Source organism: Rattus norvegicus, chromosome 9, assembly GCF_021556685.1.
Source record: "Rattus norvegicus strain SHRSP/BbbUtx chromosome 9, alternate assembly SHRSP_T2T, whole genome shotgun sequence".
In the NCBI taxonomy this organism is placed as follows: domain Eukaryota; kingdom Metazoa; phylum Chordata; class Mammalia; order Rodentia; family Muridae; genus Rattus; species Rattus norvegicus.
This window is the reverse complement of record NC_141542.1, coordinates 6982276-7051927: the sequence shown is the minus strand read 5'-3', so window position 1 is coordinate 7051927 and position 69652 is coordinate 6982276. Positions and strand designations below refer to the sequence as shown.

The following is a 69652-nucleotide window of genomic DNA, read 5'->3' as shown; positions in this document are numbered from 1 at the left end:
TCTGGAGAAGGCCACATGTGAACAGCCAAACAGAATCTGGCTGGCCACCTGCTAACAAGTGGCAAACGTCACTCCGGTTATATAAGGAAGCTGGGCAGAGGATTTTGTTGCCCGGAAAGAATGAGTAAAGACTTTCTTGTCCTTTTAAATCTGGCAGATTCCTCACGTTAGTATTTTGTGTTTCAGCATTAGATAACTCTCCTCTTCCTCCTATCAAGACAGTGACTCAGACTGACCGAGCTCCTGCCCGGGATTGCACAGTTTTGGCACTAATGGGTAAGGCTCCATGGGACAGGCATTTTGTTTTATTTTGCAGTCTACTAAGAGCTTTGAAACTAAGCCCAAGTGCCAGTTTTGTCATTCCAGCTACTTGGGAAATTGAGGCATGAGAATTGAAAGTTCCAGACTAGCCTAGGCAATTTACCCAGACCCAGTCCCAAAATAAGAATTATAAAAATAGATATATGAAGCCGGCGGTGGTGGTGCACACCTTTAATCCAGTGCTCAGGAGACAGAGGCAGGTGGATCGCTGAGTTCAAGGTCAGCCGTGTACGGAGCAAGTTCCAGCACAGCCAGGGCTACACAGAGAAAACCTGTCTCAGGGTGGGGATAGGGAGTAAAATAAAAGAGGGCTGGGGGCATGGTCGGGGTACAGTTCCTGTCAAAAGTCCCCTAGTGAGGACTTGGTCCGGAGTGAAATAGCCCTTCACAGAATCCTCCAGTGCTGCTAAGGGTGGCTCCTAGCCACAGAGGACAAGCCTGTCTTAGAAAGTACATCAACAGTTTGTTGTGGTAAAGTTTCTATTACCATGAGCTGGCTATTGTTTAATTTATCCATTTGCTTATTTATTTCTATTGTCCATGCCAGTGTGCGCACACATGTCATGGCCCCTGTTTGCAGTGGGTTCTGAGATCAAACTAAGATCCTCAGGCTTAGGTGTCAAGAGCTATTAGCCATTGAGTCAGATCACTGAGGGGAGTGGAAACTTCCTTGTCGTTTGCTCAGTGATGTATGGAGAGAGGCTGCACAAGGGCTCACCAGACTCCATCTTCTGGAGGGACTTACAGGACATGGGAAATAAAGGATCCTTGCCGACCTCTGTTTTTGTTCTTCACTACTACTGTTTTGAGACAGTGTCCCAAGAAGCCCAGGCTGGCTTCGAACTTAGGATCCTCCTATTTCTGGCTCTGGAATGCTGAGATTACAGACGGGCTACCACACCCCGCTGTGTGGCAGGAATCTCCTTTAAAACCATACAAAACCTGACATGAGACCCCATATCTGTAATCCCAGCATTGGGTGAACAGAAATAGGAGATCCCCAGGTCTCGTTGGCCAGTCAGTCCAGGCCACTCAGCAAGCCCAGGTCCCAGTTGAGAGACCCTGACTCAAACAAACAAACAAACAAACAAACAAAAAAAAAAAAAAGAGTGAAGAGAAGCCGTGTAGTGGTGCACGTCTTGAATATCATCACTCGACATTACTATGCGTTCAAGACCAGCCTGGTCCATGTAGTGAGTTCCAGGCAAGTAGGGCCACATAGTGAGACCTACTTGAGGCTCCAAGGCCTGACACTATCACTGATGCTATGGTGTGCTTACAAACAGGAGCCGAGCATGACTGCCCTCTGAGAGACCCAACAAGCAGCTGAAAGAGTCAAATGCAGATATTTACACCCAACAATGGACAGAAGCTGCTGACCCCTGAGGTTGAATTAGGGAAAAAACAGAAGACGCTGAGGAGGAGGGCGACCCTATTGGAAGACCAGCAGCCTCAACAACCTGGACCCCCAAGATTGCTCAGACACTGAGCCACCAACCAAGCAGCTGATATGAGGCCCCCGACACATATACAACAGAGGGCTGCTGGGTCTTGACTCAGTGAGAGAAGATGTGCCTGTGCCTAACACTCAAGAGACTTGAGACCCCAGGAGTAGGGAGGTCTGGTGAGGTGGGGGTGGGGGAGTGGAAGGGGGACAAGGCATGAGATGTAGAACAGTCAGAGGGCGGACAAGGATAGGGATAAAGACTGGACTATAAAACAAGATTAAATAAAATAATAATAATAATAATAATAGACAAGGTACAGGGCTGGAGACTGCTCAGTGGTTAAAGGCATTTACTGAGCAGCCTTGAGAACCGAGTTCTGATCCACATAGCGAGTTGGGTATACAGCCACACAGCCCTGACTGCTCTTCCAGAGGTCCTGAGTACAAATCCCAGCAACCACATGGTGGCTCACAACCATCTGTAATGAGATCTGATGCCCTCTTGTGATGTGTCTGAAGACAGCTACAGTGTACTCATATATAATAAATAAATAAATCTTTAAAAAAAAAGAGGACGCTGACCTCCACCTCCGTACACCAACCAATATGCACACCCACGACCTTCAGAGCCCAGACTGTGTTGGCAAAAGCCTTGTGTACCATGAAACATAGTAGCAGCAGGGATGGGACCCTCAGGAAGCCAGTCAAGTGCTCTACTGAGGAGGCTATGCCTGGTCCTTGAGTAACCCTGCTTAGTTCTGCATTCATCTCCAGCCTCGTCCAGCTTAGCACGCTCACCTCTGGTCCTCCTCCTTCTGCAACTCTCGGTTCCGCTCTTCCAACTGTTGCTGGAGTCGCTTTCTCTGCTGCTCCGGGGGCAGGTGACTGAAATCTTCGGTGACCACGGTCTGCAAGATGAGACAGGATCTGAGTTTAGGATTTGCGACCCTATGTTTGCCAAGCGCCTCTCTCGCTCCTGAAATACCAGGTCCACCTTCCTCCCCTAGCAGGAATTTTAAGGAGTGAGGCCATGCACAGAGCAAAGCTGGAATCTGGGGGACCCAGCAGGCAGCAGGAAAGAGCCCAGGGTCCCACCATCCGGCCTCAACTTACCCCACGGCTGCCTCGGAGGCTGCGGAAGGATGCTAGCCGCGGTTTGACCGACTTACTGATCTCGCTCAGTATGGCCAAGGGGTCACGGCCAGAACGGGGGGATGAGGGTCCATCAGACAGTGTGGAGGGTAGGTGACCCCCCAGGAGGGACAGGGATGGGGGACGAGGCTAACCGTGGGGGCCAGGGAAGGGGGGATGAATCAGGGATGGAGACGCGAGGATGTAGTCGGAGAAGGATGGACGGACGTGACACAGGAAACAGGAAAAACAAAATGGAGAAAGAGGGAAAAATAATGATAAGAAAACCACAACTGAATGGTAAGATCACACAGAAAACACCTATAAAAGCAACAACAGAAGATTTGGGAGGCGCCAGGGAAGACAAGAGAAGGGCAGCCAGGGCCAGCAAGAGGACTTAGCAGGGAAAAGGGTTTGTGCCAAGCCCTGAAAGAGAGAAAACTGATTCCCATAAGCTATCATCTGACCTCCATATACCCCAAAATATAAAACCTAATAAATTAAAAACTATGAGGCAGGTGCCAGTCACTTCCCAAGCCTTCTTTGACCCTTGAGTCTTAGGACTCAGAGAGCACCCCAGGAGGTGTTTCTGCCAGGCTTCCTGCACTTACAGTCTAGAAGGTAGGGTGCATGACAGAAGTAAAGACTGGGGACAAAGTGATGGCTCAGTCCGTAAAAATGCTTGCCACCACCAAGCACGATGACCTAAGTTTGATCCCTGGGATCAAGGAGAGACCTGAGTCCTGAAAGTCCTTCAGTGACATCTACATGTGCATGAGCACACACAATACATAAATAAATAAAAGTAATATTGTTTTTAAAGAACCAGGGTGGTCAGACACATAGGCTAAGGGAGACAGATAGGGGGATGAGAGGTGGGGGATATCAGTGCTTGCCTACTACTCAGAAGTCCAAGTTCAAGAGAGGAGGGATGGCAGGTGGGAGGAGAAATGGCAGGTGGGAGGAGGGATGGCAGGTGGGAGGAGGGATGGCAGGTAGGTAGGAGAAATGGCAGGTGGGAGGAGGGATAACAGGTGGGAGGATAAATGGCAGGTGGGAGGAGGGATGGCAGGTGGGAGGAGGGATAGCAGGTGGGAGGAGGGATGGCAGGTAGGAGGAGAGATAGCAGGTGGGAGGGAGGAGGGATAGCAGGTGGGAGGAGGGATGGCAGGTGGGAGGAGAGATGGCAGGTGGGAGGAGGGATGGCAGGTGGGAGGAGGGATGGCAGGTGGGAGGAGGGATGGCAGGTGGGAGGAGGGATGACAGGTAGGAGGAGGGATGACAGGTGGGAGGAGGGATGGCAGGAGGGAGGAGGGATGAGAGGTGGGAGGAGGGATGACAGGTGGGAAGAGGGATGACAGGTAGGAGGAGGGATGGCAGGTGGGAGGAGGGATGACAGGTAGGAGGAGGGATGGCAGGTGGGAGGAGGGATGGCAGGTGGGAGGAGGGATGGCAGGAGGGAGGAGGGATGGCAGGTGGGAGGAGGGATGGCAGGTGGGAGGAGGGATGGCAGGTGGGAGGAGGGATGACAGGTGGGAGGAGGGATGGGAGGTGTCAGGTAAGAGGGGTATAAGTTAAATAGGATGGAAAAGAAGAAAACAACTGCAAGGAATAGCTAGAAGAAAGAGTGATTGTGGAAGGGATAAACCAGGTGGTGTCGAGGTATACACTGGACCCTAAAAGTCAAATTCCCAAGGAGAAAATGCACAGAAAGTGGAGGGTCCCCCAAAACAGAGAATGGAGATAGAGGATGACTCCCAGGGATTGGGGGGCAATGTCACAGCTGTCAGGCCAACATGAGATCTTCAAGGGTCTTAGGATGCAGTAGAAGATGCCACAGGCCCACAGCCCTGTCCTCCCTCCCTCTCATGCTCAGAGGGACTCCAAAGCCAGCCAGTGGGTTCTCAGGCCTGCCTTCCTCTGTTTCCTTCCCTCCAACCTGGGCCAACAGCCAAGAGGAAAATTCCTGCCCCAGGACTCGGGCTTCCATGTGGCTGCAGCTGAGTCAGCGAGGACCTCGGCTGACTGTCCCCCCTCCACCCACTCCTCACCCCAAGAGCTCCGGACCCCACCTTGTTCTTTTTCCCAAAAGGCCAACGCTTGGCACGACTACGGCTGGAAGCTGCTCGGAGCTCAGGCCTGCCATCTGGGGTGCCCAGGCTGCTGTCCGACGGCACTCGGTTCATAACTTGGCTGAAGTCTTCGAATTCCAAGTCACCCGGGCGGGCAAACCCTGACTTGTGTAATTCGATGAGGACCTTCGAGTCCTTTGGGAAGGGGCAAGAAGTGAATGGCAACCAGCAGCCAGGTTAAGAAACTACCTTTGGGGTGTTGGGGATTTAGCTCAGTGGTAGAGCGCTTGCCTAGAAAGCACAAGGCCCTGGGTTCGGTCCTCAGCTCGGCGGGGGGGGGGGGGGGGGAACTACCTTTGGGGAGCCGCCCTCCCTTAGCCCACATTTCACCCCCTGGGCTCAGGCTGAGCACCCACGTTCTTAGCATCCACGGACTCTGCGGCCACCTTCATGCCCTCCAAGCATTTGCCAATAATGGGAACCACCTGCAGTTCAGCTTCAGATAAGAGCCCATACCCGGCCCCAAGGCGGGTGGCCCGGCGTTCATCCATGTCCTGCAGCTTCTGGAGACCAGAGGAGAGTACAAGGTAACTCAACCCTGCAAATAACTCCAAGCTGAAACCATCAAGCCCTCGAGCCCAGGCTTGACAAAGAAGATAGAATCAGGTCTGCCCTCATGACCCCAGGGGCAGGGTGAAGGTGCAGGAGTGTTTTCTCAAAGGAGGTTACAAAGAGACAGAGCCTAAATAAAGAATATGTGGAGCATAGACAATCCTGACACCAGGTTGGGACAGAGAGTGGGGAAGAAGGCTGGGGAAATTTGAGACCTACCTAGGGCTTGTTAGAGCTAGGGCTTAGAAGGATGAATAGAGTTTCAAAATCCAAGAGTCTCTTCCTCTCTTCCTTTCTTCTGTCTCTCCACTCCTTTCCCAATCCTTCCTTCCTTCCTTCCCTTCTGAGACATGGTCTCTCTAGTAAGCCTGGGCTCTCCTGAAACTTGCTATGTAAACCAAGCTGGCTCAGTAACTTCTGCCATCCTCCTGCCTCTACCTCCAGAATGCTGGGACTCCGGGCACACTCCACTCTTTCAGCATCAGAGTAAGGAAACAGGAGCTGGGATTTTAACACCTGAGTGGGAGCTGAGGCTCTCTGAGGGACTCACGTCGAATATCTGCGGCATCTGTGAGAAGTAGAAGTGAGCCTGGTCCCGGTTGAAGCGCTGCAGCTGGGCCGCGTATTCGTTCTTGCTCTCTTCTGCCATGTGGTTCCGAAGGTGGGCTTGCTGCTTGGCCTGAGCAGCGGGATAGCAGAGTGGAGATCATGGTCAGGTGGCCTCACCACACTCGGATGGCACAAGCCTGTCACGAACTGCACCCTATACACACCTTCTCCACATCCGCCTTGGTGGCATTAATGTCCTGGTCCAGCCGCTCTGCGGTGTGAGCCGCTTTCTCAGCCTCGCGACAGTCTCGTTCAAACTTTCGCTTACTCTACGCACGAGACGAAAAGTGGAGTGAAGGATCTGCCTTCCCCCAGTAGCAGAGTGAGCTGTGCATCAGCCACTGTGTGGGTTGCACACACCAGTTATCCCGACAACAGGAGGATTAGTACTTCAAGGCCAACTTGGACCACCATTTGAGACTTAGTCTCAAAAAAACAAAACAGAACGAAAGGACAGCTCAGCAGGTAAAGGTGCTTGTCAAGAAAGACCAGCTGCCTGAGTTCAATCCCCAGAAACTCCTCAAAGGTGGAAAGAGAAAACTGTCTCCAAAATTGTCTTTCATGGTGTGTAAATGCCGCCCCTACACACACACACACACACACAAGTTCAAGGCCAGGCCAGCCTGGGCTACTCCAGACCCCACCTCAAAATAAAAGGTGTAGGCACAGTAGGTGTGCTGAGTACCCCACAGGGAGAGGGGGCCCTGGTCACATAACATGAGTGGCTCTAGGATAAGCAGCCACCCATCCCCAGCTCTTCTGGGCCTGAGCTAACAGCTGCCACCATACACACTCACATTCTCCAGCTGTTTGAAGCCATTTTCCAGCTGCTGCTGGGCCCGACGGCCTTCTTGGAAGTGCTGTGCAAACAAACGGGAGACCTTAGTGAGGTTCCAACAGGATCCTCAGCAAGCATGGGTAGGAGGGGCGTCTCACCATCTTCCTCTCTTGCTTCATCTCCTGTGAATACTTAGCCAGCTCCAGACACACTCGGATGCCAAGGCTCTCGGCCACCAGCTCTCGTTGGCCTGCAAAATCATTGACCTCCTGGAGAAGCTGGACAAATGACTGTTGCTGGCTAAACCTGGCAGAAGGAGACAAGCAGAGTTGGACCTGTGAACCCGGCCTGGCACAGTGACACAGGCCTGTCATCCCAGGGCAGGGCAGAGGAGTCAAGAGTTTAAGGCCAGACCTGTCTACACAGTGAGTTTGAGGTCTGCCTTTGCTACTTGAGACCCTGGAAAGAAAGTGGGGGCTGGCGGGGGGAGGGGGGGTAGAATGGAGGGAGAGAAAGACAGAGGAAGGAGAAAGAAAAAGGAAAAAGTGGAATGAAGTCTTGAGATACATTTATTCCCAAGTCTGTGTTCCTAACTTCCAGACCTTAATTCAGAAGCATTTTGTAAATCAAATTTTTGGCGGCTCAATGTTTATAATGTCTTTACTGTTGTTGTTTGAGGCAGGATCTCACTCTGTAGCTCTGGCCAGCCCTTAGCTGGCCTGTCTCTGCCTCCTGAGTGCTGGAATTAAAGTTGTGAGCCATCAATCTCAGCCTTTCCAACATCTTCTGTGGCTGGTGGCAGAGTATAGAATCAAATGTTTGTTTAGGTTTTGGAGCAGGGTCCAGCTACATAGCTCAGGCTAGCCCTTGCTCTTCCTGCCTCAGATTCCTGACTGCAGAGATCACAGACCTAAGCCACTATGACTACCTCCCTCATCAAATTTTACAGTCATGAAGACAGTAATCCCTCAGTAGCCATGGCAACCACTTCTAGGGTAGAGGGTAGCAAGATAAAGGATGCTCAAGCCCTTCTACACGACAGCAGGATTTGTGTTCCAGAAAAGAATGGCTTTGTTTTAAGTGGGTAGATCTATCCCAGCACCCTGGAGGCTGGGGCAGGGAGATCTGGCAGAGTGAGTCTGAGGCCAGCTTGGGCTACCTGAGACCACACTCATCACACACACACTCACGTACACAAGCACACGCACATTTTTCAATCCTCGGAAACCCTGGAGAGTCACTCACATCAAGTCACCAGTGGAGCCAGATATACAAACAAACTGCTATATTAACTTCTGGAGCTTTTTGGAATGAAACTTTTATATATGCATTTATTCAAAATACAGTCTCACTAAGTTGCCCAAGCTGTCCCAGAATTCACCTTTTAGGTTTTAAAGGGAAGGGTTTAGAATGAAGTTTAAAGTTTCTAGAAATAACTACAGATTGGCTACCAGTTTCTTTGTTTAGAATTTTGAGACAGGGTAGCATGTAGCCTAGGCTACCCTCAAACTAACTACATAGTTGAGGCTAGCCTTGAATCAGCCCAAGGGTGCTTGGATGACAGGCATGCACCAACATGCCAAGCTTTGGCCACTGCTTTTAGACACACAAACCCAGTTCTTTGAGAGAGAGAGAGAGAGAGAGAGAGAGAGAGAGAGAGAGAGAGAGAGAGAGAGAGAGAAGTTCTGCCATCAGATACATTTTACAGATGAGAACAAAAGCAATCAGTCACTGACATAGTCCAGCTCTTGGGCTAAGAGACCAGTCCTGGCTAGAGGGAGTAACAGGACACCCAACTTCATCATAAAGATAAAAACTAGGGTCAGCAACATGGTTTAACAGGTAAAGGTGCCTGTGGCTAAACATGATGACCAGAGTTTGATCCCTGGGCTCAACACAGTGACAGGCAAGAAATGACTCCTCCAAACTGTCCTCTGACTTCCACAAGTGCTCTGCGGCCTAAGTGGGTGCATCTCGCTCTCCAAAATAGATAAATAGTAAGTTAAAAGCCCCCAAATAACTCTGCTATGGTATGTGGGGGAAAATAGAAGCTGAGAATTTACAAACCAAAACCGGCTCTCCCGCTGGAACTGAGTAAATTCCACCGTAGGTCAGTCAGCCAGACGCCCAGGGGGAGGTAGGACTAGAGGTATGAGGTGAGGTGGCCTCTGGGAAAGTGGGAGAGACCCATGCCTCCCCGCCCCCACTCCCTGCCCCCACGGAGTCTTATCCCATTCTTACTTGATTTCGGGGTCATCTTTGGCAGGTCTCTTGGGAAGATACTTTTTCACCAGACTCCTAAGGACAGAGGCAGGATGGCTGAGAAAGTAGCCCTCGGGAGGGTTTCCTGCGGAGTCCCAGAGCAGAGAGCACCCACCCTCGCGCTCACCTGAGTTGCTTCGCATAAGACTGCTCCACCTCGACGCGTTCTTTCACGAACTTCACGTATTTGTCCAACAGATCCAGCCCCCACTGTGTGTGGCGTTCCAGCACCTCAAACTGATCCTGATTGTAGGAGTGCGATTGGGGAACGTTAGGGTCACCTGGGTAGGGGGCACCGAAGTCCCAGCGACCCGGAACACCAGAGGTGTGGTGGAGTGGACAATCACGGGGCTTAGCGGTTCCAGCAAGGGCTGGCTGGCTTCCCCCAGGCGCCGCCCAGGCGAAGCGCAGGGGGAGGCAGGAAGCTGGCGGGAACCCCCATCTCCTCCTCCTCCAGGGAAGGGCCAAGACAACAGGGCCAGGGCTCCAAAACGGACAGCGGGGTCTCTCCAAGTTGGGGTGGCCAGCAAGAGTATGAAGAAGCTAAACCACTCCAGCTCCTCCCATCCTCTAATCCCCTCCAAATTCCGAAAAATCAAGAGGGCTTGGCACAGAAGGGATGAGTTTGTGCAGCTCAAAGTACGTGGAAGCAGGATTGGGGGACCTCTACGGCCAAATCTTCCCATTCGCCAAGATCCCCCGGGATCCTTCGTTGACTGACTCAGTTTCCCCCACTTCTGTGATGCCTCCCTCCACTATAGAGGCTCACCCCTACAACATCCGAAGATTCCGCCTCCAGAAAGAGGAGGGGTCAATAGTCCGACAAGGATTCAGGGAAACTTCTAGGGCTTCCTGGGTGAGGTTAAGAGGCGGGTAAGGGATGGCTCCGCCCAGCGCCCGGGGCCGAGTCCTGCAGCCCCCTTCCCCTCCCCCTCAGCGTTCCAATTGTAAGCGGGGAAGGAACCTGGTAAGGCCCCACGTGGGACAGAAGGTGACCAAAGGGTCCCCTCCCCCTTCCAGCAGGACAGGAGGGCGACGGGCAGAGACCCAGGGGCCGTAAGATTAGCCTCCAAGCCAGGCCAGGGCGCTCAAAATAGGTGACCTCGCCCAGCTGTCCCCCTTCCCTGGCCTGGTCCAGGGACTTCTTCTGATGGTTTTACTCTCAATTCTGTGCCTCAGTTTCCCTCTGCCGGTCCTGGGCAAAGTATCCCTAGGACCCTCCTGAAAGTCCCAAAAGAACTTTTGAGAGAATGCAGAGGGCAGAGGGTAGGGACCCAAGGGATCAGCCGCAAGGAAAAGCGCGGAGTCCGGGCTAAGATACTTCGGGGACAAAGAGCGGAGAAGCCAGGACCCCAGCAAGGGAGAACCGTGGGAGTTGGGTAAAAAGGACTCACCCACAACTCGGTACCCCAATCCATGCTGCTCTTGCCGCCGAAGACGCCACCGCCTCCTGCCCCGGGTCTCCGCCGCCCTCCACCGGAGACTCAGCCCCAGGGCAGTGTGCCCAGCCTCGCCCCGCCCCGCCACCAGGCCACGCCCACCAGCCTAGACTACCATGCCCCTTCGAGCCTTACCACGCCTCCGCTCCGCAGAGACCCTAGCTGGGCGCGCCGGGGCAAAGCCCAAACGATGCTCCGCCCCCTATTAAAGGGCCAGGAGCCTCCTTAAAGGACATCTCGATTTATTTTCCAAGTTTGTACCCCATATTACTCTCCTCTGCCATCCCAAACTATTCATCCTTTCCTTCAACCTCGTATTTTTTATAGAGGGTCAAAATATCCAAGCAGTCTCTCCCGCTTGGCAGGGAAAGTCCCACCCCATGGCAGGGAAAAATCTGTGGTTGGTCATTAGGCTCTTGCGGGGACCTACTCGGCTCCAGAAATCTCCATTTCGTCCCACTAATAGTCTGTTTCCCTCCGGCCACAGAGATGGGATGACTTCGATCTAGCCCAGAACGCACCTTCAGCCAAGGCCAGGTCCATTAACATACCCCCCCACCGCATCCTGACTTCTCTTCTCGCCAGAGCCTCTGAGAAACAGAGGACAGGTTGTCCTTCGGACACCGTTCTGGGATACGCGCGCGCGCGGACACACACACACACACACACACACAGAGAGAGAGAGAGAGAGAGAGAGAGAGAGAGAGAGAGAGAGAGAGAGAGAGAGAGAGAGAGAGAGAGAGAGAGATGCGTACGTGCACAGCACCTCGCACTAGCACTTTGCGTTTCCCAGCCTCACTCAGTAAGGCCCAATCAGTACTGCCCCCAGAGATACCCAGGTTTCTCCAGTTCCCACACCCCGCCCCTTGTCCCCTTTAGACTCTGGAACCCTTGGGCTTAGGAGTTTCGGTCCTCCCAATCATAAAAGTCCTTTCACACCTTGCAAATTCCCCTGAGGCTCCCGGATAAAAGGGAAGAGACCCCGGTGGCTCCCACCCCCACTCTTCCCGGCTGTAGGTGCTTTCTCCGCCGCAGCAGAAGTGTCAAAACGCCCTTGTGCTGCAGCTGGAAGAGCGGTCTAGACTTCTAAGGAAAGACGCCCTGGAGTCCCGCCCTGGAACTGAGATTCTGATAGGTCTTGGCCCCACCTGCTGGTGGTTTGTGGGCTAAGCTCGAGATGTAAAGTGGGGAAGAGGGATGGTGGAGGAGGTTGGAGAAGGCCTCAGCGACCCAGTGGCGAAAAAGGTTATCAGACTGGGGTGGGAAGCTTCGTACCAGGGCGGGCAATCTAATTAAGAGTCGAAAACTACAGCTGGGGTCCAGTAATTAGGACTTTTCCAAATCTGAGGGCTCAGTACGAATTGAGGAGCCAGTGTGTAAAATGGTGTCAGGGAGCCTAGATTCAGAACAGGAAGAAGTCAGTGTTTCAGGATGAAGTAGAGATTCAGCTGCTGCAAGGAGGCTTAGCCTGGGACCGAGTATGCAGGTGGGACCTACAATGGCATTCAGCCTAGGATTAGAAGGCAGCCTAGGGTGAAGAATTTTAGGCTTCCCGGTGGCCCAGCGAAGTTGAAATAAGGAAAGTTCGCCGACACCTATGGTTGCTAAAACTTCTGGCCAGGAGCTAGGTACCGGGAAGTGAGGGGTGGGAGAGGAAATGCGTCCTTGGGAGTACTGGGAAGTGTAGTTTATGCATGCTTCGTTGCACGGATCTGCTCCCTCTACATTCTGGGTAATGTAGTCTTAGACCGTTAAGAGTTGCTGAAGGAATTCCGCTTTAAGGGACGGATATGGGTTCCTGGATCATTGGTTAGTCGTCCTGTTCATCAAACTACATCCGGCACAATCTGTTTAGCGATTGGAGAGCCATGAAAGTAGGGCTGAAAAAGATAAGCACGCCCATTTGAGAGGTCTTCTGACAATCAAAAGGATTTCAGTTGCTAATTGGGTAACTTGACTACATCGTACGACTATTGGCTGAAAAGTGGGCGGGCCTTATAAGGCGTCAGCGGCTGTGTTCGGGGGCAGTCGCAGCCCCAGAGATGGCAGTGAGCGAGAGGAGGGGGCTCAGCGGCGAGAGCCCAGCGCAGTGTCGATGGGAATACTTGTCGCTGCTGGTGCTGATGCTGAGCGGCTGCTCAGGCCGTATCCACCGGCTGACTCTCACAGTGAGCCCCGCAGGCTTGGCCTCGCTGTCTCCCCCCCCCTTAGCTCCGCCGGTGAATGGAGCAGCCGCACCTCCCACTGCAGGCTGCTAGTGGTCTCGTCCTGGGGTCCCCCCGCCGGGTTCTGGTAATGGGTTGGCCTGGTTTAGGGGGGGCGGGGCTTCATCTCCCAGGACCCCTGACTCCTGGCGAATTTAATTTCAGGGGGACCCTCGGTAACAACCATAGGACTTTCTGAGAAGAGGGGGTACCTGGTAGGATCTTCCTGGAATTCACTTTGTGGAGTGGTGGAAGACTACTTTGAAAATTTAGCCCAGATAGAATCGAAAACTTTTCCAGGAAGTCGAAGCTGTTCACACCAGCATGTGAAGCCCACTCTCAGGGCAGTGCACATCAATATGGGGTCTGCCATGGGTTTGCCAGGATTTCACCCCCTGGACACTCAAACTCACCCTGTAACTGCCTGGGACTGAAGTAGGAAAATGTTACCAGCACCAATACACAGTACCCAGGAATGCTTTCTCACGTGCTCCTGTCCTGAATACAAATGTATAGAAACACGCAGTGGGGCTGGACTTGGTGGAGAGAGTGCCCTTACTGCCACTGCCTCTTTGGTTTCCTGCAGGGGGAGAAGCGAGCTGACATCCAACTGAACAGCTTTGGATTCTACACCAATGGTTCCCTGGAAGTAGAGCTGAGCTTACTGCGACTCAGCCTCCAGGAGACAGAAGACAAGTTTCCAAAGGTGAGGGGGTTCATGGGAGAGCTCAGTGCACAAGTTCTGAAATTCCATCCTAGCTCTGTCCCTCACCAATGTGATCTGTGGCAAGTCCCAGAGCCTCCTTGAGCCTCAGTTTCCCCGCCTGTCACTTAAGAATGAATACGGCTGTGAGGCCCAAATTGAACCTCTTCTGAGACCCCTTAAATGAGACTCACGGAGGTAGTGATGGATGCAAAAGCAAGAGGAACTTTATTGTTCTAACGTGCTGGGGTCGCCCCACTTTGGGAGCAGACTAACGGGATTATATACTTTTCAAACCAGCAGGGCAGAATTCAAACAATTGGGGCAGAATTTGAACAATGGTAACTAGGCACGGAACTATGTACTACGGATGGAGAGAGGCAACCTTCAAACCGACTCAGTGTACCATTTTGGGACTTTCCAAGGAAGGGGGGGGCGTGGGGAGTCTCAGGTGGCTTTGTTTAACAGTTTGGCTTGCAGCAGTTCCAGAAACTAAACTAGCTTTTTTTTTTTTTTTACTTCCTGGAAGGGAGGGGTCCTGTGCTTGGAGGTTTGTGGTGGAATTTTCCTACTGCCTTAGATGGACCCCAACTCCGGCTCTTTCACAGTATCTCATGCAGTCTGGGTTTGGGGGTACAGATCTTAGTGTCCCGGCTGGCTGAGGCAGGAGGATCAGAAGTTAGCCAGCCAGTATGTATATGTATATATGTGTGTGTGTATGTGTGTGTGTGCGTGCATGCATGTGCGTGTGTGTGTGTGTGTGTGTGTGTGTATATATATACATATTGCATTTTAATCATACTCGCTTCTCCCCCTAACTCCACCAAGATCCATTCCTACCTTCCCAAACTCCTCCCAGTTCATGTTATTCTTTTTAAAGACATGGCCTCACTATGTAGCCCCAGATAGCCAGGAACTCTGTGTAGACCAGGCTGGCTACAAACTCGGAGATCTGCCAGCCTTTTTCCCAAGTGCTGGGATCCAAGGCCTGTGCTCTTTGTTTTCATCTGGGGCCACAACCCTCCCTCCCTTCCTCCCTCCTTCAGCATCCATCAGCTGTCCTCAGCTCCTCAGCTAGGTGTTGGGTCTGAGCACCCCTCTTCGCCCCATGCTGCAGTATGGACTGACTCTATCCTGTGTGGGCAACTGCAGCTGCAGAGAGTTCATAAGCAGCAATCTGCTGTGTTCAGAAGACACTGTTTCCCACTGGCCCTCCTCAGCCTCCGACTTACAGTCTTTCCTCTTCCTCCTCCTCCTCCTTCTCCTGAGCCTTGGATGAAGAGCTGTGATATAAATGACCCATGGGTAGTGGCCTTGTTTTTTTTAGTTTGTTTGTTTGTTGTTTGTTTTGGCCAGGAGGTAATGTTCAGGACAGGATCTTAGAACTCACTATGTAAACCAGAGGCCTTGAACACAGAGATCCACCAGCCAGGTGCTGGGATTAAAAGGCATGCACTCCTGGGCCTAGCAAGCAGCCTCATTCTGACAGTTTGATTTAAGACAGGATCTCATATAGTTATCCTCAATATCAAGCCCCTTCTGCCTCAAGCCCATAGTCTTTAAAGTTGCACGTGTGCTCTGTTCTGTCCAGCACCATCAACGTTTTCTGTGAGTAAAACCCATCAAGAAGTGCATCCCGGGCTGGAGAGATGGCTCAGTGGTTAAGAGCTCCGACTGCTCTTCCAGAGGTCCTGAGTTCAATTCCCAGCAACCACATGGTGGCTCACAACCCTCTGTAATGGGATCCGATGCCCTCTTCTGGTGTCTGAAGACAGCTACAGTGTTCTTATATATAATAAATAAATAAATTAAAAAAAAAAAAAAGAAGTGCATCCCACATGAGCATTGTGGGCAAGGATGGGGCAGGTCACTGAGAAGTCACCACACAGTGGGTGCTCAGTTCCTGTGAATGGAGCCAGTAGCACTGCTACATGCTGAGGCAGTAAAAGACAGCTGCAAGTTTGTACACGCAGTCTCAGCCTGGGCAATATGGTGACTACCTTACCAACAGGGATCCCTGACTGGTCCCTGTCTCAAAGCAGAGCAGAGAACTAGGCTATGTTTCTTCTGGGGCACAGGATAGTTTGGGAGCCTTTTCTCTTTCTCTTTCCTGTCAGGTGGGATTCAGCTTGAGCCGAGTTCGGTCCGGCAGTGTTCGCTCCTACTCGGTGAGTGGAGAACATCAGAGGGGACGAGGGAGAACAGGTGTGGTGTTGGGGACCCTGTCTTCTCCAGTTAGGACTGCAGCCAAGGAGGGGCAGGGAAAGGCCATGGGGTGGACAGGGAAGCACACTGAACAAGGCTAAACCCATGGGCGGTTGTAACCCAGGCCCCCTCTGTCCACTCCCCAGAGCCGGAATTCCCATGAATGCCCTCTGGAGAGAAACAGCAGCAACTTCCTGGTCCTGTTCCTCATCAATATCAAGGACCTGCAGTGAGTTGGGGTGGGGCGGGGGACACCCAAAGCCCTAGGGAGGAAGCTAGTCACTTACTGCATGGTACATCCTGGGTTTGTCTCGTGTGTGTGGTGTGTGTGTGGTGTGTGTGTGTGGTGTGTGTGTGTGTGTGTGTGGTGTGTGTGTGTGGTGTGTGTGGGGGTGTAGGGGTGTGTGTGTATGTGTGTGTGTTGTATGTGCATGTGTGTGTGGTGTGTTTGTGTGTTGTGTGTGTATGTGTGGTGTGGGGGGGGTGTGGGGGGGTGTGTGTTGTGTGTGTATTGTGTGTGGTGTGTGTGTATGTGTGTGTGTTGTATGTGCATGTGTGTGTGGTGTGTGTGTGTGTGTACATGCATGCTGCTGGAAATTGAACTCACTGCCTTACAAATTGTAGGCAAGTACTACACTCCAACCACATCACTGGGGGAAGGGGGGTGCAGGGAACCCCCATCCCTGAGCCACACTCCCAGCTCCTCACTTGGGGATTCAGGGTAGAGGCTCCACCCCTGAGAAACCCCAGTCCTCTTTGTACTTTTAAGACAGGAACTCAGTACTTTTTACCAGTTTGGACCTTGATGCACTCTATAGCCCAGGCTGACATTGAACTTGGCAGTTTTCCTGCCTCAGTCTCCCAGGAATCCTGACTCACAGGCCTTCTCTCTATAGACCAGGCCATGTGGTCTTTTAATTTTGTGCTTAAATGGCCCATCCCAGTGAACTGATAGTTGCTATTACAGGTAGCCATGGGTGTGTCAGCTACTGTGACAGGCAATGGCCAGGTGCTGAGATTGGTGACCAGCGGCTCAGAGAGATGTACCAACCCCATAAGACATCCATACACGTTCTCTACCTGACCGTACACTTGACCCTCCCCCTTCCCGATTCCTCCCCTCACCCCAGGGTCCAAGTCCGAAAATATGGGGAACAGAAGTTGTTCATCTCCCCTGGCCTCCTCCCTGAAGCTCCCTCCCAGTCAGGGCCCCCGAAGCCAGACCCAACAGGCACCCCCAAGGACAACCATGGTAAGTCCAGGCGGCCCACAGAGCTGTGCCAAAGACCAGCTTTAACACTACTGGGTAAATTAAACCAAGGCAGGCAGCAAGGATTGGGGCATCAGTGATTAGGGTCAGTGCAGACGACTTCTGGCAGTTTAAGTCCTGCTGATAGCAGCAGGGAATTAAGAAACTTAGCTACTTGAGCTCTGTACTCTTTGGCTCACAGCCTCTTGCTGACCAGGACAGAGGCTCAAAGTTAGTTAACTCTCAAGAGTCAGAGAAAAGGGAAAAGAAGAAGGCAGGCACACAGACAAACACTGGATGAAGCAGGAAAGGACTACACCAGAACTTAATTCTTGCTTTCAGTTTGTTATAGCTTTTTAGCCATACATCTCTCTAAGTGGAAAGGATTACCTCAGATAGTGTTACACAAAAGGGCAGTGACAGAAGGATGCAGTGAGTTCAAAGCAGTGTTTTCATTCCATAAGCTCATTGTAAGTTCAAAGCAACAGTTTCCCATGGCCTCACTTTATCATGGTGCACACCTGTGGCCTCATCCTTGGACCTGGCCTAGAATGAATGTTTTCCTTGATCACAGATCTGCCCCAAGCCGATTTCTCTTTTTAGTGTAATCATGAAATCCTCGTTATGTAGCCTTCTCCTGGGGGAAGGGGCACATTCTACTCTTAATTCTTCTAACTTTATATCCCTTTCTAATAAAACGACTAAAGCTGTGTCTCCTTAAACTTTCTTCCTAAACTCATTTGAATCAAATCAGGAATTCTCTATAAAGTCTCTATTCATCTAGACAGCATTAATTCATGAAAGTTGATCTTCCTGTTGATCTACAGGAAATTTACCCAGTAGGGTGGACTGTCACCCAGAAGTAATCACACCAGGCTACAGGCAGTGAGGGTGTCCCGGTGTCCACTCACACCAAGGCGCATGAGTGAGGAGGGTGGCAATGATAGGCCGAGAAGCACACCAGTAGCAGTCCTGGGATGAAGCGTCGGGCTGTGCCTCACCAGAGCCCACCCATCTCAGCCATGTCAGACAGGGGGCCGTCTCCAGGAAGCTCACCTGCCCACTGCAGCTCTTCCTGCCTGGCATCCACCAGAGCTGTCCTGGGCACCCCCCGAATTTTCTGCCCATTTGTCTTTTGACAGTCATTCACCCATCTCCGAAAAAGATGTCTGCAGTCAAGGAAGATCAGGCAAAGCTTACAGTGCCCCAGGTTTCCGGGGATAAAGCTCTCCCAGCGGGACACAGGCACTCATCTGATGGCCAGCCACAAAGCCAGCCACCCACACGGGGGCCCAGTGGGAAGGAGAAGGATCTGGTTTTGGGACTGGGCCACCTCAATGACTCCTACAACTTCAGTGTGAGTGTCTGTCCTCATGTCGCCAACTCCCCCGAGCCAGATCGTGGCTCAGGAACCCTCCAGACTGACGCCCCCTCTCCCCATGACCAGTTCCACATTGTGATCGGCTCCAGGGCTGAGGAAGGCCAGTACAGCCTCAACTTCCACAACTGTTACAACACAATACCAGGCCAGGAGCAGCCGTTCGACCTCACTGTGAGTGTGGGGACAAGTGTAGCACACGCAGCTGAGCAGCTTTGTTTTCATTCTGTGCTTTTGCTTTCTAGGCACACTTTCCTTATCTGGGGGGAAGGGAGGAGCCATCACAGCACATGTGGAGGTCAGAGGACAAGGCTCAGGAGTCAGTTGCCTCTTCCGAGGTGTGGGTCCCAGGGATCAAACTCAGGTGGTCATGTTTGGCAGCAAGCTTCTTTACCCATGGAGCCATCTTGCCAGCCCCTGGATGAACTTCTTTTTTTTTTTTTTTTCCTGAAGCTGGGTACCGAACCCAGGGCCTTGCGCTTCCTAGGTAAGCGCTCTACCACTGAGCTAAATCCCCAGCCCCTGGATGAACTTCTTAAAGTCCTTCATTGCCCTCCTCCGATTGGAAGTATTATGAACATATAGAAATTAGCTAACCAGGTGGTTTTCCTCAGGGTGGAAAACCTGTCCATCTTCATACTGGTTTTTGTTTGTTTTAGTTTGGTTTGGTTTGAGACAGGGCCTCACTTTGTAGCCCTGTCTGGCCCAGAGCTCTCTCTGTGGGCCAGGTTGACCTTGCACTCACAGAGCTCCACCTGCCTCTACCCCCCAGAGTGCTGGGATTAAAGGAGCCACACCCAGTTCACCTTGCTTTTTGCAACAGGGTCTCTGGCTGCCTTGAAGTTCACAGATTCTGCCAGGCTAGCTAGCAAGGGGAGGAATCCTCCTGTCTCTGCTTTCATGTTGAGATTTCAAGCAAATGCCACCATGCCTGGCTTTTTTTACCTGGGTTCTGGGGATCTGAACTCTGCCCCCCATACTTGCAAGGCAAGCACGTTAGCACCTGAGCTGCTGCCACAGCCACATGTGTTGTCAGATGTCAGAGCAACCTAGACGCTTGCTTTACACTCACTTTGAATGTGTGTTTGTGCGGTGCGTGTACAGGTCAGAGGGCAGACATATGTCTCAAGGTGCCACCTGAGGCTGTCCTTGACCTACACAGACAGACCACACGATATGCCCTGAATGGTCCAGTCACAACATGGGTACATGGTATTGAATCACCGTGGGTCACTTTTCTCCTGGTGTCCCCTGGTGTCAGCATCATGAAACACCTCTGTATCCCTGGTGTGCACTGTTTAGATGTTATGAGCCTTCTGGAAATGCGGGAGACGCTATGCAAATACTTGCTTACTCTTTACAGAGACTGGGTCGTCCTTGGGTGTTGGTTCTTCTAGGGTCCCAGTGCCATTCCTCTGGCTTCCAGTGTAAGACTGTGTGCTCATTTGAGAGGTGGGACCAACTGAGGCTCTAGTTAGAAAGTAGGAGAGCTAGAGACTAGAATTTCTGAAACCCAAAGCTAGAGCTCAGGGGCAAGGCCGCCCATCTGCATTATCATCCCCCTTCTCTTACAGGTAATGATCCGAGAGAAGAATCCAGAAGGCTTCCTGTCAGCAGCTGAAATCCCCCTCTTCAAACTCTATCTAATCATGTCCGCCTGCTTCTTGGCCGCCGGCATCTTCTGGGTGTCCGTGCTCTGCAAGAACACGTAAAGCCCCTCTCCACCCTGCCCTCCCTTCTCCTTTCCTCTGAGAGCCTCACATGTTGTCCTCAGTGAATGCTCTCCACCCCATTCTCCCTCTGGCAGGTACAGTGTCTTTAAGATCCACTGGCTCATGGCAGCCCTGGCGTTCACGAAGAGTGTCTCCCTACTCTTCCACAGCGTGAGCACACAGGGCCCGGTGACGACACAAGGGTGGGATGGGACCTCTGTCTGCCTGTGAGCCTTGTCTGCCTCATCTCTCTTCCGCTCAGCCCAGCTCTCGCTGCCCAGCCAGCCTAATGTCTGACCATCCCCACCACCTAACTCGTCTCTTGGGTGGAGGGAACCCACGGTGACTTGACTGTCACCTTCATCTCGCCCTGCCCACAGTCACCTACTTGTTCCATAATTATTCCCTGTGTTCCTAACTGCCTCCCCCATCCTCCTCCCTGACTAACTCCCTCCCCCATCCTCCTCCCTGACTAACTCCCTCCCCCCATCCTCCCCTCCGACTGCTCATACGTCTGCTGGCCTCCAGATCAACTACTACTTCATCAACAGCCAGGGCCACCCCATCGAAGGCCTCGCCGTCATGCATTACATCACTCACCTGTGAGTCACCCTGCTCTGCACACAGGTGGGGAGGCAGGCAGAGAGGGCTGGGTGTCCACCACATCAACCTATCGTCAGACCACCCACCCCCGGTCTCCCAGGCTGAAGGGCGCCCTTCTCTTCATCACCATTGCCCTGATCGGCTCGGGCTGGGCCTTTGTGAAGTATATGCTGTCGGACAAGGAGAAGAAGATTTTTGGGATTGTGATTCCCCTGCAGGTATGGGGCGGGGTTTCCATTGGGGGTCTAGGAGGATACAGGAAGGGAGGCTCTGGAGACATGTAGGGAGAGATTGAGAGAGGATTGAGATAGGCTGGCATGCTCAGGTGGGCTACAGGAAGGGAAGTCTGGTGTGGGGATGACACCACCTGGCACCCCACCATCCCCACAGGTCCTGGCTAATGTAGCATACATTGTCATCGAGTCCCGTGAGGAGGGCGCCAGCGACTATGGACTCTGGAAGGAGATCTTGTTCCTGGTGGATCTCATCTGCTGTGGTGCCATCCTCTTCCCAGTGGTCTGGTGAGGATGGGAACCCGCCCCTCAACCCACCTGAGGCCCTGCACCCTCACCTGGCTGGAGACCTGCCTGCCAGCCCCACCAAGACCCCTACCCTCCCCCAGAAGACTCCTGTACACTGGACGGGGTCAATACTAATTAGTTCCCATATTCCTCCACCCATTCCAGGTCCATCCGGCATCTACAGGACGCGTCTGGCACTGACGGGAAGGGTGAGGACCCCTCCTGGTCTTTGTCCCAGCCCTGCTTTCTCTCTGACACTGGTGCCGGGCTCCACTGTTGACCTGGCTGAGCTCATCCCCTGTCCCTCAGTCGTCCAGTCACCCGCACACACACTGCTCTTGCAACTGCATCCTCTTGCCCTGGAACAACTCCCAGGTCCTGTCCCCTTCTCCACTGCCTCCCCCCACCTTATCCCACTCTATGCCCACCCACAGTGGCAATGAACCTGGCCAAGCTGAAGCTGTTCCGACATTACTACGTCATGGTAGGAGTCCTGCCTTCCCACCGCCTGAGTCCCTCCCTGCTGGCCTCTGTCCCTGAGCCCCAGCCTTGACCTGCCCTCTGTCCTTGTGCCCCATCCCTGTCCCTTTTCCCCCTGCCAACCCCATGCCCCCAGGTCATCTGCTATATCTACTTTACGCGCATCATCGCCATTCTGCTTCGAGTGGCGGTGCCCTTCCAGTGGCAGTGGCTGTACCAGGTAAGCGAGGTGGGGACCCCAGTAGGGGAGTCCCCAGGAGGGTGTGGGTGGTCAGGAGTGTGGTTGACCAGGAAGCTCCGCCTAAGCCCGTGCTCCGGCCCCCAGCTCTTGGTGGAGAGTTCCACCCTGGCCTTCTTCGTGCTCACCGGCTACAAGTTCCAGCCGGCGGGGGACAACCCATACCTGCAGCTGCCACAGCAGGAGGATGAGGAGGACGTACAGATGGAGCAAGTGTGAGAAAAGCTGCAGGGCGTGGCGGGGCCAAGCATCTTTGGAGCTGCCCCAGAGCACTCCACAGGGCCATAGGGCAGGATTGTGGGTGGCGGAGCCAAAAGGAACTAAAAAGGTAGGGAGGGTATGGGTGGCTCTAATGCTGCTCCAAGTGGTGCTTGGAGATGCCTAGGAGTGGGACAGGGCTGGCTCTGAGGTGGCTGCCGAGGATGAGGGTTAGGATCTAGGTGACCTCATCTAGGATGTGGATTGGTGGGCAGCTCGGAGGCTGGCTCTGAGGTGGCTGCCAAGGATGAGGGATAGGATCTAGGTGACCTACAGGGATGTGGATTGGTGGGCAGCTCGGAGGGTGGGCAGGTTTGGAGTCACCGTAAGGACAGGATTAGAGTGTTGGTAGGGGAGGATGGGCTGTGGCATCCAAGTCTGTGGAGCCTCAGAGGCAAGCTGGGTCAGGACCAGACAGCTCTGGAGGACAAGACTATGTATTACCCACCTGCTAGGCCCAGGGGTGGGGAGGGGAAGGATGGAATGGGAGTGGGTGGGGCCAAAGCGGCTCCTGGACAGGGTCTGCTCACACTCAGGGGCTAGACCTTGCTTCTGCTGTGTACCCTCTCCCAGGATGACAGACTCTGGGTTCCGGGAAGGCCTGTCCAAAGTTAACAAGACAGCCAGCGGCCGGGAGCTGTTGTGACTTCCCCGTGTTCAGAGATCCGCCTTCAGACCTTCTGCACCTCGCTGCGCTACACTTGTCCCCAAGTGTGCAGGGAGTCCAAGAGGAAGCTGCTCACAGGGCACCAGGGCATGGATCCCAGGGAGCTTTTCAGAGAAGATGCCCTTCTCCCAGCAGCACCACCCTCTCCTCGCCGGGTACCCTTCAGCCTCTTGTACAATAAGGACCAGTCTCCTTTTCATTTCTTACGTCTCCTGACTTTGAGCGTTCTGAGTGTCTAAGGCAGTCTGCATTTATGATCTTGAACCCTGAATTCCAGTCCACATGGTGGCTCTGGAGAGCCTGGGCTTCATAAAACTTTGATTAGTAAACAAATAAAGAGAAGGCAGAATTCTCAGTGAGGGGAGGACCGCCTGCTGAGCTGAAGCTGTGCTGAGCCCTGTGCTGCTGGGGACAGCATGACCAAGTCCGCACTCCCACCCCAACCCTTACGGACCTTTCACGTCACCAGACCCGGCCATAGAAGTCTGGGAGGCCAAAGGAAAGGCGGTGATGGGCCCGTGCCTCCTGAAGAGGGTGCCACCGGGCTGCGGGAATGGTAAAGTGCTTCCCATGTTTGTACCAGGACTGGAGCGCAGTCCTAACGCCTCCATTAAGATCTGTACATGATGGTAATCCTGGCGCTGGGGAGGTGGAGGAGACAGGTCCCTAGTGCTGGCCACCCAGCCAGCCTAGCCGACTTCATGCGGCCCTGGCTCTTGAGGTGACACCTGAGGAACAGCAGGCAAGGCTGACCTGTGACTCATATCTACAGACATACAATCAGGGTGGGTTAATGAACACCAAGTACTTGAGGCCACCCAGTAAAACTAATGGGTGCCCGGCACAATTCAAGCCCGTAACTCTTAACATTCAGAAAGCTGAGGCAGGAGAGTTAACTAGGTTTTGAGGCTAGCCTGGGCTAGCGAGTGAGATCCTGTCTATGTGGAAATGGACAGACATGGTCATGAGGACCCAGCAGCATCCTCGGCCTGATCCTCTTAGAGACCCCCTTTGAATGAGCTCTTCAAGATGGCTCTCCTTTCTGCCCTCCCCTGAGGATACCCAAGAATGTCTTTTATAGAGTAAGTGCAGAGACATAATGGTGGGGAGGAGTGGGGGAGAGAGGCCCAAGTGAAGGCTTCCACTGTAAGGAAAAGAACCCAGCTGCAGCCCAGATTCACAGATAGCCCAGCCAGCAGAAGCACCACAGGCTAGGGAGGCTACATGAAGAAGGTGGGAGGCAGAGCCAGGCCTGGCTGGGGCAGCAGCAGGCAAAGTCTCAAAATCAGACTCATGAGGCTGTTCCAGGGCCCTGTCAAGAGGAGACTCCAGCCCTCCCTGTGCAGTGTACACGCTGAAGTAGGTGGTGATAAGCCTCCCACTCCAAAGGCAGCAAAGGGGCCCCGAGGGTGAGGGTTAAGGGTTATGGGCCTAGTGTCCTCACAGGACTCACGAGTGGGAAGAGGTGAGCTGGAGTAGAGGGCAGGGGAATGACCTGCATAGCCTTCACACCTCGCCTCTCAGGCTCAGGGTCAGTGAGAGTTTTCTCAAAAAAAAGAAAAACCGGGAGAGCAAGAGGAGGGAAAAGGGGACAGAGAAGTGAGGTGTACGAGAGACACCTACCTGAGTGTTCTGTTTGTCTGGTGCATTTCACGTTCTCTGGGGATCAGGCTGAGGCTGGACTCTACCCTCGCCCTCCCCCTTCTCTGTCAACTAACTGGGTGCAGCAAGCATCCACACAGGGCTCAGGGAAGAAGCTGATGTCACGGGCATGTGGACTGTAGAGGGTCAAGGTCCCTGGGCGTTAATGAGTTACTGGGGAGGAGGGTACAAGATGGACAGGGGTTCCAGGAAAGCGGTGCAGTGCACAGACCTGTCCACGAAGTGGGGAAGCGGAAGATGGGAGCCTGAGCTATTAAGTATGGCGGGAATCCTGTGGAGGAAGTGCTGAGGGGTGCGCAGAGTAGAATCTGCCAATCAGAACTCAGTGCCCACCCCTTCCTCTCTCATCCTCTTCTGAAGCCAGGGCACCTCACTGATAGAAGGGTCTGGCTATGTAGATCAGGCTGGCCTGGAACTCACAGAAGTTTGCCTTCCACTGCCTCTCTGAATGGGTGCACCGTGACACCAGGCATTTCTCATGTTTTAAAGACTGGTTTGTTCAAAGAGCATTTTATTTTACCTTTTTTAATATGCTTAGGCCTTTTTGTACGTCAGGCTGCCCTTATACTCTCAGTACCCAAGGCTGACCTTGAATTCCTGATCCTCCCAGGCACTGCCATATCCAGCCTGCTCCAGCACACCTAGCTCATTTGGAATTGTGAGACAAGGTCTCACTATGAAGCCCAGGCTGGCCTGGAACTTGTAGCAATCCTCCTGCCTCAGTCTCTCAAGAAGAGTGCCAGGCGTGTACCACCTCCTTGCACTACTCTCCAGTGTGTGTGTGTGTGTGTGTGTGTGTGTGTGTGTGTGTGTGTGTGCGTGTGTGCACGCACATGCGTTCATCTGTCTGTGTGTGTGTGTGTGTGTCTGTGTGTGTACCCAAAGTTAACGTACAGTGACATACTCACTTTGTACTTCCCTTTGCTTACCAAGGCGACTCACACTGGCTCCCTCTAGTCCAGCAAGCCAGCTTGCCCAGGGCCCAGGGAATCCCTACCTCTGCTGGGGTTATCTAAAATGCCCACATCACTAACTTTATACATGGGTGCTACATTTGAACCACTGACCGGGTCTTGATATGTACCCCAGGTTGGTCTCAAATGACAATCTTCCCTCTTCAGCTTGAGCGTTGGAATGACGGGCATGCACCACCCTGCCTGGGATGACTACCTTTTCCTTGTTTGTGTGTGCAGGGGTAATTTTTTCTAGCCAAATACCTTGAATAGATGTATGTAAAAGCACTATAACAGTCTTGAAACCAGAACACTGGACACAGGGCTCCCATTTGCTGGAAATCCCCTCACAATCTCCCTGCCTTGCTGGCTCAGCAGGCCCACTCTCCCCCCCCCCACACACACACACCCCAAGTTCTAGACACAAGTTCTTGTTCCCCTAGAGGAGAGTCGCTGGGCTCAGGAATTCCCCATCTCTCTTCTTTCTCTCTCTCCCTCCCTCCCAGCGGGCCCTGGACAACTCCTGGCTTCCTGGTTACCTCCCAGCACCTAGCTAGCCCTGCAGTCTGGTGACTTCCAGGACAAGGTCTAGACCCTTGCCACATTCCCAGCCAGCCCAGAAGCAAGGATGAATATTAACCCTCATGTTGAGAATTGATCTTTCTTCCTCCACCACAGAGTTGGCTCCTTTGTAATCAGCCAGCCCTGTCAGTCACAGACCTCCACCCACCAAGATAAACAAGTCTGTGAGAACAAAGAAAAATCCTGTAAGCAGGAAAGAAGCCAAGCGGTAAACCAAGAAGTAGTGAAGAGTGGGGCCGAAAGCTCAGTTGGAGTGGTGGGGTTTGCGGCCAAGCCTAGCAACTTAAATTCCATCTCAGGGACACAGTGGAAGGAGAGAGGGAACACCCACAAGTTGTCTGACCTCCACACATGCATGAGTATATATATAAAAAACAGAAATAAGATGCAATTTTTAAAGTGTGTTAAATACAAATAAATAAGATGCAGTTTTAAGGTATGTTAAATAGACCAAGAAACAGTGTCTGGAGTAGAGCAGAGGGAGAACCAAAACTGGCAAAGGGGAACACTTAGACACCCAGTTTCAGAAGCTGGGCCCCAGTTTTGGAGGCGAACCTGCACCTCCCTCCTCCCCCTTCCTCCTTTCCCCTCCCTTTCTGCCTTCCACAGAAAAGATGTCGAAATCACAACTAAAAGACAAGCCAGGTTTGTTCTAACTCCCAGCCACCCCTGTGCCCCAAGAGGCCAGGAAAAATGAGTGTTTTACAGGAAACCAGAGCAAACTGTCCCCTTAACCCCTTCATGGAAGGTTTCGTGAACACTTGTTCTTGGATTGGGTATCACCACGTTGGTTCAAAGTGTTCCCCCACAGCCATTCCTCTCCCAGTCACAGAGGACAGCGTGGTGACAGTAGGCATCAGGGACATGAGATTCCAGTTACCACCCAAGACTCAAAAGTTCCTAGTCAAGTGGGTGTGGCCACCAGTCAGATCATCACTCCAGAGCTGAAACAGCACAGGTCGGCAGGTTCAAGACCAGGCTGGGCTACAGAAAACAAAAACCTACTGGTGCTCAAGTGGGTATGACAAACTAGCACTCTGGAGCTGGGGCGGGAGGCACTTGCCTAGCATACATGGAGTCCTGGATTACATCCCTAGAACCCCATAAATCAGGTGTGGTTGTGACCACCTGCCATCGACTGCAGCGCTCAGGAGGTGAGGAAGGAGGACTTGGGGTTGATAGTCATCTTTCTTACATGGGGACTTTGAAGCCAGCCAAGGCTATGAAGAGTCAGTCTCATAAAACAGGAAAGCAGACAGACAGAACAGCTGGGCTTGGTGATCACCCCTCTAAACCCAGTCAGCACTTTGGAAGCAAAGGCCAGTGGATCTCTGAGTTCTTGACTGGCCAGGACTACATAGCCCCTATCTCCAAAGGTCAGGAATTCAGCTAGGACAGCCCAATAGCCATCCCAGAGGGGAATTGGCAATTCACTTCTTGGAATGTGCAACCTAGCCAGCAGGTGTATAAATCTGTAGAACCTTCAAAGGGAGAGAGCTGGCAAGATCTAACAAGATTGATTCAGCAACCCCAGGGGACGCCAGCCACCTGTGTTAACACTGTGCTTTGCAGGAAGAAACTCGGGCCCAGGGCTCACCCATGGCAGCTCAGAGAGGAAGCGAACACTGAGTTACTTAGTGACCCCGGAAGTCCATCTGTCATCAACATAAATTGGTTGCTTTCACACAAAGTACCCAGGGAGCAGTTAGCAGCAAGGAGGAGAAAGCTCTCTGAGCATTGATCTGGAACAATCGTTGAGGCAAATCTCTCAGGCAGAAAACAGGATGGCCCTCAGACAGCACTCAGGGAAGCTGGGAGAACAATGCAGAGAGGAGGTTAATGGTTACTGTAAAACCTGTGAGTTGGGCCTAGAGAGTGGCTCAGTGGTTGGGAGCTCTGACTGCTCTTCCACAGGTCCTGAGTTCAATTCCCAGCAACCACATGGTGCCTCACAACCATCTGTAATGGGATCTGATGCCCTCTTCTGGTGTGTCTGAGGACAGCTACAGTGAACTCATATAGATTAAATAAAAAAAAAATCTAAAAAAAACAAAACAAAACAAAACAAAAAAAAACTTGTGAGTTGGCAATGATGGCCCAGAATCAGCCTTTCTAGAAACAGTCTGTGGGGCTGGAGAGATGACTCACTGTTTGCCCATCTAAAGGATTTCTGTTTGATTCCCAACACCTACATGAGGCTCACACAAACACCTGCAATTCTAGTTCCAGGGGATGCAACGTCTTCTTCTGGCCTCTGTAGGCATCAGCATGTACGGGCTGCATAGACATACATACAGGCAAGACACTCCGACACATACTTATAAAGTAAATATTTAAAAAAGAAAAGAAACAGGCTCATGTAGCCCAGGCTGGCCTCTAACTTGCTACATAGCTAAGGCTGACCTTGAACTCTTGATCCTCTTGCCTCCAGCATCTAGAATGAATCCTATGCTACTGATTATGGAAGGACTTCCTCACTGAGCTGTATTCCAAAGCCACTATTTGTACTTTATAAATAGCAAGCCTTGTGAATCATTAGTTGCCTACTACACCACTAGAACTGTACCTTGTAGGTTCAGGACAAGTCCAAGGCAGAACCAAGAGCACTCCATGACTCTCAAAGTCTGCCGTGGTCATTCAGCCACCCTGAGTGACAGGGTAGGTAAGGTTCGCTCATTCTTTTCCCTAGAAAGCAAGCACACCTCCTGGAGGGTGAACTATTAGGCCGCCTTCAAAACTAAAGCTTAACCACCCCACTCCCAAGAAACCCTCCCAGATCCTCTAAAGAACAGGATTCTTCCCCGCTTCAGAACCTGCTCCACACAGCTGGGACTGTGGTGAGGACCTGCCCCACCCCGTCCTCCTCACAGAAAAGGCTTGGACTATAAATGCATAGGCAGGCCTTGGTAATGCCCAGCAACTGGGAGGGCAGAGTCAGGAGGCCTGCTTGAGGGCAGGAGTTCAGAACGGTTCAGCACAGTGGTCTCCGCCTTCCTAAACCCGCCCCTTCCATGCAGTTCCTCGTGCCCTGCTTTTGCTGCTGCTTCACTGCTGTAACTTAGCTACTGTTATGAATGGTAAGGTGCACAGGATATACAGTGCGCAACCCCAAATGTGTCTCGACCCACTGGTTGAGAACCACTGATTTAGCAAGACCTGGGGGGTGGGGAGGACCAGACTGACAGAAGTGCTGGGTTACTGGGACCCAGCTAATTGTGGGAGGAGGTCACTCCAGACTTTAATGGTCTCTGGTGCAACCAAGTACAACAGGGACCAGCCCAGGTTCAGCATCTGGCCTTGACCTCGAGAGAAGCCTGAGCCAGGCAGGTATGCTGAGCCCCAGGAAAGTGGAAATGTGCCTGGGGTTACTCACCCCAAGACTTGTTGCCCCAGGTTTGTGAACAGCTTAGGAAACCACGTTGCGAAATCTGGGGCAGCCCCTGGGGCAGGAACAGGGAAGGGCCAGAGAGGAGAACCACATAAAAAGGCAGTGGCCACAGCCCTGGCTTACCACTGCCCACCCCTACCCCTTACCCCTCACTCCTTCCACCTTTGTCCTTTACCATGGGACCCACGTCAGGGTCCCAGCTACTAGTGCTACTGCTGCTGTTGGCCAGCTCCCTGCTAGCTCTGGGGAGCCCCATGTAAGTAGTTACCTTCTTGGGGTGCAGTTTCTTATAGAATTTAGGAAGCACCTGGGTGAGTGTGGCTTATGTGGGGGGGAGACAGGGATGTTAGGAATTTGTGCTGGGGGCTAAAAGATGGCTCAGTGGGTAAGAAGTACTGCTACGTGATCACAACAACCTTAGTTCAAACTCCTAGCGCCCATGGAAAAGCCAGGAGTGGCCTCAAGAGCCTGTGACCCCACACTGTGGGGCTGGAGACAGGATACTGGAGCTTGCTGGCTGGCAGCTCAGTGGAAGGTGCAGAAAGAGGAGATGTTGGCTCAAGGTGTGTGTGTGGGGGGGGTTATAGAACAGGGCACCTGACAGCCTCCTGTGGCCTCTACACTGTGTACACACACATGCACACATACAGAGGGGGGAGGGGGGGAGAGAGAGAGAGAGAGAGAGAGAGAGAGAGAGAGAGAGAGAATATGTTTGCTTGCTGTTTATACAGTCTTATGTTCATAGAACCCAGGCATTGTAGCATTGGTGTGCCTACTTATGGAAAAGGAGGTCTATAGATTTTAGGGTCTCTGCGGTGTCTTGTGGTTTAGGCAGTGGTAAGTTTGGAGGACTGGAGGGTTGTTGGAGTCTGTAGTCCTTGTGTGGACTATCAAGAGCCAAGCTCAACATTGGGCCTGATTACATGGACCTGTTATTCTGGCTACTCTGGAAGCCCAGGCAGGAATTGTACATATTCCAGCCAAGCCTGGGCTACCTGAACAACTTACCGAGATGCTGTTTCCAAAAAGAAAAGTGAGAAGAGGCTGAGGTGTAGCTTAGTGGTAGAGAGAGCACTTTCTCAGCTCAAGCCAAATCTTTATGGCTGGTACCCAGTGCTGAAGCCAGGGAAAGCCAGCTTCTGGTGGCTGAGGGAAAGTGGGCTGACGCTTGGTACCTTGGTGCTTCACGTGGGGAGGAACGTGCATCGGGTGTCTGCTCTGGCAGGTGTCCCAGTCAGCACTGAGAACTCTCTGGAACTAGGAAATGGGCTGAAGCCTCAAGCCCTGAGGTGACATCTGCTCCCACATCCCACGGCCAGGTACTCCATCATTACTCCCAATGTCCTGCGGCTGGAGAGTGAAGAGACTTTCATACTAGAGGCCCATGATGCTCAGGGTGACGTCCCAGTCACTGTCACTGTGCAAGACTTCCTAAAGAAGCAAGTGCTGACCAGTGAGAAGACAGTGTTGACAGGAGCCACTGGACATCTGAACAGGGTCTCCATCAAGGTGGGCAAGGAACTAGGGAACTATAGTCAGCCATAGCCCCTTCCAGTCCACCTGGGTCCTCTGTGCTGCCTCCCATATCCTCCTCTGAGCTCCTCCCTTCTGAGTCCCTCCCCTCTGACACCCCCTCCTTTGATCCCCTCTCCCCTGAGTTCCCTTCCCCCAGGCCCTCCCCTTTGAGCCCCTCCCCTCAGATTCCTTCTCCTCTGAGTCCCCCCTCTCTCAGTCCCTCCACTCTGAGTCCCCCCTCTCTGAGACTCTCCTGTCTGAGGAGAGAGAGGATCTCTCTGGGCACCGCTCCCTGCGGAAGACTCCTGACTTCCCCTTGGCTCTTGCATAGATTCCAGCCAGTAAGGAATTCAATGCAGATAAGGGGCACAAGTACGTGACAGTGGTGGCAAACTTCGGGGCAACAGTGGTGGAGAAAGCGGTGCTAGTAAGCTTTCAGAGTGGTTACCTCTTCATCCAGACAGACAAGACCATCTACACCCCAGGCTCCACTGGTAAGGGCTGTAGGAAGTTGCTCACCCCAGGGCTCGAAGGTCCTCCCCGAGCCTTAGGTCTAACAGGACTCTGCTTGTCTCCCCCACACCCTCCAGTTTTCTATCGGATCTTCACTGTGGACAACAACCTATTGCCTGTGGGCAAGACAGTCGTCATCGTCATTGAGGTACAGTTGCCGAGTTTCCCAGAGATGGATACCCTCCTCTCTGAGTCCCCTCCCCTCTGAGGCCCAGTCCACTGAGGTGGTCCATGGACACATGGCTACACAGAGTGATCAGTGCAGAGACCAGGGACCTAGGAAGACCCATAGGTCATACACTGAGGAATCCAACTCCAGGGAAATCCCTGCACTTCAGTCTCCCTATCTGAAGGTTGGGATGAATGAGTAGTAACTCTGTATAGTCCATCCATTCCTCCAGGAGAGGCCGGGCCCCTGTTAGAACCTGAGCGAAGATCTCTCCTTTCTTTCCCTACAACCCTCTATGGCTCCACTTCTTTAGAGTTAAAGTCTTCCTTGCAAGGCACAAGGTCCTGCTCATCCTGTGCAGTTTCCTCCCTGCCTTCCTCCTCCCTCTCTGTCTCTTGCTCCCTCTGCTCCAAACACACACACACCACCCTTCATCTTTTAAATACCCAGGCCTTTGCTGCATGAACTATGTCCTAAACATAAAAGGAAATTCACAGAGAGGTTGAGCTATTTACATGAGAACACAGAACTTATAAGTGGCCCAGTAGGGATTTGAACCTAGGCTGAGTTGCCCAGGTCTGTGTTCTTAACTGCCACCTCAGTGAACATAGATGGGGTGGTCGTGCATCTGAAGAGTTGCTTTATCCCATATGCCTTTCTTACAGACCCCGGACGGCGTTCCCATCAAGAGAGACATTCTATCTTCCCACAACCAATATGGCATCTTGCCTTTGTCTTGGAACATTCCAGAACTGGTCAAGTATATCTGGGTCTCCCAAAATGGGACACCCCTGTCCCAGGAGAGGGATGGGGAAGAGGTGCTTGGAGGCCCTGCCACATTCCTCATATTCTTGCAGCATGGGGCAGTGGAAGATCCGAGCCTTCTATGAACATGCACCAAAGCAGACCTTCTCTGCAGAGTTTGAGGTGAAGGAATACGGTAAGTCTTGGGGCACCAACAGGTTGAGGGTGAGGCCGTTGCTCTTATGCTGTCCTGGCAGCCATACCAGGCACCATCATCTTCATACCCCATCCCAGTGCTGCCCAGTTTCGAAGTCCTGGTGGAGCCTACAGAGAAATTTTATTACATCGATGACCCAAAGGGCCTGGAAGTTTCCATCACAGCCAGGTGAGGATGGGGGTGACACATGGGGGGAGGTCTTCAGCCACAGCCAGAGAAGTCTCCAGGACCCCAAGTCTCCTTGTCTCTCAGATTCCTGTATGGGAAGAACGTGGACGGGACAGCTTTCGTGATCTTTGGGGTCCAGGATGAGGATAAGAAGATTTCTCTGGCCCAGTCCCTCACCCGCGTGCTGGTATTGCCCTGCCCCTTGAAGAGCTTGGAAGGCAGCCTCCTTCTGAGACCACCCCCCATAATCATCCCTGAGCCCATCCCATCTCTTAGCCCCTCCCAGTTCCTCACCTTGCTGAGCCAGGCCACCACCCATTCTGACTCCTCCCCTTCCCAGCCTCCCCTCTCTTGGGGATCTTTGCCCGTCCTCATGCTCTCCTATCTTCTGCAGATCGAGGATGGTTCAGGGGAGGCAGTGCTCAGCCGAAAAGTGCTGATGGACGGGGTACGGCCCTCCAGCCCAGAAGCCCTAGTGGGGAAGTCCCTGTACGTCTCTGTCACTGTTATCCTGCACTCAGGTGAGGCCTGCTTTGATGAAGGCGTGGCAAGGCTAGTCTGAGAAAGGAGGCTTGGCCCTGAAGGGCTGCTGGGAAGCCTGCTCTCACTGGAACCATCCGTCTCCTCAGGTAGCGACATGGTAGAGGCAGAGCGCAGTGGGATCCCAATTGTCACTTCCCCGTACCAGATCCACTTCACCAAGACACCCAAATTCTTCAAGCCAGCCATGCCTTTCGACCTCATGGTAAGATCTAGAGCCAGTCCTCACTTCCACCTTCAGCCACTCTGACCACACTGCCTGACCCTTCTCCACCTGACTCCGTCCACAGGTGTTTGTGACCAACCCTGATGGCTCTCCAGCCCGAAGAGTGCCAGTAGTCACTCAGGGATCCGACGCGCAGGCTCTCACCCAGGATGACGGTGTGGCCAAGCTGAGCGTCAACACACCCAACAACCGCCAACCCCTGACTATCACGGTGAGTACCTGGAGCTCCAGCCCTGGTCCTCACAGTCAGGGAAACACGGGGCTCTGCTGGTTTTCATGACACCTTTTGTGGTTCACCCAGAGGATCCCATGTTGTTGTAACAAAGCACCTGACAAAAGCCACTTAAAGCGGGCATGTCTATCATGCCTCACACTGAGGCTACAGGCTGGTAGGCGCAGAAGGAGGAGCACACAGCAGCTATTCGCATTCCATTAGCAGACATGAATGAATCCTGCTCACAGCTCATTTTCTCGTGTTTATCCTGTCCGGTCCACTAGCTCAGGGAGGACGGTACCACCCACACATTTAACCTAATCTAGAAAACTCCTGGCCAGCAGGTCCAGAGCTCCTCACCTGGCTGATTTGAGATGCCATCAAGCTGTCCATCAATATTAACCATCACAGAGCCTGTGTGAGCAGCTCTGGGAACCGCCGTGCCTCTCTCTGGATTCCTCCCCCAGGTCCGCACCAAGAAGGAGGGTATCCCGGACGCGCGGCAGGCCACCAGGACGATGCAGGCCCAGCCCTACAGCACTATGCACAATTCCAACAACTACCTGCACTTGTCAGTGTCTCGGGTGGAGCTCAAGCCTGGGGACAACCTCAATGTCAACTTCCACCTGCGCACGGACGCTGGCCAAGAGGCCAAGATCCGATACTACACCTATCTGGTCCGTGACCACCAGGGGCCTCCGGCACCCCAGGGATTCCTACCCAGCCCTGGGGTATCCTGGACTCATTCTGCCTTGCCCCGCCTGGTTCTTATGCCAGCCCATTATCCCTCCAGGTTATGAACAAGGGGAAGTTACTGAAGGCAGGCCGTCAGGTTCGGGAGCCTGGCCAGGACCTGGTGGTCTTGTCACTGCCCATCACTCCAGAATTTATACCTTCCTTCCGCCTGGTGGCTTACTACACCCTGATTGGAGCTAATGGCCAAAGGGAGGTGGTGGCCGACTCAGTGTGGGTGGATGTGAAGGACTCCTGTGTAGGCACGGTGAGTCCTCCCACCTCCCCATGTAGGCCCAGTGAGTCCTCCCCCTCTCCCCGTGTAGGCCCAATGAGTCCTCCCCCTCCCTGTGTAGGCACAGTGAGTCCTCCCCCCTCCCTGTGTAGGCCCAGTGAGTCCTCCCCCCTCCCCGTGTAGGCACAGTGAGTCCTCCCCCTCTCCCTGTGTAGGCCCAGTGAGTCCTCTCCCTCTCCCCGTGTAGGCACAGTGAGTCCTCCCCCTCTCCCTGTGTAGGCCCAGTGAGTCCTCCCCCTCCCTGTGTAGGCACAGTGAGTCCTCCCCCTCCCCGTATAGGCACAGTGAGTCCTCCCCCTCCCTGTGTAGGTTCAGTGAGTCCTCCCCCTCTCCCTGTGTAGGCCCAGTGAGTCCTTCCCCTCTCCCCGTGTAGGCCCAATGAGTCCTCCCCCTCTCCCTGTGTAGGCCCAGTGAGTCCTCCCCCTCTCCCCGTGTAGGCCCAATGAGTCCTCCCCCTCCCTGTGTAGGCACAGTGAGTCCTCCCCCTCTCCCTGTGTAGGCACAGTGAGTCCTCCCCCTCTCCCTGTGTAGGCCCAGTGAGTCCTCCCCCCTCCCCGTGTAGGCCCAATGAGTCCTCCCCCTCCCTGTGTAGGCACAGTGAGTCCTCCCCCTCTCCCCATGTAGGCCCAGTGAGTCCTCCCCCCTCCCCGTGTAGGCCCAGTGAGTCCTCCCCCTCCCTGTGTAGGCCCAGTGAGTCCTCCCCCCTCCCCGTGTAGGTTCAGTGAGTCCTCCCCCTCCCTGTGTAGGCACAATGAGTCCTCCCCCTCTCCCTGTGTAGGCCCAGTGAGTCCTCCCCCTCTCCCTGTGTAGGCCCAGTGAGTCCTCCCCCCTCCCCGTGTAGGCCCAATGAGTCCTCCCCCTCCCTGTGTAGGCACAGTGAGTCCTCCCCCTCTCCCCATGTAGGCCCAGTGAGTCCTCCCCCCTCCCCGTGTAGGCCCAGTGAGTCCTCCCCCTCCCTGTGTAGGCCCAATGAGTCCTCCCCCTCCCTGTGTAGGCACAGTGAGTCCTCCCCCTCTCCCTGTGTAGGCCCAGTGAGTCCTCCCCCTCTCCCTGTGTAGGCCCAGTGAGTCCTCCCCCCTCCCCGTGTAGGCCCAATGAGTCCTCCCCCTCCCCGTGTAGGCACAGTGAGTCCTCCCCCTCTCCCCATGTAGGCCCAGTGAGTCCTCCCCCTCCCCGTGTAGGCCCAGTGAGTCCTCCCCCTCCCTGTGTAGGCATATCGAGTCCTCCTCCCCACCCCCTTTTTCTTTTTTAAAGACAGTCTCGCCATGCAACTCTGACTGTCCTGAAATTCAATGTGTAGACCAGCCTAGGCCGGGCTCACAGACTCACAGAGTTCTACCTGCTTTTGTTTCCCCTGATTCCCACCATTTGCAACCCCTCGTTTTCTCTCCTCTTCCATGTTCTCTCTCTTCACCTCAGTCCTTTGCTTGTCTCTTCTCCCCCACTGTCCCTTTGCCCTCCCCTTTTCTCTTCCCTTATGTTCTCTGTTCTCTCTGCCTCCTTTCTCTTCCTTTCCTTCTGCTCTCCCTCTGTAGGTTTTCCAAAAATAACTCTTCCCTGTCTTGCGTCCTCATTCTCTCTCTAGCTGGTGGTGAAAGGTGACCCAAGAGATAACCGACAGCCCGCGCCTGGGCATCAAACGACACTAAGGATCGAGGGGAACCAGGGGGCCCGAGTGGGGCTAGTGGCTGTGGACAAGGGGGTGTTTGTGCTGAACAAGAAGAACAAACTCACACAGAGCAAGGTAAGAGCCTGCGTCCCTCAGCTTCACCTGGAGTCTGTCAAGGGCTGGACGGCAGGGTGAGGAGGGGCAGGGATGGCGTGCTTGAGTCTCACAGTGCATTGGTGGCCTCTATTCACCCCTCCATCCACCCCATACTGCCCCACTTGCAGATCTGGGATGTAGTAGAGAAGGCAGACATTGGCTGCACCCCAGGCAGTGGGAAGAACTATGCGGGTGTCTTCATGGATGCTGGCCTGACCTTCAAGACAAACCAAGGCCTGCAGACTGATCAGAGAGAAGGTAAGAAAAGAGACCAGGGGTAGACACATTGTGTGTGTGTGTGTGTGTGTGTGTGTGTGTGTGTGTGTGTGTGCACTGTGGCATCCATATGGAGGTCAAAAGACAACTCATACCACTCTGTTGTGAGAACTTCCAACTTGTGAGCCCCAAAGATCAAACTCAGAACATCTGGATGAGCAGCAAGCCCCCTTTCCCCATGAACCATCTCACTAGCTTTTACTGCTGCTTCTTGAGCCTCAGTCTCTTCTACTAGCAAAAGGGTGCGACCGTCATACCGCAGCCTTACCCTGCCCCTCCTGCCTCTTTCTCCCTTAGATCCTGAGTGCGCCAAGCCAGCTGCCCGCCGCCGTCGCTCAGTGCAGTTGATGGAAAGGAGGATGGACAAAGGTTAGGAATCCTCTACTGACCCCCATCTCCACGCATCACCCACACCCATCCTGTTAAAATCTCACAGGAGAAGGAAAGGGTTGCCTTCCTGGTCCTGCCCCAAGGGAAGTTCTACCTGAAGTCTAGTCCAATGCTCTCCTGACGGCTAAGGCTGACACCAGGTCTGGGCCTCCCACAGCTGGTCAGTACACCGACAAGGGTCTGCGGAAGTGTTGTGAGGATGGCATGCGTGATATCCCTATGAAGTACAGCTGCCAGCGCCGGGCTCGCCTCATCACCCAGGGCGAGAGCTGCCTGAAGGCCTTCATGGACTGCTGCAACTATATCACCAAGCTTCGTGAGCAGCACAGAAGAGACCATGTGCTGGGCCTGGCCAGGAGTGAGTGGTGACCTGTAGGGTGGGGTGGGTGGAGGGGGGACACACCTGCCCAGTGATGGGCGGCTGCACCTCTCTGCTGGAAGGGAGGCCCAAAGATGGTGCGACCAGCCCTGTCCCCTGGTAGGGTAAAGGACGGGGATGAGCTTTATACTAAAGGAAAGACTTAGTCTTAGACTAAAGAAAGGGAGCCAAGGGCTTTTCTCATGTTGGGCATCAGCTTTTCCACACCTATACCCCCATCCCACAAAGCAATACATCTTCAGCAAAATGAAGATAAATTCTCCTACATTGAAGCTAGGTGTGATAGCACATGTATGTCATTTTAGCACTCAGGAGGCTGAGACAGGAGGATCGCTGCAGGTCCCAGGCCTGCATGGACTACCTATTGAGTTCCCAACCAGTTTGGATGATGCTCACCTTGATAGGAACACATCTGTAGAACATGGTTTTTAGTTTTTAGTTCCTTGATGGAGAGAGGAATCCCCACAGACCAGTGTGCCTGGGGCTGGTGGGAAACTGTCACACAGTGATGAATGCATTCATACAGCTCAGAAATGTTTGCAAGGGAGACTTGCAAAGTAGGTCTTTTTCCAAATCAAATCTACCTACCCTCAGGTGATGTGGATGAAGACATAATCCCAGAAGAAGATATTATCTCTAGAAGCCACTTCCCAGAGAGCTGGTTGTGGACCATAGAAGAGTTGAAAGAACCAGAGAAAAATGGGTAAGGCTCTGGTCAGTGAACAAAGATGTTGGCCACCAAGACTCACCACTTGACCCACACGGTGGAAGGAGAGAACAAAATCCCACAGACTCTGACTTCCACAGGAAGGTCATGGCAGAAGGATGCCACACACACTTAAACATACACAGTAAATATACTTCTTAAAGGGGAGGAGAGATGAGGCTGGAACCCTTCCATTCCACATTCTTACCTGTGGGCGGAAGGCGTCATCCCAGGCTACCTCATTTGTATATGATTTGCATGTACCTGCCAACTTCCTGTCTCCTTTGGATTCACCATGGAGGTCAATGGGCTGAACTAGCAAAGCCATGGGTACTACCCAGAGGTCCCATCTAACCTGTCCCCCAGGTCCCTCCACCTCAGCATCCTCTCCATTTTGATAGATCTTATCATTTAATGTTTAAACTTCTGTCCCGCCCAGAATCTCTACGAAGGTCATGAACATCTTTCTCAAAGATTCCATCACCACCTGGGAGATTCTGGCAGTGAGCTTGTCCGACAAGAAAGGTACGGGGGGCGGGGGGCTAGGAAGACAGCTCAGTGGTGAAGAACTCGTCCCAAGTTCCCTCTGCAGAACCGACATAGGAAGTAGGGAGTCACAGTGCCTGCTCGCAATCCTAGTGCCGGGCAGTCGGAATCAGGAGGCTCCCTAAGCTTCTAGCCAGCCAGTCTAGCCAAGCAATGAGCTCCAGGATCAGTAAGAAAGCTCAGTGGTTAAGAATGTTCGCTGATCTTGCAGCGGACCAGAGTTTGTTCACCAGCACCTATATGAGGCTGGTCACAACTCCCTGCAGCTCCAGGAGATCTGATGCCCTCTTCTGGCTTCTGTAGATACTGCACTGAGATGCACACAAACACAGAGATGCCCGCACCTACATAAAATTAAGGAAGGTGGAGAAACAATTGAAGACAGCACTCAATTTCGACCTCTGGCCTCCACATGCATGTACACCCATGCACACATGTGCACATGTAAACACACGAGGTTGGACACAGCTGGTTATGGTACCACTACATCTGTGATTTGCCAATCACATGTGCGTGTTTTAGTCTTCACCTTTCTGCAGATGGGATCAGCCATGGGCAACTAGGACACTTGAACCAGATGCCTGCCTTTGCCTTCCTGCACAGCCCTCCTACACAGGACCCTTCACACTCCTCTTTCTGCCAACAGGGATTTGTGTGGCAGACCCCTATGAGATCACAGTGATGCAGGACTTCTTCATTGACCTGCGACTGCCCTACTCTGTGGTGCGCAATGAACAGGTGGAGATCAGAGCTGTGCTCTTCAATTACCGTGAACAGGAGAAACTTAAGGTGGGAGCAAGTCAAAGTTGAAAGGGCCACCAGGACCCATGAACCCACCCTCACCTGCCCTGTCCCCTCCTTCACTTGCCCCAGACCCTCCCTCACACACCTGCCCTGGCCTCTCCCTCACACACCTGCCCCGGACCCTCCCTCACACACCTGCCCCGGACCCTCCCTCACACACCTGCCCTGGCCTCTCCCTCACACACCTGCCCCGGACCCTCCCTCACACACCTGCCCTGGCCTCTCCCTCACACACCTGCCCTGGCCTCTCCCTCACACACCTGCCCTGGCCTCTCCCTCACACACCTGCCCTGGCCTCTCCCTCACACACCTGCCCTGGCCTCTCCCTCACACACCTGCCCCGGACCCTCCCTCACACACCTGCCCCAGACCCTCCCTCACACACCTGCCCTGGCCTCTCCCTCACACACCTGCCCTGGCCTCTCCCTCACACACCTGCCCTGGCCCTCCCTCACACACCTGCCCCGGACCCTCCCTCACACACCTGCCTTGGCTCTCCCTCACACACCTGCCCTGGCCTCTCCCTCACACACCTGCCTTGGCCTCTCCCTCACACACCTGCCCTGGCCTCTCCCTCACACACCTGCCCTGGCCTCTCCCTCACACACCTGCCCTGGCCTCTCCCTCACACACCTGCCCCGGACCCTCCCTCACACACCTGCCCCGGACCCTCCCTCACACACCTGCCCTGGCCCTCCCTCACACACCTGCCCCAGACCCTCCCTCACACACCTGCCCCGGACCCTCCCTCACACACCTGCCCCGGACCCTCCCTCACACACCTGCCCTGGCCTCTCCCTCACACACCTGCCCCAGACCCTCCCTCACACACCTGCCCTGGCCTCTCCCTCACACACCTGCCCTGGCCTCTCCCTCACACACCTGCCCTGGCCTCTCCCTCACACACCTGCCCCAGACCCTCCCTCACACACCTGCCCTGGCCTCTCCCTCACACACCTGCCCTGGCCTCTCCCTCACACACCTGCCCTGGCCTCTCCCTCACACACCTGCCCTGGCCTCTCCCTCACACACCTGCCCTGGCCTCTCCCTCACACACCTGCCCCAGACCCTCCCTCACACACCTGCCCTGGCCTCTCCCTCACACACCTGCCCCAGACCCTCCCTCACACACCTGCCCTGGCCTCTCCCTCACACACCTGCCTTGGCTCTCCCTCACACACCTGCCTTGGCCTCTCCCTCACACACCTGCCTTGGCCTCTCCCTCACACACCTGCCTTGGCCTCTCCCTCACACACCTGCCCTGGCCTCTCCCTCACACACCTGCCCTGGCCTCTCCCTCACACACCTGCCCTGGCCTCTCCCTCACACACCTGCCCTGGCCTCTCCCTCACACACCTGCCCTGGCCTCTCCCTCACACACCTGCCCTGGCCTCTCCCTCACACACCTGCCCTGGCCTCTCCCTCACACACCTGCCTTGGCCCTCCCTCCCTTTCAGGTAAGGGTGGAACTGTTGCATAACCCAGCCTTCTGCAGCATGGCCACTGCCAAGAAGCGGTACTACCAGACCATCGAAATCCCTCCCAAGTCCTCTGTGGCTGTGCCTTATGTCATTGTCCCCTTGAAGATCGGCCTCCAGGAGGTGGAGGTCAAGGCCGCCGTCTTCAACCACTTCATCAGTGATGGTGTCAAGAAGATACTGAAGGTCGTGGTGAGTCTTTGGAGACGTGGCTAGATCTGCCGCATCTAGCGTTCACACCTCCCTGCTGTTCACACCAAGGATCGTCTTAGGGCCCAGATGTTACAGATGTTAGAACTGGCTAGGCTTCAAAGTGTAGAGTGCTCATTAGTTCATGCAAAGTTCTGTGCTCCATCTCCAGCACCCTGTAAACCAGGTAGGGTGTGCCCTGTGATCCTAGCACTTGGGAAGTGTGGGGCAGGGGCATCATGGATTGAGAACAGTAGGGGTAGTAATGAGAGTTTTTTAAAAGTAGAAAGGGCCCAAGGAGATGGCTTAGCTGGCAACATGCCTACTGTACAAGCATGTGGACCCCAGTTCAGAGCCCCAAAACCCAAATAGAAGCCAGAGGAAGTGGCCAGTCAGCCTAGCTGAATTGGGTGCTCCAGATTCATTCAGAGACTGTCTCAAAGGAAAACATGAAGAGGGATAGAAGAAGACATATGGCACTGACATTTTCACATGCTTGCATTCACACTCACATTTGCACATACTCTCACACACATGCACACTCATACACATGTGCACACATGTATATACAATCACATATGCACATACTTTCACACATACATACACAAACATGCACATATACACCTCATACTCACATAATGCACACTCATGCCCTCACATTCATACACACATACACACTGACACATACATACTTGCACATACACACAGGCATGCATACTTACACACACATATGCACACATACATGGACACTCACATGCATACATACACAAATATGAACACCACACACTCATGCACATGCATACTCATGCACTCACACTCACACACATGCATACTTGCATGCACATACTCATACACATGCAAACATGCATACACACTTATAAATACATACACGTACACATATACATGGATATAAGGTAGGCATTTGAATCACCTCCTCCTTAGAAGAAGTTGAGACATAGAGAGGTTAAGTAACCAGTGTCCAGTCGCACAGGCAGAGAGGCTCCAGTCACACAGGCAGAGAGGCAGAGGGAGGACCGTCTCTGAATAGTGCCCTGCTGACCATCTGTGTATCTGTTGTCATTTTATCCACCGTCATCCACAGCCAGAAGGAATGAGAGTCAACAAAACTGTGGCTGTCCGTACACTGGATCCAGAACACCTCGGTCAAGGTGAGGAGGCAGGCAAAGAGGGCAAGGTGGAGTGGGTACCAGGGAAGGGCTGCAGGCAGCTGGTGCCATCCAAGTCTTCACTCTCTCACCCTTCAGGGGGAGTGCAGAGGGAGGATGTGCCTGCAGCAGACCTCAGTGACCAAGTGCCAGACACAGATTCTGAGACCAGAATTCTCCTGCAAGGTAAGAGGGCCTTTTCCCTGTCGTGCGGGGAGGGCAGCTGGGACCAGAAGTGAACGGAGCTCCTTCTCCTGGGGTACGGTGAAGAGAGAAGATAATAAGGAGATGGAGGAGGGGAAGGCCCTGGACCATCCAATTCCAAGTTGATTGACCTGGGAGCCATTTCTTAACATACTGCCACCTCATGCCTCAGTTTCCCCCTGTGAGAAATAAGGGCAATGATACAATACTGTTTTAGTCACAGTTCTATTGTGAAGAGACACCATGACCAAGGCAACTCTTATTAAAGGAAATGTTTAATTGGGGCTGTCCTTATGGTTTTAGAGGCTTCGCCCATGATTATCATGGCAGGAAGCAGACAGACGTTGTGGTGGAGCAGTAGCTGAGAGCTTTACCTCTTGATCCACAGAGAGCAGGCAGAGAAAGAAAGAGACTGTGTCTGGAGTGGGCTTTTGAACCCTCAAAGCGCATCCCAGTGACACGCCTCCTCCAACACGGCCATGGCTTTTCTGTTCCTTCTCAATACAGTTTGACTAACTGGGGATCAAGCACTGAAACATAAACCTAGGGGACCATTCTCACTCCGACACCACAGGCCCTCTCTGACCTCAGATCCCCACTTCAGCTGAAACAGTATGCTGTGGGCCGGCAGCAGGAGCTTCCCGCAGGAATTAGTTTTGCAAACAGCACTTGCTGGTAAAGACATTTAAACAAGAAGCCACACACATCAAGAGCAGAGGCTCTGCTACTCTTGGCCAGATCCAGGAAGATTGAGGGGGACACTGCACCTCTCAGACAAGCACTCATAGAGAGCTAGTGACAGCGCCTGACTACAAAGGTGGTTTGGGGATTGTTTGAGATTCTGTGTGTTGTTCTCCAATGGATGTGAATGTCACTGTAATGAATGAACTGTAAACCAGAGCTGTCTGTGACTATGGCCATTATTTTATCTAGAGGTGAAATTAAATGTCCAAGGTGGGGTACAGCCTTCCCCCAAACCCACAGAGGATCTCCACACATACCCTCCTGCAGTCACCAAGCCCTAGGCTCTGTGGTCAGAGACTGTCATGAGCAGGCCTTTTCCTCCACCCTCGGCTGCAGGGACCCCGGTGGCTCAGATGGCCGAGGACGCTGTGGACGGGGAGCGGCTGAAACACCTGATCGTGACCCCCTCTGGCTGTGGGGAGCAGAACATGATTGGCATGACACCCACGGTCATTGCAGTACACTATCTGGATCAGACCGAACAGTGGGAGAAATTCGGCCTAGAGAAGAGGCAAGAAGCTCTGGAGCTCATCAAGAAAGGTGGGGCCTGGGCTAGAGCTCCCCAAACTCTCCTTCCCTCCATTCCTAACCATCAAGGCCGCACCCCTCCTCCTGAGACCCTACTCCTCCTTAATCTTCTCCCAAGACCATGTCTGTTCTCCAAGCCCCTTCCTTCTCTCTCCTTTCTTCAGAGATGGCTCATCTGTCTGATATCTGGACCCACTCTGAGTCCTCTCTCTATAATCCATGCCCTACTTGGCCCTTCTTCTCTCTCTACACTCTTGTTCCGCCCCATGCAGCACCCTTGTCCTTGCTCTCCTCAGTGAGGCCCTCCCACACACTCTGCCCTTCCTCTCTCAGCTTTTCCCTTCAAGCCTTCTCTAAAACTCCCTCCTTCTCAGGATCCTGGTCCTATCCTCTTTGAACCCTTGTCCCACCTCACATAGGTAACATCCCGCCCTTGGCTTCCCACTACCTATCCTGGCCAGTCCAGCCACCAGCCCACTCCTTCTTTTGGTGACCCTGTCTATTCCCTACAGGGTACACCCAGCAGCTGGCTTTCAAACAGCCCAGCTCTGCCTATGCTGCCTTCAACAACCGGCCTCCCAGCACCTGGTAAGCAGGAGGTCGGCTTCTGCCTCAACATCTTCCTGAGTGATGCCTGAATCCCCACCAATGGCCGTCTGGCCTCTCTGTCCACATTCAAGGCTACAGGGACTGAATGAGCCAGTGTTATGCAGCTTTGAAATGAAAAATCCAAACTGAGTGGCTCTGGCACCAACCCTCTCTCCTCGTTGGTGGGTAAAGATGTCAATCTATATATTAAAACCAATTGATTCTCAACTGGTATCCCTATAACTCCTGCCCACAGGCTGACAGCCTATGTGGTCAAGGTCTTCTCTCTGGCTGCCAACCTCATCGCCATCGACTCTCAGGTCCTGTGTGGGGCTGTCAAATGGCTGATTCTGGAGAAACAGAAGCCAGATGGTGTCTTTCAGGAGGACGGACCAGTGATTCACCAAGAAATGATTGTAAGAGACAGGCAGATGCCAGAAAGAGAAGGGTAGAGGGTCCCAGGAGGAACGGGAGAGAGCGCTGCCCCATCTACTTGTTCATTTGGCAATGGTGGGTAGGGGAGGAGGTGAATACAGTTTAAAACACCAGAAGCATTCCAAGAATCCAGAGGCTGACAGACCCAACCGAGAGAGGAACCTCCAGGGTACTGTATGCACAGTGGAGATCAGAGGTCAGCTTTGGGTGTTGGTCCTCAAGGGCCACCACCTTTTTTTGTTGTTGTTGAGGAAGAGTCTCATTGTCATGAAGCTCACCAAGAAAGCTAGGTTGGCCAACCCCTGCGTCCCAGCATCTGCCTGTCTCTGCCTACCCAATGCTGGAGTTACATGCTCGTGCCATCATACAGATAGTTTTCTTTTTAATGTGAGCTCTGGAACATTAGACTCGGGTCTCCAGGCTTGAGCCATTTCCGTAGCCCCTGCTAACTGTTTTGACTCATGATATTTACCACTTACCCTGGCCTCTCAGGAGGCAGCCCCACCATAGGTCCAGCAGCACTTCTCTATCTATGGAGCAGTGAATGGCTTATCCTTCCCCCAGTTAGACAAGAAGCCCTGAGAGCCAGAACCCACATTTGCTTTTCTTCAGCCATTATAGTGGGGGCAGCAGTACAAGGGGATCCTAGAGACAGCGAATGAACAACCAAGTCAATTGGGTCCCACTAAAGTTTGACCCTCCTGGGTGGGGAACTGAGTCCAGACTTCAGGATCTTCAGGATGCTTGGCAGCTGGGTAGGGAAAAATAAAGACCCCATTATTCTTCTCTTCACAGGGTGGCTTCCGGAACACCAAGGAGGCAGATGTGTCGCTTACAGCCTTTGTCCTCATCGCACTGCAGGAAGCCAGAGATATCTGTGAGGGGCAGGTCAACGTGAGTGTCCTCCCAGCATTCTGTCGCCCTCCCCAGCTGTAATCAAACACTCTGACCAAAAGCAGCTTAAGGGAGGAAAGGTTTCTTTCAGCTTATAGCTCAGATCACAAACCACCCCAAGGAGAGTCAAGGCAGGGACTCAAAAGCAGGTGTGTTTGCTGTTCCGTAGAGCATTACCTCAGACCAAGAACTCACCTCACTCAGCCGGAGAAACTGTGCTATTTGCTGGCTTATCGCCAGGTTTCTACCCTGGCTAGTTTTCTTAGGCAGTTCAGAAGCACCTGCCTAGAGATGGTGCCACCCCACAGTGACCGCCCCCCACATCAATTAACAATCAAGACAGTCCCTCACAGACATGACCACTAGCCGATCTAATCTAAGCAATTCATCAACTGAATTGACACACTGGTCCATGTCAGGTTGACAGTTAAAGCTGACCAGGGAAGGAGTTGTTCCCTTGCCTAGGAGATTTGGCCCTTTCTATTTACTATTGTTCTTGAGAACAAATCATGACACCTGTGGGGTGTTACTGCTATGGCCTCAGAGGTCTGGTATGTGGCTTTTCCTGGGGAGATCTGAGCAAACATCTGTCACCCTAGAACAACTGAAGAAATGGTTCTGCCCAAGTTCAGCTTGGTGAACACTGTGTCAAGTTTGTTGGGGTCACTTAGGGAAGCACAGGTGATTCAAAGGCAGCCAAACTGACAAAAGGCCCACCCCACCATAGGTGATAAGTCACAAAAGCTGTACATCTGGGGTCCCCTGCCAACATTTGGGCCGGTTCCCCAGCAACTGCTTGCTACCTGAGCAAGCCACACGGCAGGGCTCTGTGCATCCCATACCGGTCCTGAGAGCCCTGAGCACTTGAATGTTTGGAGCCTTCTGAGCCTTGGTCTAAGTCTCTCATTGTCTTCCTGAGCTTTATGCGTCTTGGAGGGACTATTTCAACTTAAAGCAAAGAACTGCACATCCAGATTCAGTAAATGAATAAATGACAAAGCCATAATAAAGGTGGGCAGTGACAGCAATGAAGGAGGAGAGCACAGGCTTAGCCTGACATGCCGAATTTGGTTTCTAGCTTATGCCCATTTGGGACATTTTATGCCTTCAATTTGTTTGGTGACATCCTCTGGGGGCAGTATTTACATAACCATCACTCACCTTTGTTTTAAAGCAGCACTCAACAGCTCAAGAACCCACAGTCACACTCTGCTGCACAGACCTAATGTTCAGACTGCTCTAGGCACATAAAAGTATTCAACAAAGAGGTCCCCAACAACTAGGGAACTCTTAAAGCCAGATACATCAAAGACAAGGGAGCCCCGAACAACAGATACTATCCTGGTGGCCCAGAAGTCATGTGAGACCCCAACCATCTGTCTCTCACAGAGCCTTCCCGGGAGCATCAACAAGGCAGGGGAGTATCTTGAAGCCAGTTACCTGAACCTGCAGAGACCATACACAGTAGCCATTGCTGGGTATGCCCTGGCCCTGATGAACAAACTGGAGGAACCTTACCTCACCAAGTTTCTGAACACAGCCAAAGGTGAGAGATCACCTCAAGGGGAAGGGGTGTGGGGGTGAAGGGTCACCTTGAGGGGAAGGGTGTGTGTGTGTGGGAGATGTTGAAGGGTCATCTAAAGGGCAAGGAGTGTGTGGGTGGATGTTAAGGGGCGACTTCAGAGGGGTGCAAGGCCGGGGCACGAGGGTGGGTTCTGAACACATACACTGAGCCAGGATGCATAGCCCACACTGAGCTGCACTGGAAGCCTCTAAAGTGTTGACACTTCAATGTAAACCACACAAGAGGCCTGCTGTGTCTTTCATCAGCCATACACTGGGCATATGAATCCAAGGAAGGAGAAAAGGTGACTGAAGCTGGTGGGCTAGAAAAGGTCTTGATTTCTTTTCCAGTTTCTGTTATAAAAATGCCCAGGTAGAAGCAACTCAAGGGAAGAAGGGGTCTGCCAGCACAGTCAGGGGGCAATCCATTGTACCACGGAAATCAAGGCGGTGGGACCTAACAGGAGGCAGAGAGACAGCCACAAGCTCGCTAGTGCTCTGCCTATGCTCTCCGTCTTACGCAGTCTGGTCTTCCCATCCCGGGGAATACTCCTGCTCACAGTGATGATAGATTTTCTCACCTCCATTAACACAGGCAGGATTATTTCCCACTCCCACGGCCAGCAGACTGATTGCCTTCCATATAACGCAGATTGACAGTCAGCACTGAGCACCAGGACACTGAACACAAGCGTAGCCACCCGGCCCTGGGGAAAGCTAGGTCCTGACTCACGCCCAGCCTACACAGGCAGTGCATGACTGTAGGCAGGCCAGTGCCTACACAGGGCTGGGGTGTCTTCTCTGCAGATCGGAACCGCTGGGAGGAGCCTGGCCAGCAGCTCTACAATGTGGAGGCCACCTCCTACGCCCTCCTGGCCCTGCTGCTGCTGAAAGACTTTGACTCTGTGCCTCCTGTGGTGCGCTGGCTCAACGAGCAAAGATACTACGGAGGTGGCTATGGCTCCACGCAGGCAAGTGGCCTCGAGCTCCCATGTTTAATTCCTATGTCTCCCAAGGAGACACCAAGGCCCAGGCATGCAGCTCCTGTGCTTGAGGAGTTTGGGGACTGCACACGCCTTGTCCCAGTAGTTCTTCATTCTACTAGGTCCTCCTCCATGTTCTCATCAAAATGCTCTAGGTTGTGTTCTCTGTTTCTAGGCCCCCAATGTCACCCTAACTGGAGATCTGTAGGTCACATTTCTAATTCCACCATGCTCTTAATGCCTCCCCCACTAGAAGATTCTAGAACATGATCTCATCTGACTAGACTACCCGTGTCCCCATCTCTCATGTGTGGGTTCTAGCATGTTCTTTATTCCACCAGGTTCTTAAATGTTACCCTCCTTCCCGGGGTGAGTTCTAGACCAAGTTCCCAGGTCCACCCAGGTTCTCACTATCACCTTGGTCATACGTGTGTTCCGGGGCATGTGGTGTGCTGGGGAGATGATAGTGTGTAGGCCCTACACGAGGGCGCCACCCGGAGCCTCTTTGTCTAGGTGATGGTCTTGGCAAGTTAAGGCAAAAAGAGCTTGGGCTTCAGCCTGGTCTTTCTCATGGGCTGTCAATCACTTCTCAGCCCTTACGCCATCCTCAGAGTTGGACGTCTCCACACTCCAGCTGTATTCTTTCTCATGAGATGGTCCTAGACTAATTTCTGGTCTCCTAAGTCCTAGTCTAAGACTCCTTCCTCTTGATGGGTCTGGAGGTTCTAGATCTTCAGTCTTACACTTGAATTTTCTAGTGGAGTCTGATTGTTTTCACCATTAATAACTTCTGAACAAAAGCTCACTCCCTTGGAGGGGTCTTCAGTATTCAGTGACCTCCGCTGCTCCCTTCACACTCTGGTGGGTTCTAGACCACAGACTGACTGCTGGCCAGCCCTGACCTGAGCTTCTCTCACATGGAGCTCTGGGATATCCACCCCTTTCACCTCTGTCTGTGCATTCTCCAGCATGTTCTGTGTGTGCTGCTAATGCCATAATTCTGACCTACACATCATCCTCTCCCCAGCACACCCTAACCGCCAGGTAGAATGAAAACCTAACCATCCTATTCCACGGGTTCTAGGCTACCTTCATGGTATTCCAAGCCTTGGCTCAATACCAAACAGATGTCCCTGACCACAAGGACTTGAACATGGATGTGTCCCTCCACCTCCCCAGCCGCAGCTCCCCAACTGTGTTTCGCCTGCTATGGGAAAGTGGCAGTCTCCTGAGATCAGAAGAGGTATAGCCTTACTCCCCATCCTTGTTTTCAACCCTCTGAACCAGCCAGGGCTGCAGGAGGGAGGTCAGATTCCTGTCAGGAGATACCTGTCAAGGCCCTCAAAGCCAGAGGAATCTGGTCTCTGGGTGTGTGTGCTTGTGTGTATATAGGTGTGCTCACCTGTGTGTGTGTGTGTGTGTGTGTGTGTGTGTGTGTGTGTGTGTGTGTGTAGAGCAGAGGACAACCTTTAATGTCATTCCTCACCTTATTTGTCAAGACTGAGTTTCTCACTGGGCTTAAATTCATCAAATAAAATAGACTAGCTGGCCAGCAGGCCCCAAGGATCCTCCCCAATGCTGGGATCTCAGGCCTATGCCCAGTTTGCTTTACATGGATTCACAGGATGAGACCTGGGCTCTCATAAGTCAAGCCCCTTGTCTACTGTGCCATTCCCCTGGTCCTGAAGCTGGCTTTTAACACCTTCTCTTCTCTATCACAACTCTGCAGACCAAGCAGAATGAGGGCTTTTCTCTGACAGCCAAAGGAAAAGGCCAAGGCACACTGTCGGTAAGAAAGGGGAACCCACATCCACCACGTCCACCACCTTCTCCTGTCCACCTCCACACCTGTCCCTGTCCATCCCTTTCTCTCAGGAGACTTTCTCTCCTCTCACCAGGTGGTGACAGTGTATCACGCCAAAGTCAAAGGCAAAACCACCTGCAAGAAGTTTGACCTCAGGGTCACCATAAAACCAGCCCCTGAGACAGGTAAGAGGAATAAAGACCCCTCCATTACCTTCCAGTCCCACTCCTGTCCTATTGCCTGCACTCCTCCTGAATCAGGACCCGAAGGCACTTTCTCTTTCTATGTCTGTAGCCAAGAAGCCCCAGGATGCCAAGAGTTCTATGATCCTTGACATCTGCACCAGGTAAGAATCCTTGGCACTCATCCTGGTTACTTGCCGGTCTGTGTACACTGGTGGAGCATCTGCTGGGAGCCAAGGCCAGGGCTACAGAGCAGGAAGTGGCTATGGTAGGTTCAGGCAAAAGCTTCGGGAGAAGTCTTTCTTCCCAAGAGCATTACAGCTCTTACATGACAGACGCTCCCAGGCGATCTTTGTTGAAACGATTCTTGCACCTTTACTCCTTGTGGACGTGGTCTTCTGTACGTTACAGAGTAGGTTGGGATCTAAGGGCAGATGCTTTCTTTTGGCTTGGAGTGAGATGGTGGGGATGCCTCACTACATGAGGAGGGGCTTCCGGGCACTGCCCCATGTGACTAACTGTCATGGTCTTCCCCATGGGGTGCTGGGGTTCCAAACAGGGACCTGGATTGGAGTAGGTGAATGTGAACCCACTCAACCTTACAAAGTTTTCTGTCATGGTCTCTTACCCCACAGTTATTCTCTCCTCCTTTAGAAAGACTTTTCCATCATGGGGAGTGTTGGGCCCGAGCCCCTGCTTTGTGCACACAGCAAGTGCCATAGCCATGAGCTGCATCCTCAGCCCATCCCCGCCTCCTTCATTAACAACTCCTCTTCATTCACACTGGCAAGCTTGCAGCCCTCTGGCCACACAGCACATCTCTCCCATCCCTCTATTTTCCTTCCTTCCAAAGCATCATTGATGTTATGCTCAAAAAATTCCAAGAGAAATTTTCATATTTCTTACATGTTTCTTCTTTCCACAATCATCGTGTGTGTGTGTGTGTGTGTGTGTGTGTGTGTGTGTGCTCACGCGCGCGCATGCGTGCCTTGCTTCATGCCACAGCATACATGTGGAGGTCAGAAGATTACTGTAGGAGTTGCTTCTCTTTTTACCCATGTGTGTTCTAGCAATTGAACTCAGGTTGTCAAGCACAGTTGTTAGGGCACCTTTCCTCACTGAACCACCACCTCCACCTTGTTCGTTTACAACTTGTCCTGGAATTTGCCAAGTACCCTAGGCTAGGTGGGCAATGAGCCCAGAGTTCCTCCTGGTTCCACCTCGCCAGGACTGGAACTATGAGCATGTACCAGAGAAATACCTCAGTGGTTAATAGTGTTAGCCACCATGGTTGATCTTTTGTTCTTTTTATCATGATGGTCAAACTCGGGTCCTTATGCTTACACAGCAAACACTTTACAGATTAAGCTGTCAAGCCAGTCTGCCATGCCAGCCCCCCACACTCCAAGTGCCAGCCACCCACACTCGACAGTGCTATGGTTTAGCTTAGATTAGTTTTAGGTTTCGGTTAGGTTTTATTTTGTTTAAGATGCTGTTTTTGCTTTGTAACCTAGGCTAGCCTGGGTCAACTCACTAAGTAGCTCAGGCTAGACTCAGCTCACAGTCTTTCCCTCCCAGGTGCTGAGACAGCAGCACGAACCGCCATGCTTGGCTGACAGTACGAACCGCTGTGCGTGCCACATCTACTTATATTGCTTTCACACGAGTGTTTTCCAAACCAAACCCTTCTTCAGTGCTGGGTAGAAAGCGGAGCCTGGGTCCATCCTGAAAGTTGACAATGTCTTTCTGCCATGTGCAGGTACTTGGGAGACGTGGATGCTACTATGTCCATCCTGGACATCTCCATGATGACTGGCTTTATTCCAGACACAAACGACCTGGAACTGGTGAGGAAGCTTGGGCCTAGGAAAGGAGCCTGAGGATTGGAAGAGGCTTCAGGAGAGGGGGGATTTTTACCAGCTCTGTTCTTCCTCAGCTGAGCTCTGGAGTAGACAGATACATTTCCAAGTATGAGATGGACAAAGCCTTCTCCAACAAGAACACCCTCATCATCTACCTAGAAAAGGTAATGCCTATCCCAGGGAGGCTTCTGCGCCTCCTTTCCCCTTCCTGTATAGGTTTCTCCTCCATCTTGAAATCTAGCTCAGGCTAGCCCCAGGCTTGGGAACATAGGATCCGTGCTATGAGGGATAGGAGAAAGTTTGTAATATAAGGTGACCAATTCAAGGTTGTCCCCTTTCCCCTCTAGTCTAGTTGTGCTCCATGATCAGGACCCAAACTCCTTCCACCTTGTGGCTCTGCAATCTCCAGGATCTTAGAGTTTTCAGAATAACACAAGAAAAGTGCATGGGTTTGTCTGATTGTGAATGGCGGGGTCTCTCAATGGAGCCTGAACTGGCCCCAAACTAGCAGTCTTCCTGCTTCATTCTCCTGAGTGTTGGAGAGATACACCTGGATACATGTGACCACTGCCACAGTGCCCTCCATTTTGTTCTAACAAAATACCCAAGGCAGCATGGCTTATAAATTGAGTAATTTAGCTCAAACTTTTGGAAAATAACAGCTCAAGACTGGTTGATCCCACTGTCTGGCCTCTAACAAAAGCCTCCAGGCATGATGGCAGGAGAGAGTACAAGAGCAAGGCCACACACTACAGGCAGGGCCAAGAGAGGTCCAGGAAACCGGACTCATTTTTATGATGACCCACCATCACAGTAACAAATCCACTCTGCTGAGACCTGGGCCCCCCTCCCAAATGGTCATTAATCCCCTCCAAAGGTGGGCCCTATGATCTTAAAGGCTCTGTCTACTTAACATTCCAGGCTGTGGCCTAGATGAAGAAAAATCACATCCAAACAACAGCAGGTAGATAGTGATCTGCTGGCAAGAGCTTGGTTGCTAAATCAGAGTGACACTGCAAACAGTCTGGCTCCAAGCACAGTAGAGAAGGAAGATGGATTTAACGATCGCTCGTTCATTTTCCCACACCTTCTGAAACCTACCTGGGTCCTCAGTTTCTCTACCATGATTCCAAATGCCAGGAGTGTGTCCTGGGCTCCCTCTGTGACATCCATTGACCAGCCCCATCCTTCCCTCAGATCTCACACTCCGAAGAAGACTGCCTGTCCTTCAAAGTCCACCAGTTCTTTAACGTGGGACTTATCCAGCCGGGGTCGGTCAAGGTCTACTCCTACTACAATCTAGGTGAGCAGCCAGGGTAGGGCTTGGTGGCTGAGTCATCCCAGCACCCAAGGATCCCAGGGATCCATGTGTGGAGGACTTGGAGAGTTGGAAAATTCTGAGACTTGGAGAGATCTGGAGGTTGGGAGGACCTTAGAATCTCAGAGTCCTATAATTTGACATCCGAGGGCTCCAGGGCTCGAGATGGAGGTTTTGAGAGACCATGGTCTGAAAGGACAAAACATCAAAAAGTTGGTCTGGGTGTCACAGGATCTGAGGTTGGGGACCTTGCATCTCAGGGCTGAGGGAACTCATTGTGTATTTCCTAGCAGGAATAGTGTCTCAGGTGGAGCCCCTGGCCCTCTGACCTCCTCCTCCATCTTCTCCCCACAGAGGAGTCATGCACCCGGTTCTATCATCCGGAGAAGGACGATGGAATGCTGAGCAAGCTGTGCCACAATGAAATGTGCCGCTGTGCCGAGGGTGGGCACTAGGAGGGCAAGGGGGCGGGCCTGGGCAGGGCACACCCACAGAGATGCTCCACTCCCATGGGAAGGGAGGACCTGGGGGTGGGCACTAGGAGGGTAAGGGGGCGGGCACAGTCAGGACACACCCACAGAAACACTCCACCCCTGTGAGGAGGGAGGGCCTTGAAGCTTCACCCAGGGGACATGCAGTAGGATAGGTGTTCCTTCTGGAACCAGCCCCAACACAGGCAGTGAGTTGGGGGGAGGTACTCAAGAGCCTGTGTGCACCCCACCCTGCAGAGAACTGCTTCATGCATCAGTCACAGGATCAGGTCAGCCTGAATGAACGACTAGACAAGGCTTGTGAGCCTGGAGTGGACTACGGTGAGTATGGCTGCTGGTAGCTATCAGACCATGTGGAGTGTGACAGTATGTGACCAGTAGGGAGCAGCAGTGCTGGTGCTTGTGTCCCTGTCAGGCTGTGGCTGCAGGTGATTGTTTTGTAGGGGACTATGTAGATGTCTAGTGAAGGAATGGTCAGTGTTGTGTGATGTTTTTTGGGGAGACACTGTAGTTAGGGCACTGACCACCTAGGTCCAGCTTGCTGAACCAGGGAGTTACTGAGGTCCCCTATGAGAGTGAAGTGAGGAGTTCCTTGCAGGAGCACAGACTGTGGATGGGATGGTGAGCCAGAGACAGGAGGTTCTCAGGTCAGCAAGCCTAGACACACCTGTCTCAAAACACGAGAGGGAGAGCCGGCTCCGTGTATTAGAGCACTCCACCTCAGGCTCATAACAGCCCGTAACTTCAGCTCCAAGAGATCCAACACCCTCTTCTGGCTTCTGTGGATTCACAGACACACACACATCAAACAAAAAAGGACACAGTTGCCCTCTAGTCTCCACACACAGGAATGTGTACATGTGAGACCCACTGGCTTCTCTGTTGCTGTGATAAGCAACAGTTTGCCATTAACTGTGAGCTGTGGGAACTGCAGGCAGAGAGAGACCATACAGGATGACTGCCTTCCTTACACAGCCCAGGCTTACCTGCCTGGGGATGGCACTGCCCACAGTGGACCAGCCCCTTCTTGTCAGTTAGCAACTGAAATGCCCCACAGACATGGCCACAGGCCAATCTGATGGACGACTTCTCAGTTGGGGTTCCCTCTTCCCAGATTTGTCAGGTTGACAACGACACTCTGACACGTGAACATGTTCACACATGTATACACAGTAGCTATAGCTATGTATGTGCCTGTAGCTTTGGGTGTAATTGCACACAACCGAGTGACTTAGACCTGTGTTGCGACTGTGCACGCATGGCTGTGTGTGAAACAGTGGCCAAGTGTGACTTTGGATAGCAATCGTGGCCACCGTGAAAATGACTGTCCTTGCACGTGGCTCTGTCAGGGGCAGTTTTGCAGTTTGCCATTGTTGCATGAAACTGTCATTGTAGCTTCGTGGGTGATTGTGTGGTGAGCAGCTTCCTCTGCGTATATGACTACTTACCTGTAACTAACCCTGGCTACGGATGTGTACATGGGTCTGTGGCCTGGAGTTGCCCATAGCCTTAGCTATATGAGACTTTACCATGGATGGCTGTGCCTGTAGCCATCTTTAACTACACACAGAAACCTATGACTGAGTCCATGAGTGTGAGCATGACTGTGGGATGCCTGGTTATGTGTGTTCCTGGGAGGGGACAGACTGACAGTGGCTCCCACCTCAGCAATGTCTCTGCTTGGGGGGGGGGGGGCGGGGGGTCACATGGTCAGTGCATCTGCTGGTGAGGGTTGCATGACCAACCCTGCTCAAAACCCTCACTGTCCCTCCCCCGACAGTGTACAAGACCAAGCTAACGACGATAGAGCTGTCGGATGATTTTGATGAGTACATCATGACCATCGAGCAGGTCATCAAGTCAGGTACCCAGCCCTCTGTCTTCCTGCCTCACCAACCCGACTCCCTTTGCTGGAGCTCAGCCTCCTCTTCCCTGTTCCGCAGGCTCAGATGAGGTGCAGGCAGGTCAGGAACGAAGGTTCATCAGCCACGTCAAGTGCAGAAACGCCCTAAAGCTGCAGAAAGGGAAGCAGTACCTCATGTGGGGCCTCTCCTCCGACCTCTGGGGAGAAAAGCCCAAGTAAGTGCCCACCCTGCATGTGGGCGTGGCTACCCCTCTAGCCCCACCCACTACCCCCAGGAGCTGAACCTAAATTGCTCTCTCTACCTTCCTTAGTACCAGCTACATCATTGGGAAGGACACGTGGGTGGAGCACTGGCCCGAGGCAGAGGAATGTCAGGATCAGAAGAACCAGAAACAGTGCGAAGACCTCGGGGCATTCACAGAAACAATGGTGGTTTTCGGCTGCCCCAACTGACCACAACCTCCAATAAAGCTTCAGTTGTATTTTACCCATCTTTCAGTGTCTGCAGTCCTCAGTGTGTGTGTGTGTGTGTGTGTGTGTGTGTGTGTGTAGGTACATATGAACACCAAAATTTTTTATTGTTAAACATGGAAAATTATTATTATTATTATTATTATTATTATTATTATTATTATTATTATTTTACCTACTCAAGATTTTACTCCCCTCCCGGCCACCCTCCTACTGTTCTGCATTCCATACTCACTCCACCCACCCCTCCAGACCTCTAAACTCCCTGGGGCTTCCGGTCTCTTGAGGGTTAGACGCATCTCCCTGATTGAACCCAGACCTGAGAGTCTTCTGCTGTATATGTCTGCTGACTGGTTAGTGATTCAGTGTCTGAGAGATCTCAGAGGTCCAAGTTAATTGAGACTGTTGGTCCTCTTACAGGGTGGCCCTCCTCCTCAGCTTCCTCCTGCTTTCCCCTAATTCAACAACAGGGGTCAGCACCTTTTGTTCGTTGGTTGGGTGTTAATATCTGCATCTGACTCAGCTGCTTGTTGAGTCCTTCGGAGGGCAGTCATGATAGGTACCCCCCTTTTTTTTAATTCTTTTTTTAAGATTTTTTTATTTATTCATCTTATATATGATGAGTACATTGTCACTGTCTTACACACCAGAAGAGGGCATCGGCTCTCGTTACAGATGGTTGTGAGCCACCATGTGGTTGCTGGGATTTGAACTCATGGATAGGTCCCTTTTTGTGAGCACTCCATAGCCTCGGTGTCAGGCCTTGGGGCCCCTCCTTGATCTGGATCCCCTTTTGGGCCTGTTACTGGACCTTCTTTTCCTCAGGTTCTTCTCCATTTCCATCCCTGTAGTTCTTTCAGACAGGAACATTTATGGGTCAGAGTTTTAACTGTAGGATAGCAACCCCATCCCTCTCTTGATGCCCTGTCTTTCTGCTGGAGGTGGGCTCTAAAAGTTCCCTCTCCCTACTGTAGGGCATTTCATCTAGGGTTGCCCCCTTTGAGTTCTGAGGGTCTCTCACTTCCCAGGTCTCTGGTGCATTCTGGAGGTTCTCCCAACCTCCTAACTCTCAAGGTCGACTGTTTTCATTCTTTCTGCTGGCCCTCAGGGCTTCAGTCCTTTTCCCTAACTCAATACCAGATGAGTTTCCCTCTCACTCCCCTCCTGACCCTCACCCCATCCATCCCCTTTTTCTCCCTAGTCCCTCCCCCACTCCACCCCCTTTTGTGGTTGCTTTCTTCTCCCTCCCAAGTGGGACTGAGGTGTCCTCATTTGGACCCTTCAAGCTTGTTGACCTCTTTGAGTTCTGTGGACTGTATCCTGGGTATTCTGTACTTTTCTTTTCTTTCTTTCTTTTTTGTTTTTTTGTTTTTTGTTTTTTGTTTTTGTTTTTGTTTTTTGTTTTTTTGGCTAATATACACTCAGTGAGAACATATCATGCATGTCATTTTGGATCTGAGTTACCTCACTCAGGATGATATTTTCTAGTTCTATCCATTTGCCTGCAAAACTCAGGATGTCCTCATTTTTAATGGCTGAGTATTATTCCATTGTGTCAATAAACCACAATTTCTGTATCCATTTCTGTATCTATTCTTCTGTTGTGGGACATCTGGGTTGTTTCCAGCTTCTGGCTATCACAAACAAGGCCACTATGTAGCATGGTGGGGCATCTTTTGGTTATATTCCCAAGAGTAGTATTGCTGGGTCTTTAGGTAGATTTATTTCCAATTTTCTGAGGAACCTCCAAATTGATTTCCAGAGTTGTACCAGTTTGCAATCCCACCAGCAATGGAGGAGTGTTCCTCTTTCTCCACATTCTTGCCAACATGTGTTGTCAACTGAGGTTTTGATCTTAGCCATTCTGATTGGTGTGAGGTGGAATCTCAGGGTCGTTTTGATTTGTATTCCTCTGATCACTAAGGACTTTGAACATTTCTTTAGGTGCTTCTCAGCCACTCAGGATTCCTCTGCTGTGAATTCTCTGTTTAGTTCTACAACCTATCGTTTTTATTGGGCTGTTTGGTTTCTTGTTTGTTAGTTTCTTGAGTTCTTTATATATTTTGGATATTAGCCTTCTATCGGATGTGGAATTAGTGAAGTTTTTTTCAGTCTGTAGGTTGCCGATTTGTCTTATTGACATGTCCTTTGCCTTACAGAAGCTTTCCAGTTTCATGAGTCCCATTTATCAATTCTTCATCTTCGAGCATGAGCCATTGGAGGAAATTCCTCCTGTGTCAATGAGTTCAAGGTTCTTTCCCACTTCTCTTCTATTAGACTCAGTGCATCTGGTTTTATGTTGAGGTCCTTGATCCACTTGGACCTGAGCTTTGTGCAAGGTGACAAATATGGGTCTATTTTCATTTTTCTACATAGAGACAGCCAGTCAAACCAGCACCATTTATTCAAGATGCTTTCTTTTTTCCATTGTATATTTTTGGCTTCTTTGTCAAAGATCAAGTGTATGGTTTTATTTCTGAGTCTTCAATTCTATTCCATTGATCAGCCTGTCTGTCTCTGTACCAGTTTTTATCACTATTGCTCTGCAGTAGAGCTTGAGATCAGGGATGGTGATCCCCCCAACCATTCTTTTATTGTTGAGAATATTCTACACTACTCTTGGTTTTTTGCCTTTCCAGATGAATTTGAGAATTGCTTTTTCCATGTCTTTAAAAAATTATGTTGGGATTTTGATGGGGATTGCACTGAATCTGTAGGTCACCTTTGGTAGGATGGCCACTTTACTATGTTAATTCTGCCAATCCACGAACATGGGAGATCTTTCCATTTTCTGAGATCTTCTTTGATTTCTTTCTTGAGAGACTTGAAGTTCTTGTCATACAGATTTTTCACTTTTGGTTATAGTTACCCCAAGATATTTTATATTATTGTGGCTATTGTGAAGGGAGTTGTTTCCCTAATTTCTTTCTCAGCCTGTCTATCATTTGTATAAAGGAAGGCTACTGATGTGAGTTAACTTTATATCTGGCCACTTTGCTGAAGTTGTCTATCAGCAGGAGAAGGTCTCTGGCAGAATTTTTAGGGTCGCTTATGTATACTATCATATCATCTGCAAACAGTGATACCTTGACTTCTTCTCTGCAAGTTTGTATCCCCTTGACCTCTTTTTGTTGTCTTATTGTTCTAGTTGTCACTTTGAGTACTATATTGAATAAATATGGGGAGAATGGGCATCCTTGTCTTGTTCCAGATCTTAATGGGATTGCTTCAAGCATCTCCCATTTAATTTGATATTGGCTGTTGGTTTGCAGTAAATTGATTTTATTATGTTTAGGTATGGGCCTTGAATTCCTGATCTCTTCAAAACTTTTAACATGAAGGGATATTATATTTTTGTCAAATGCTTTCTCTGCATTTAAGGACAGTATTGGTATTAGGTCTTCTTTGAAGGTCTGGCAGAATTCTGCACTAAATCTATCTAATCCTGGACCTTTTTTAGTTGGAAGACTTTTAATGACTGCTTATATTTTTTTAGGGGTTATGGGACTGTTTAGATGGTTTATCTGATCCTGATTTAACTTTGGTACCTGGTATCTGTCTAGAAAATTTTCCATTTCAGCCACGTTTTCCAGTCTTTTTGAATACAGGCTTTTGTAGTCAGATCTGATGATTTTTTGAATTTCCTCAATTTCCATTGTTATGTCTCCCCTTTCATTTCTGATTTTATTAATTTGGATACTGTCCCTGTGCCCTCTCATTAATCTGGCTAAGGGTTTATCTATTATATTGAGTTTTCCAAAGAACCGGCTCCTGGTTTTGTTGATTCTTCATGTAGTTCTTTTTAGCTTCTACTCCTCTTGGGTACATTTGCTTCTTTTTCTAGAGCTTTCAGGTATATGAGCTGCAAAATTATAGATGTTGGGAACTTTGCAAATCCTGGGGCCTTTGCAAGAACTTTATGTACTCTTAACCATGTATCTTTCTGTAGGTTTATGAGTTGATACTAAAATCTGGTTTCCTAATTGCTTCTTGATTTGGTCGATAAAGAAGGCAGAAGCCAATTGCTAGGGAAGAGTAAAGGTGGAATTTCCAGTTACCAGGAGGAAAGGGGAGAATGCAAGAAAAGAGAAAGAAGCTTTTGCAGCCATGCATTGGAACAAGAAAAAAAGCAGCAGTCATGTAAGATCTTGGGGAAATTAGAACCAGAGGCCTCCACCGCTGGTGGTGATTGGCTGATATAGACTAGCTAATGATACAGGTTAGCTGATAAGTTTAAGGCAGGAGATTTCGTGCCCAGCAATTGTGCTATCTGACAAATTCTCAAATAATAAAGCTGCCTAGTGTTTTCTTTTCACAGAGCTAAGACAGGTGGAGAAAGAGAGAAGCCAAGAGGGACTGGTGGATTGCAGACAGCAGCTCCCAGCTTTCCCAAGCTAGGGATTGGTTGAGATAGATCCTGAGCTAAACCAGGATCCCGCAGACACACTTAAAGCTCAGCCCTGTCCTATCTGATTCCCCAACAGCTTCTGTTGCATGGGCTGCTGTGATTCACACGGTTTGTGCTGCTGTTTCTTTCTCTTTTTTTCTCTTTTTTTTTCCTCTTTTTTTCGGAGCTGGGGACTGAACCCAGGGCCTTGCGCTTGCTAGGCAAGTGCTCTACCACTGAGTTAAATCCCCAACCCCTGTGCTGCTGTTTCTTTCAGGTGTATATAGTCCTTTGTGGAGGGAAGTTCATCACACTGGCAGGGTTCAGGAAAGTTATAAATTCCAAGGTTCCTGCCCTGTTTGTATTCCTGTCCTGACTTCCTTTGATGATGAACTATGATGTGGAAATGTAAGCTAAATAAACCCTTTCCTCCCCAGATAGCTTGGTCATGATGTTTCATCATAGCAATAGGAACCCTAACTTTGACACACTTTTGGGGGGTGCAGCAAACTTTATTGATGGTATTCAAGAGGAAGGGAGGGCTCCTTAGGCCTCTCCTGTCATGATGGGGGCCTGGGAAGGAAATTGTGGGGGAGATGCTCAGCATTAGGGGCTGAATATTGGGACAGGGACTCCTCAGCAACTGAGGGCCTCTCTCTTTCTCTCAGTGTCCTTGCTGGGGTGGGTGGTCCAGGCTTTCATAAGAAGTCCTTGGAGGCCATGTAGGCCATGAGGTCCACCACCCTGTGGCTGTAGCCATAGTCATTGTCATACCAGGAAATGAGCTTTACAAAATTGTCATTGAGAGCAATACCAGCCCCCGAATCAAATGTGGCTAAGAGTGGGAGTTGCTGTTGAAGTCGCAGGAGACAACCTGGTCCTCAGTGTAGCACAGGACGCCCTTTAGTGGGCCCTCGGATGCCTGTTTCACCACCTTCTTGACGTCATCACACTTGGTGGGTTTCTCCAGGCGGCATGTCAGATTCACAGTGAGCTTCCCGTTCATCTCTGGGATGACCTTGCCCACAGCCTTGGCAGCACCAGTGGATGCAGGGATGATGTTCTGGGCTGCCCCACGGCCATCACACCACAGCTTTCCAGAGGGGCCATCCACAGTCTTCTGAGTGGCAGTGATGGCTTGGACTGTGGTCATGAGCCCTTCCACGATGCCAAAGTTGTCATGGATGACCTTGGCCAGGGGGGCTAAGCAGTTGGTGGTGCAGGATACGTTGCTGACAATCTTGAGTGAGTTGTCATATTTCTTGTGGGTCACACCCATCACAAACAGGGGGGCATCGACTGAAGGGGTGGAGATGATGACCCTTTGGCCCCAGCCTTCTCCATGGTGGTGAAGATGCCAGTAGACTCCATGACATACTCAGCACCAGCGTCACCCCATTTGATGTTAGCGGGATCTCGTTCCTGGAAGATGGTGATGGGCTTCCTGTTGATGGCAAGCTTCCCATTCTCAGCCTTGACTGTGCCGTTGAACTTGCCATGGGTAGAGTCATACCGGAACACGTAGACCATGTAGTTGAGGTCAATGAAGGGGCTGTTGATAGCCACAATGTCCACTTTGCCAGATGCAGATCAGAAGGCAGCCCTGGTAACCAGGCACCCAATATGGCCAAATCCACTCACACCACCTCCACCATCTTGTCTATGAAATGAGGCTGGCACTGCACGAGAAGATGCAGCCGTCTCTGGAACAGGGAGGAGCACAGTAGACACACTCTTTCCTTACAGTCAGGTGTTTTCACCATCTGGCTCTTACACACTTTCCACTCCCTCTTCTGTAATGATCCCTGAACCTAGGGAAGAGTGGGTGCAGGGTGAATGTTTCATTTAGAGGTGAAAATCTTCAGTCTCTTAGTCTCTGCTGCTTGGTCAGTTGTGGTCTCTGTGTTAATCACCAACTAATGCAAATAGAACATTCTCAGATGATGGTTTAGAGCTGCACTGATCTTTGGGTGTAATGGTGAGTCATTATGAGTAGTAGGTTCTCCCCTAGATCCTGTGACCTATCTAGCCATGGGCTCTTAGCCCAGTAATGGTGCCAGGTAGAAGATTCATCTTGTGAGAGGAACTTAAATCCAATCAGAAGATGTTTGGTAACACCTACGGTGTTGGGTTCACTATCAGTCAGTGGGCATCCCTTGCCAGGCCACTTGTTATTGAAGCTTGCAGGGGTCGCAGCTGTGTGAGACTTGTGGTCACTTTTCTACTCCAGTGGTATACATAGACCCTTCCAGCACTGTGAAGGACAGCCAGAGGGAACAAAGCTTCCAGGACATATCACCTCAACCTGCATGTTCTGTGACTCAAGTATGTGTTATCTTTGGAAATGGGGTCTTACTGTCAAGTCCTGGGGTTAACCAAGGGCATTGGCACTAGTCTGTAAATTTTGAGAGAGTCTATGGAACTTCATTAGCCAACAACCCCAAAAGAAGTAAACTATTTCTGGTATTGAACTTTGTTAGCTAGTGGTGTCTAAGAGGAGCAATGTCATCACATTCATTATAGGGTAACACACACACACACACACACACACACACACGAAGTATTTACAATGGTACATAGGGTTTGCATCTGTCTGTTTCGAATACCTTTAGTGTATGTATCTGTCCCATAGTTCCTCCACTACCATGATCTCACATCCACCTCAACTAACCCTCCCCATCCCACTAAGCTCCTAAAAGCCTTGGCACCATAGCTTCTATCTTCCCATCACTTGGTCTCTGGACTGTGTCCCTAAACTGTCTGTGGCCCCTCACTAGTGTCCCGACATACATGTATCTGAAGATTCAAAACAAATAATCATCTACAAAGGCAGAAAAGGTGCCTCCTTTCTGTACTATACCAAACCAACAAACAGTTATTAAAATATATATAAAAATGAATAAGTAGATGAGTATAGAAACTGATGAATCAGTAGTTGTAGCCTAGTGTACTGGTAAATTTGGTGAGGAAATGTATTAATTAGCATTCTCAACCAAGAACAAGCATCGAGGAGAATCTGTCTGAAAAAGAAGAGGAGGATGGAGAGCTGTAATGAGGAGGGTAGAGAGCTGTAAGGAGAGAGGTAAGGAGGATGGAGGGAAGTGAGGGGGAGGATGGAGAGGTGTAAGAGGTTGGACAGATGTAATGAGGTTGATGGACAGATGTAAGGAATGTGGAGAGATTTAAGGAGGATGATGGAGTGGTGTCAGGAGTTTGGAGCGATGTAAGGGGAGACTGGAGATAGCTGTGTCAGTAGAAGTTTAAGTGCTGTCACAGATGTTCCAAGTTTGTTACTCAGTGGTCATGAAAGGAAGTTCACAGGCAGCTCCAGGTGCATCTCTGGTAGAAGTGGTGCCCCTTTCTGGCTGAAGGCAGTGTTCATTCATGCATACACGCACAAGGCAATAGTAATTGTTAAAAATACACAAATCGGCAACCTACAGACTGAAAACGAAGGGCAACAGGGAGGGAGGGAGGGTTCTGGATGGGAAAGGGGACTAGGAGAAGAAGAGGGGAACATGGCCATGTATTGGGTGGGGGCCAGCACAAAGAATGGAAACAGGCAACCTCAGGAGGTAGGAGGCGGGGTATCCTCCAGAATGCACCAGAGCCTGGGGAGGTGAGAGACTCTCAGGATTGAAAGGGGGAACATTAGATGAAATGCCCTACAGTGTGGAGAAGGAACTTGTAGAGCCCACCTCCAGCGAAAAGACAGCTGACCCATAAATGGTCCTGTCTGAAAGAACTGCAGGGAAAAAATGGAGAAGAGTCTGAGAAAAAGAAGGTCCAGCGAGGCCCAAAGTGGGATCCAGCTCAAGGGGAGGCCCCAAGCCTGACACCATTACTAAGGCTATGTTGTGCTCACAAAAAGGGACCTATCATGACTGCCCTCCAAAAGACCCAACAAGCAGCTGAGTCAGATGCAGATACGTGCACCCAAGCAATGGACAGAAGCTGCTGACCCCTGTGATTGTATTAGGGAAAAGCTGGAAGAAGCTGAGGAGGAGGGCGACCCTGTGGGAGGACCAGCAGTCTCAGACATGGACCACCAACCAGGCAGTATACACCAGCTGATATGAGGCCCCCATACAGCAGAGGACTGCTGGGTCTGGGTTCAGTCAGAGAAGATGCACCTAACCCTCAAGAGACTGGAGGCCCCAGGGACTGGGGAGGTCTGGTGGGGTGGGGTGCGGGGGTGGTTGGGGACATCCTCATAGAGATAGGTTGGGGGAGGAAGTATGAGATGTGGACCAAGAGGGGGACAAAATCTGGAGTGTTAAAAAATGATTAAATAAATGTTTAAAAATAAGAGAAAGAAGAAAAATATAATGTGGTAAGCCATTGAAGAAGATACTCAATGTGGACCTCTGCCTTTAAATATATTAACATCGGCACACTCACGCTCACACAGACATGCTGCACAGCTCTCTCTCTCTCTCTCTCTCTCTCTCCCTCCCTCCCTCCCTCCCTCCCTCATACACACTCTAATACACTAACACACAGACATACACCTTCTTACACACTCGGTCACACACACTCACATAGATACACTGTCACACACACTAATACTTACACCAATACACAGATGCACACACTTTCTCATACGCTCACACTCCCACACACACTAACACACTAATACACAGACATATATACATTCTCACATAATCTCGCTCGCTCTCTCTCTCTCTCTCTCTCTCTCTCACACACACACACACACACACACACACACTCACTCACAGACATACCACACATACATTCACACATGTACACTAACACACTGACATACATACACTGTCACACACACTTACATACACATTCTTTCACTCATACACACACACACACTCACTCGCAGACATACCACATTCACCCTCGTACACACTCTATAGATACACCCACACACTCCCACTCATACACACACTCACACAGTTAAATATACACTAACATAAAGACATATATATACTCCGTCACACATACTCCTACAGACACTCACACACACACAGTGAGTTACTGGGGAAATTACACTCTTCGATGGAGCTGCCTACAAGTTGAATGGGGAAGTCCAACCGTGCCTGCCTGTATCAGTCATTGCGCATGCTCAGCCTGGACTTTCATGACACAAGTGTCTTTAAGTCACTCGGTTTCCTGTAAGGAACCCTCACCCATGCTTCTGTAAGTCATCCAGATAAACTCCCTAGTTCACCACGCTGTAATCAGTGGCCCTTCCTTCCCCCATTATCTGCAGGAAAGTATAAAAATAGTCTCCCAAGGAAAGGCCACCCAAGAGCCCACAAGCTTTTAGGTCCAGCCCTGAGCGGCTTGTCCGATCTCCTCCCCGCACCTGCCCTTAGCTGCCAGGCACCCTTGTCCCACCCCCATTTCTCAGTCTCAGTTCTCAGTTCCCATCTATTTCTTTAGCAAGTTTGCTGCCCCTTCACTGAGCCTCATGTCCTGGCTTCCCTGTGGACTCCCTGAACTTCCCCAGTCTCCTCTGACCCCTGCCTGGCACACTCACATCTGCACTTCTGTGGTTAATCTAGAATGATCAACTTTATGGGGGCACAGAGCCATCATAGAAACAACTCTAATCATTTCCATCACTGATGACCTAGACTGCAGTAACTGAGAGAGAATACCTACCCCGAGCGTAGGTGCAGCCATCTCAGGGCCAGGCTCCAGGGCTGAAAGAAAAGGAGAAAGTGAAACAGAACACCAGTGTCCATTGGTCTCTTCTACCTCACTGTAGATTTGACATGACCAGCTGCCTCATGCTACCTCCCCTCTCCCCGCCTTGACTTCTCCACAGCGATAGACACTTCTCACTGTGAGCCAAGGTCTTCCTTCCTCCAAGTCTTAATGTTTCTACTGCTGTGATAAAACACCCTGACCAAAAGCAACTTGGGAAGAAGAGGGTTTATTTCACTTACATTTCTAGGTTACATTTCATCATTGAATAAAGTCAGGGCGGGAACTCAAATCGAGCAGGAACCTGGAGGCAGGAGCTGATGCAGAGGCCATGAGGGTGCTGCTGACTGGCTTGCTCTCATGGCTTGCTCAGCCTGCTTCTTAGAGAACCCAGGACGGTGCCACACAGTAGGCTGGGCTCTCGCCCATCAATTACTAATTAAGAAAATTCCTTACAGGCTTGAGTGCAGCCTAATCTTTTTCTTTTTCTAGTTTTTTTATTAGATGTTTTATGTATTTACGTTTGAAATGGTATTCCCTCTCCCCACTCTCCCATACCCCTCCCCCCTCCTGCTGCTTCCATGAAGACGATCCCACTCCCACTTCAACGCCCTGTATTCCCCTACACTGGGGAAATGAGTCTTCACAGGACCAAGGGCCTCTCCTCCTACTGATGCTGGACAATGCCAACCTCTGCTACATATATATGCTGCTGGAATCATGAGTACTCAGTGGTTGGTGGTTTAGTCCCTGGGGTATCTGGTTGGTTGGTATTGTTGTTCTTCCTATGGGGTTGTAAATCCCTTCAGCTCCTTCAATCCTTTCTCTAACTCCTTCATTGGGATCCCCATGTTCAGTCTGATGGTTGGCTGCAAGCATCCACATCTGAGTCAGTAAGGCTCTGGCAGAGCCTCTCAGGAGACATCCATATCTGACTCCTGTCAGCAAGCACTTGTCAGCAATAGTGACTGGGTTTGGTTGGGAGTGCAGCCTGATCTTATGGAGACATTTTCTCAACTGAGGCTCCCTCCTCTCAGATGACTTCCACTTCTGTCAAGCTGACATAAAACCATCCAGAGCCATTTTACCCTTGTTGGCTTGACACACAAACACAACACTGGTGGGCCGCAACCTTTCTTGTCATCTCCAAGATCAAACATTAATATCAACATCCCAATATACAAACATTTTGTGGACTAGAGAGATGGCGTAGAGGTTAAGAGCACTGGTTGTTCTTCCAGAGGATGAGCAGTTCCCAGCACCCACATGGCAGCTCATACCTGTCTTTAATTCATTTTCCAGGGGATCCAAATCCCTCGCACATGCAAGCAAAACACTAAGATACCTAAAATAAAAATACATAACATTTTTAAACATTTTGCAAACTTAAAAAGCCTCACAGCCTTACAAAGTCAAACACTTTAAAATTTAGTGTCTTAAAACCCCAAAGTTCAAAGTTAAAATCCTTTAAAATCTAAAATATTTAAAAAGTTAATCTCTCAACTGTGGGCTTCTTTAGCATCGAAAACAAGTTAAGTACTTCCTTATTTTAAGAGAGAAAAGCCAGGGCACAACCTGAACAAGCAGAAACAAACTCCAACTGTGTAAATAATTCCAATATCTAAGATTCACACGGGAGCTCCTGGGCTCCTCCAAAGGTCCCGAATTGCTTCTCTGGTGCTGCCCATGCAGCCCCCATAGCCTGTCTTCTAGGCTGGGGCTGCTTCCACCCCAAGGCTGCTGTTGGTGGTGGTGATCATCCCAAGGCACTGGCATCTCCAAAATAGTGGGGTCTTCGACTGCTTCTGAGGCTGCCCTTTCACCAACAGCCTCTCCTGGCCTCTCAGTGTCAAGCTGCTCTCCATGACTTCCTGGTGCTTTCAAAACCAGCACCACCCGAGTATAACCCTATTCACCTCAACAGCACAACTTCTGTGTACTGACTCTCAGAAGACACTTCCCAGATCTCACCTCAGTGATGCCGGTCTCTTCTTAATCACAGCCAGTTCTGCAGAACTAGTAAGCAGAAGTAAGAGTCTTACTTCAAATATCAAACATCCCCGATGCTCTTCTCGTTGTTACTTTGGTGGTGGTGTTGTTGTTGTTGTTGCTGCTGCTGCTGCTGTTGTTGTTGTTTTCTAAGATTCAATCTCTTCCTAAGTCTTGCTCTCTTGGAACTCACTATGTAGTTGGCTGGTCTTCATCTTACAGAGATGTGCCTGACTCCCAAGTGTCATGACTAAAGGCGTGTGTTACCATACCCAGGAAACCCTGGTGGTCTTTGAGGGACTCTCAGGATTCTCTCTGTAATTTCACAAGCCTACCCTCCACCATCTGCATTGTACTCAGCATTTTGAACTTCCAAGCTCCCACAGAACAGCCACTGAGCTCTGTGAGTGGAACAGTTTTTCCAGCCCAAAGTTCAGATGCCACTACAATCTTCCCAAAATCAGTCAGGTCTGCCGTATCCCTACCCCACTCTTGATACCAATTTGTGTCTTGGTTAGGATTTCTATTGCTATCGTAAAACACCATGAACAAAAGCGATTTGGAGAGGAAAGGGTTCACCTCAGCTTATACTTTCAGGTCACACCCCATCCACTGAGGGAAGTCAGGACAGGAACCTGGAGACAGGAGCTGATGCAGAGGCTACGGACGAGCACTGCTTACTGGCTTGCGTCCTGTGGCTTGTTTAGCCTACTTTCTTATAGAACCCAGGAACGCCAGTGCAGGGAAAGCACAGTCTACAGTGAGCAGGGGCCTCCTACAAGCCAATCTGTTGGGGGCATCTGTTGAAGTTGCCTCTTCCAAGATGAATGTAACTTGTGTCAAATTGACACAGGCCAGCACAGACCATGAGAGACTAGAGGATGCTTCCAGGCAGATCCTATATGGCAGGATACTCCAGGCTGCTGAGTAATTTGCACAGTCTCAGGAATGGACCTGAGTTAGGCAACAGCAAGGAGATGAAGAAAAGACAAACACATGGTCATGTGGTCTGGGCCCTCTGCACCCGAGTAGCTCAGCACGTTATTAGACAGAATTGAGTGGAGAAGCAAGGTTATCACATATTACCAAAGGAGGCAGCTTATTACATACAGTTAAGCAAGGAGGCAGGGGTTTTATACACAATGGGATGGGGAAGG

The 69652-nt window shown here is 51.4% G+C and overlaps 3 protein-coding genes and 1 pseudogene across 15 annotated transcripts in view; 2 read left to right on the top strand and 2 right to left on the bottom strand.

The window, feature by feature from the left end:
* Positions 1-11475, bottom strand: part of Trip10 (thyroid hormone receptor interactor 10) — a 14816-nt gene extending 3341 nt beyond the window's left edge. Inside the window, exons 1-12 of one of the 8 annotated variants that reach the window (XM_087564421.1) lie at positions 11193-11342; positions 10002-10084; positions 9360-9475; positions 9212-9268; positions 7129-7276; positions 6990-7052; positions 6357-6461; positions 6134-6262; positions 5388-5534; positions 4972-5166; positions 2882-3049; positions 2567-2676 (exon numbers count right to left, since the gene is read on the bottom strand). In XM_087564421.1, coding sequence (XP_087420547.1) covers positions 2567-2676; positions 2882-3049; positions 4972-5166; positions 5388-5534; positions 6134-6262; positions 6357-6461; positions 6990-7052; positions 7129-7149 — 938 coding nt within the window. In that variant the 5' untranslated portion in view covers positions 7150-7276; positions 9212-9268; positions 9360-9475; positions 10002-10084; positions 11193-11342. 8 annotated transcript variants of the gene reach the window in all.
* A 1195-nt stretch (positions 11476-12670) lies between these two features.
* Positions 12671-23244, top strand: Gpr108 (G protein-coupled receptor 108). Of its 6 annotated transcripts, none has more exons than XM_087565690.1 (17): positions 12671-12839; positions 13462-13581; positions 15696-15746; positions 15930-16012; positions 16914-17035; positions 18175-18389; positions 18480-18584; positions 19985-20118; positions 20185-20293; positions 20651-20724; positions 20826-20943; positions 21116-21246; positions 21412-21455; positions 21681-21730; positions 21863-21946; positions 22052-22179; positions 22796-23244. In XM_087565690.1, exons 1-17 carry the CDS (start codon positions 12714-12716, stop codon positions 22866-22868), a joined length of 1767 nt encoding a protein of 588 aa, XP_087421816.1. In that variant the 5' UTR covers positions 12671-12713; the 3' UTR covers positions 22869-23244. The 6 variants fall into 6 exon arrangements, with proteins under 6 accessions (XP_087421816.1, XP_087421819.1, XP_087421818.1 ...); XM_087565693.1 differs by having other exon boundaries at positions 12671-12963; positions 20218-20293; XM_087565692.1 differs by having other exon boundaries at positions 12671-12963.
* Positions 23245-29609: 6365 nt separating this feature from the next.
* Positions 29610-56459, top strand: C3 (complement C3). The gene is given in 41 exon segments (NM_016994.2): positions 29610-29730; positions 30794-30983; positions 31321-31483; positions 31580-31650; positions 32337-32431; positions 32529-32611; positions 32710-32800; positions 32885-32987; positions 33195-33321; positions 33430-33545; positions 33631-33777; positions 34248-34457; positions 34574-34780; positions 36393-36551; positions 36701-36830; positions 37146-37217; positions 37396-37596; positions 38212-38320; positions 38763-38848; positions 39516-39658; positions 41131-41343; positions 42443-42509; positions 42606-42692; positions 43791-43994; positions 44495-44570; positions 44827-44986; positions 45801-45899; positions 47289-47445; positions 48270-48433; positions 49530-49688; positions 50175-50234; positions 50344-50434; positions 50544-50595; positions 52191-52278; positions 52368-52457; positions 53491-53596; positions 53966-54055; positions 54340-54423; positions 55883-55966; positions 56046-56181; positions 56278-56459. Coding segments are annotated over 41 exon segments (4992 nt in total). The 5' UTR covers positions 29610-29650; the 3' UTR covers positions 56420-56459.
* A 4856-nt stretch (positions 56460-61315) lies between these two features.
* LOC148003261 (glyceraldehyde-3-phosphate dehydrogenase pseudogene) lies at positions 61316-65680 on the bottom strand (annotated as a pseudogene).
* Positions 65681-69652: the final 3972 nt, after the last annotated feature.

Coding starts and splice junctions, on each gene's coding strand:
- Gpr108 (XM_087565690.1), top strand. CDS start 12,714: ATGGCAGTGAGCGAGAGGAGGGGGCTCAGCGGCGAGAGCCCAGCGCAG. Junction 18,390..18,479: donor ATGACTCCTACAACTTCAGT/GTGAGTGTCTGT, acceptor CCCCATGACCAG/TTCCACATTGTGATCGGCTC. Junction 21,947..22,051: donor AGTGGCAGTGGCTGTACCAG/GTAAGCGAGGTG, acceptor TCCGGCCCCCAG/CTCTTGGTGGAGAGTTCCAC.